The following is a 72,089-nucleotide window of genomic DNA, read 5'->3' as shown; positions in this document are numbered from 1 at the left end:
GTAAAAAGGATTATATAGAATATATTTTAAAATAAGCTTATATTATTTATAAGATTTGACAATCTTTCGATTATATAATACCTTCTTACTATAAATAAAGATAGATTTTAGTTTGTTAGAAAACTTATAAAAGTGTTTAAATAGTTAAGATTAAGAACTAATAGAAAGTTATTAATAGAATATTCTTAAAGCTTTAAACAATCGTCTAAGTCTATTAAAGTAAATAAAGAAAATTATAATATTATTATATTCTTATAGTAAATAAAGGTAAGTTTAGCTTAAATAAAGAATATTTTAATATTAAAGAGATTATATAAAGTTGTTAATATATTAATAAAATATTAGATATAAAAGTATTATATTAAAATATAATAAAGAAATAGAAAGTATAAAGTAAACTAATATATAAAAAAGAAAAATATAATATAATTATAATAATAAAGTTATTATAAAGTATAAATATATTAAAAATAGTATACTCTCGATTATCTAAATATATAATTATATAAAATATAATCATCTACCTAAAAGCTATATATACTTTTAGTAAAGAAAGAAGTAAGGCTAATTGAAAGTAAGATAGTAAGAGACTATTATCAAATTATAGTTAAGATAATAAACAGTCTAATTATTATTATAGCTATATATTTACCTAGTTTAAATTTAATAATAACTACTAAATAGTATATACTATTTAACAATTTACTAAATATATTATCTTTATAAACTATGATTATATTAAAAGATTTTAATTTATATTATAGAAAGTAAATACTAAATAAATATATCTATTATAATAAAGTAGAAAAACTTATAATATTAATAGACTAATGATAGATAAACCTTCTTACCTTTATAAAGACCTTTATATTTCTTAATAAGAAAAGCTTAAATATTATAATCAATTTTGTCTAAGCTATTAAATATATAAATATTATATATAAAGGAACCTTACCTTTATAAAAAAGTAACTATTAGCTATAAATAGTTAGAATTTAAAGAGTGAATAAATAGATATATAAAAAACCAATAGTATATAATTGAAAACTAGTTAACTAAAAAGTAGTTAAATATAATATATAAAACCTACTTATCTTAAACGACTTTAATATATTAAAAAAGATTAAAAAGTATATTAATACTCTAATAAAGAAGCTATTATATATTATAGATAATTATATATTTAAAAGAAAAGAAAGAATCTTAAGATACTTTTAATAGAATATTAAAATATAAACGATAGTTAAAGAAAAGTATATTATTTATAAAATAATTTAAATTATAAATACTTTAAAGATATTCTAACAATAAAGAAAAGCTAATTAAAAGAAAAAGAAGCTAATCTATAAGGTTAATAGAAAGATATAAAGAAATAGCCTTTATATAGTAGCTAAAACTTATAATTTATAACGAATATAGTTTATGATAAGATAGGCTTAAGATTATAGTAATAAGCTATTATAGCCGCTTTTTTTATCAACTTTTAAGTTATCTAAAAGCTTTATTATCACTTTCGATAGAAAGTCGAAAGTACTCTAAAGATGGTTCTTTTTTAAGCTGACAATTGACCTTACTGATTCGAAGATATTATATATATAACCATTCTTTATAATATATATTATATAAGGTAAAGATATATTAAACTTCTTTTGTAAAATAAGCTCTTAAAAAGTACTTAGATTCAATAGTATCTTAAATAAATATCTAAAGATATTTAAAGATTTATTAACAACTTAACTTATATATCTGACTATAGCTTACTAGCAGGCTGACTATTATCTAAAGATATTTTATAAAGCTAGGATTATCATCCTACCTAAGGATAAGGAGGATATAAGTAAACTAAATATATATTGTCTAATTATACTACTTAATATAATAAAAAAGATAATTGAAAGTATATTTATTCAATAGATTATATATAAAGTAAAGATATTATAACTATTATCTAAAGAGTAGATAGACAACTATAAAAATAAGTTAACTAAGATAATAATTTAGACTATTATAGACTAAATATATATTTATTAAAACAAAGATAGTATAATATTACTTTTCTTACTAAATATATCTAGAGTATTTGATACTATTAATTATAAAAGGCTATTATAGATACTAAAGGAAAAAAGGTTCTTAATTTAAATAACTATCTTCCTTAAAAGCCTTTTAAACAATAAAATAATAACTTTACTATTTAATATATAAAAGTTATAAGCATTTTAAGTATTAGCTAACGTCTTTTAAAGGTTATTAATTTTATTTATTCTCTTTATCTTATACTTATCAACACTATATAAAAGACTATAAAGGATAGATAGTATTATTATAATAAAATTTATAAACGATATCAATATACTAGCATATACTAAGACTATCTAAAAGGCTTACTAGCAGCTTAAGCTTATATATAAAGTAAAATATAAACTATTTTATCTAACTTATATTAAAACTAAACCAACTAAGCTAGTATATTTTAGCAAAATTATTTTAACTTTAGAAAGTAAAGTTAGAGTTTTTAGAGTATGATTAGACTATAAACTAAACTAAAACTATTATATAAAAAAAATAAGAAAAAAGATAAAAAGATAGATATTCTTTCTATAATAGTTAGTAGATTTTATATAGAGACCTTACCTTTAATATATCTAACTATTTTATATAATAATAGTTTAGTCTATAGTTAGCTATAGCTTTACTATATAGTATATATTCACTTAACTAGGAAGAAGACTGACAATAAGTATATAATAGGATATAAGTAAGCTATAGATAAAGTATTTATATATAGTATTAGAAGCTTATAAGGCTATAAATATAAGGAAAGTAGAGATAAAAGTATATATACCTTTAATTAATATATAGTTTAATGCTAGATTAGTAATATTCTGACAATAACTTAAGATTATAAAGCTAGCAGAGAAATTATATAAAAAGTATAAAGTGATAAAGTATAGCTTTAAGAACTATCGTTAGAATATAAGAAAGTTATCATAAGTAATTATAAGACTTTTTATAAAGCTTAAATAATATACTATCATAACGTTAGTATAACTTAATAATAAAGACTAAAAAGAGACTATATTAAAATAATAGAATAAAAGATAGTATATTAAAGCTGATTAAAGTAAAGATTATATTTAAGTTATCGATAAAATAAGGATAGATAATCTATCAAATAAGAATATACTAAAATTATATAATCTTCTTTATAAAGCCTATAATATTTTACTAATATAAATAAAAATTAATAATATTAGTCTAAACTTATATCTAACGTTAAGATAGATTCTAAGTATAGTTAGACTAATATATAAATATAGCGAATATAGAAAGATAGTAAAATATATTATAAGCTATTATCTTATAAAAGCTAAAGTAAGAAAGATATTAAAGAATAGATTAGAGTATATAAATATAATAAAGGTGGTTTATAACTTAATAAAGGCTAAAGTACTTATAAAATAATTTATAAGCTTAAAAAGAATTAATTAATTTAAATTAATAAAGACTTTTATAATAAAGGTAGATATTATAAACAAAAAGAAGGTAAATTAAACTATAATAAAGATTAAACTAAGAATATATAAAATATAATAGAATCGGAAATCATATAAGGAAGCAATAATATAGTAGCGAAAATTCATAAAATTGGCTCTAAAAGGTAGCTTAAAGATGAACCAAAAGTAAACTAATAATTTAACAAAATAAAAAAAAACCTTAAATCTACTATCTTTTATCTAATTATTTATAAAATAGTCTTAAGCTTAGTTATCATCATTATTTTAAGAATAGTTAGCAAACGAATTAAGAGTATATCGATAGTAGACTATAAGACTTATATTAATAGTGTTAATAAGCTATTATAATAGTATATTAGTCTATTATAAGAGAATGAAAACATTGTTTAATATATATTAAATAAGTATAGTTAAAAGGCTAGTAAAGAGAGTAGAAAGTATAGTTAAAATAAAGATAATAAAAGTTAGAGAAGCTAAGATAGTCTAAAAATAAAGAGGTTAATATATATAAAAACTATATTATAAATAGATTAATAAATATATATAGATGATAGTAGTATAGGTATAAGCTAAAGCTATTTTAATATTTTAAAAAATGATAATATTCTAAAAAGTATAGTTAATATAAAGTTAAACTAAAATTAGATTAAAAATATATAATATAAATGTTAGCTATATAAGTAGTATTTATAGCTATAATAACTATAATAATCTTTATCTAGAAAAAGATAGTATTTTAAGGATATTAGCAAATTAATCTTAAACTAAAGATAAATAAAAAATAAAAAACTTATAATATAATAGTCTTTTATTATATACTTATAACTTTTAACTATATAAGCTTGATAATATAAAACTTTAAAGTTTAATAGATTATTAATAAACTGATAATATACTAAAAATATATTGAAAATATACTAAGTAGATAGATATAAAAGATTATTAAATTTTTATTATTTATAAAAATAATATAAGAAAGGTAGAATATAGATATAATTATATTATATATCGTTAGTATACTATACTCAAACTAGCTTTAGTATTCGAAAACTTATATAATAATATTAGTAAAAATAGAGAAAGGTTTAATAAAAGTTTATATATTAAGTTAATATTATCAGTAGATTATAGGTATATTATATATAGTATATTTAAAAGATAAAAATTTATAAGTCTTAATGATAGTCTTAAAGATAGTAAAGATAGAAAAATAATAACTAGCTAACTATTAGTATTTAATATAAAAATAGACTATAAATTAGTTAATAAAAGACTAAAAGATAAACTATTTTAATAGACTATTTTAATAAGAATATTTATAAACTATAAAAACTTAAAGAAAAAAAGAAAAAAAGCTTTAAAAAATAAAAGGATAAAAGAATATATATATTTATAAACTTATAAATAGATATTCTATACTTTAAGAGTATAAAGTAAGTAAAGTAAATAGAAAATAATTATTTTTATTATTTTTATTTATAAAGAGATTATTTTAAATCTTAATTATATAAAGAGAATAAAGAATATCTAACAACTATATATAAGACTATCAAAAGTATTATAAAGTCGAAAGATATATATAATGATAGTAAACAAAAAAAATAATAAAAGCTTATAAAGCTAATCTATAATATATTAAAAGCAAACAATTATAAAAATCTTTAAAATAAAAGACAATAACTAAGGAAACAAAAGCTAAAGATAATATATAAACAATCTAAAGCTAAATTTAAAAAGGATAGTAAATTAAATAATAAGAGAAGACAATATATTATAATAAAAAAAAATGCTTAATATTTATACTTTAGACGAATATATAATATATTAAGTATAATCTAACTATCTTTTAAGAAGGATAGATATAATAAATATAATAAATATAATATAAAGTATATAATAGACAAGAGTATAATAAGATATTAATTAAACTATTATTATATAATATCTAATAATAAATTAAAATTAAACTATTATTAATATTAAGATAATCTAAGATTAGCTAAGAATCAAAAGAGAACCTTATTTATATAAATCGAAGATATCAACTGAAAGAAACGTAAGATATGATAGGTTTTCACTTAGCCGGCACCTAGAAGGCAGCTTGACGATAGACCAACATTAGTTTAACGATAACCTAAACCTAGGTATGGAACGGTTTTCCCTATATCTATACTAGTATAGCTTAGACTATCATAACTATATGCCGTCATATAAGTAATAAATTATTATTTTATTTTTATATTTTATTATATAAGATAGACTTTATCTTTCTTTTTAAAAGATAGTCTTTTTATTCTTTAAAGATTATAGTACTTTAACATATATTTTCTAATAAATACTAACTAATTCTTTATTTCTTAATAAAGCTATTAAAGTTATTTTACTATAAGTATTACTTTTTCTAACTTTAATCTTATTTTGATTAGATAGCTAAATTCTAAATTAAATCTATAGTTTATATAGAATGATAATATTCTTATTAACTTACTAATCAATATATTATAACTAAATTAAACTATTGATAGTAATATAATTTAATTATTTTATTTATAATTAATATAATATTAAAAATACTATTTAATAATTTGATTTAGTCTTTCTATTTTTCTATCAATCTTAAGATATTAAGCTATAAATAGCTTATAATTTATTCTAAGTTAGATTATAAATAATTGTCAGAATTTTAATATAAATAGCTTATCTTAATCTAAAATTATTTTTTCTAATAATCTATAGTTAACTATAACTATCTATAAAAATATATAGGCTAATTCTTTAGTATTATTTTCTTCTTTATAAAAAATAAAGTATATATACTTTATAAGTCTATTGATAATTATAAAAATATTATTATATTTGATTTTTGTCAATGATTCTTTTGATAATAAAAACTTTATTATAAAATCTTATAAGATTGATTTTTATAGTTATTATATAATTAATAAAGATTATAATTCTTTATATAGTTTATATCTATTGTTTTTATACTATTTATAAATATTATATTTATTTAATACTTTTTTGATTTTATTTTTTATATATAAAAAGTTATATTTTCTTTATATTTATTTAAAGGTTTTTATTACTTTTATATATTTAAATTTTATTAGTTTATAATATAATTTAATATATTTTTTTTATAATTTTAATAGTATATATATTTTTCCTTTATACTTATCTTATCTAAAGGACAATATTATAGTCAAACTTAAGAAAATTATAGTATATAATAATATGAAAGAAAGCTAGTAAAATCATACTAACAACTTATTAGACAAAAGTCTACTATTCTCTACTTTATCTATAACCACTTAAGTATAATTATATTATATATTATAACTTATCTACTATCTTATCATTTGTTTACTTAATAGTCTTAACTTTTATCTTTCTACTATTTGTTTATTTGATAGCTTTAACTTTTATTTTTTTACTTTAATTTATCAAACTTTTTTATTATTCTCTTTTCTTTCTATTATTATTTTAGCTTAGTTATAAAGATAATAAATATAAAATTATAAACTTATTTTCAATATAAAGTTAAATAGCTTATTAACTAGTTTGTTTATCTATATAATATTTTAAAAACTATTATAAACTATCTTTCTTACTAAGAAAGATTAAATTTAAAGGTAAATACTCTAATCTTAGCTTATTATTTAAAATTATCTTTTATTAATAAGTTAGAATATTCTTATAAATATATAAATAGCTAGAATAAGCAAAATTATATATAAAAAATATACTATAATTAATAATCTTACTTTAAATAAAAATTAAAATTAAATATTTATTATAAAATAATAAAATCTTACTTATAATATTATAAGTAAATAATACTATATTAATAAAATTATAGCTAATAATACTCTTACTATCATAATAACTTAATAATAGTAAAATATTATTTAAAGAAAGTATTATTATTAGTATTATAAAGGTTAGAATCTTTTATAGATATTTAAATTAAGTATTTTAGTTAATTGACAAAATATATAAAATAATAGAGTTAGTTAGGCTAATATTATCGAGTCTAACTATCTTAAGAATATAATAATAATACTAACAATAGTAAAGATACTATCCTAAAAAAGAGATAGACTTTATATATACTTACTCTCTAACTTAAATACTCTCTTATATTTATAAGAATATTCTTATAAAAACTCTAATATTTTTTTTTTATTATAATTATCTTTTTATCTTTATAAAAGACTATCTAAGCTAAGATATACTGTCGGCTATTTATAAAAGGATTAGCCTTTATAAGATTTTAATAAGCTTTTACCTTCTTCTTTACTAATAATCTTTAAACACTTTCTTTAGCATCAAATAATATTATTATTAAATAAAAGTTTGATTTAAAGCTAACAAAAGAATAGATATAATAGTATATATACTATAGTAAGCGATAGTTTAACGTTAACTTACTAGCAGATAAGGTTTATAAACGTTATTATCTAAAAAATGATAAAAAACTAGCTAATAAGCTTTTTTTCTATTCTACTACTAATTATCTTAACTTTAATAATATATCTAACTACTTACCTACCCTTAAGCTAGCTAAGAAGATAGTTATTATAAGAGTTTATATTTCTATAAACATTTTTATAATTAGCTTATTTTATTACTATTTTCCTTATTATTTATATATTTAGCTAACTTATTTTATCTATCTTTTTCTAAGTTTATAGTTAATAGTATAAGTATTATAATTATATTATCTACTTTTTTTATAATATAAATAAAGTTTATAAAAAGCTTTCCTTACTATCTAAAGACTTTAATATTATTATTTTTTACTCTACTAACTTTATCTAAAACTTAATTATAAATTGTTAATTCTATAAATAGTTCTATATCTAACGATAGATAATATTAATCTAACTTATATTTTTAGCTATCAACTATCTTAAATATAAAGACTTTATATTAGTTAAAGATAATCTAAGCTAGCTATCAAAAGATAATAATATCTTTAATAAGCTAACTATTTATAAAATTAAAAGCTTTAATAGATTATAAATAAACTAAAAATTTATAAAGAAAAATATATATAAAAAGGATGATAATAAGTATAATAAAGCTATTATCTTAAATATTTTTATAAAAGACTTAAAGATAGTTATATTATAAGATAAGCTAAATAATAATAAGATAGAAAGTAGCAAACAGCTACCATTATAATATTACTATCTATAAAATACTTACTATCTTTTAATAGATAATATATAATATATACTCTTAAGTAAGTTTAATAAGTTATAAACTCTTCTATTTCTTATCTATTTTAGCTTATTTTTAAAAGGTTTAGCTAACTTTATATATTTAAGATAGTATAATATCTTATATTAAGACTATCTAAAGTATATTATAAAATAGAAGGATAAATATTATATATACTATCATATATTCTAGTATATTATATTTAATATATTGATATGTTAATAAGTATATAGTTATAATAGATTCTTTATTAATAAGCAATAGTAAACTATCTTAACTAAGGTAAATCTATAAAAGATATTAGAAGATCTAAAGTAGTCTAAAGTATAAACTATCTTAAACTAAATCTTACGTTTTATTAAGATAATCAAAGAGACAAAGTTATATTAGTATCGCTGACAGTAGAAGTATAAGTTATTTATATACTACTTAAGTATTTCTAACACCTTTATTATACTAAATCCTACCAACCTATATTAGCAAAGCCTTTATCAATATATACTAGAGTTTAAGTAATGGTAGGCTATAAATAAGCCAGCATAAATAGCCTTCTTATATTGTCTACTTTATAAAAACTTTTATATTATAATATAATACTTTTATATATACTCTTATATCTTCTAAAAAATAGTTATAATATAAAAGTTTAACCTTTCGAATTATTAGTATCGATACAAATGATAAAGATAGAGTAATAGCTATAACTATAGCTTCTATTAGTTTAAAGAAAGCCTAAAGATAAAGATAGTAATAGCTAAAAATAAAGAAAAGTTTGCTTATATCTAAAGATACTATATATTAGTAGAAAATCTAATATTTAAAATAATCAAATAAAATAATAATAGTAATAACCTTCTAAATATCAATATAAAAGCTATAAAAGTCACTTAAAAGTAGCTATCTTAGATTATAAACTATTATCAATAGTATTATTACTCTTTAATATACTATATATAGGTAAATAAGAAAGCTATCAATTAAGTCAAGCAGATAGACAAAAAGGCGTTAAAGCTAATATACTATTTTCTATTCTCTTACCTTAACCATAAAAAAACAAAGATAATTAAACGACTTAGAAAGATATAATAATCATTTAAAGCTATTTAAAACGATAATTATATAAACTAGTTTAACCAACTATTGACTCTATACTAGCTTATAAATACTAACTTTTCTTTATATACTAGTAAGAAGACTATCATTAATTATATAATCAAATACTATAGTAAGATTAAGGTTTAGACTAATATATATACTTAAATTGTTAGGTTTATCCTTCTTTATATTTTAGATAAAAATCTAATATTGTCATTTATATTAAAGATAATAAATAAACTAATTAAAAAATAAAACTATTTAACTTAAAAGATATATTATATCTTACTAAAGCTTTTACTTTATAAAGATAATTATATAGTTTTTAACATAAACTGTCAACCTTCTAATAAATATAGTCAAATACTAAAATTTTTAAAGATAGATAAGGTTATTTAAGAGAAGAAGATATTATATAAGAAATATCTAAAGTAGCCTAAAAATATAGAAGATATAACTTACTTTCAGTTTGTCAAATAGTAAAATTATAAGTCTTTTAATATAAATAACTAAAAAAAGTAATAGTTATTAGTAAAACTAAGAGTACTTTACTACTTTCTTTAATATAAACTAATTCTAGACTATATATAATTCTTTAACTTTTATTATATTAAACTCTTTCTTAATCATTTATACTATAATTATAATAAGTTTCTTAATATTAACAATATATAGTTTGACAACTATATTATCATCTATAATCGCTATAGAAAGCATTATAACCATAAGGATGATTATTATAGTAAAGTCAAAGCATCTAACCTAAAGGCTGATAAAGATAAGTTTTATTTAAAGCTATTTAAAGAAGATATTAGTCTAAAAAATTAGCAAAAGATTATCAAAATAGTTCTTAAACTCTAGCTAAAAGAGAAGGTAGTAGATTTACTTAATTATCAGAATATAGACATTAACTATAACTAAATACTATATATAGTAAAATATTAGTATAAAGAATTTGACAATAGAAAGTATTAAGACTATCTTAAAGAAAATTAGCTAAAGATAAACAATATTAAGAATATACTACTAAAAGCTTAAAATATACTAAATATAAAGTAGTAGCTAGTATATAATATTATTATAAGTTACTAACAGAATACTATCAACCTTATTCTCCTATAGATAGATAACGATGATAGTATAAGTAAGTTATATATAATCAATATATTATCTTTCTACCTTTAGTAAGTCTATCTTAGCAGAAAGTCGTCGATTTTATATATAGCTTTTACCAACATAATAAGCAACCAAATCAACAGCTAGACTCTATACTTACTATTCTATCTATCTATCGATAGAAACTATTATCCTTTAATTGAAAGGCTTAGTATCTTAGATAGCCTTTAATAGGTATTTATAAGTGTAAGATATCTTATAATTAACAAAAAGAGTATACTAAGCTTAAGGATATTAAGTTAGATTAACTAATAGCTAAAAAAGATCTTCTTATAATATAATAATAAGTTCTTTGATAATATTAGTATTATTTTAATCGACAACTTTTTCTAACTTTCTTTTATCTTTAATAAGTTAATCTATATTAAATATAATTAATTAATAAAAAATAGTAAAATCATTAGATATAATATATATTAAGTATTTAAAGACTTTATCTTTCTAAAGATAATCTAACGTTAGTAAGATAAGGACTAGATAGCCTTTTACTAGATACTTTTTAAACTATAGTAAATATAAATATTTATCATCTTATAAAAGCTATTATCAACTAAATATATAGTTAGTCTAACTATTAAAGAGTATACTATCTATATAAATATAATCTATATATATTTTATAAAAGAGAAAGTTAATATATATAATTATAATTATATAATTATACTTAATATTCTAACAATATATATTAAAGCTATTAATTAAAGAAAAAGTATAGATAAAATAAACCTAAAGAATGTTAGAAACTTTTTCAAAAGCTTTTTAATATATATTAGAATATAGATAATATTTATCTATAATCTTTAAAATATAGTTAATTTAGTAAATAAAATATAAAATATAGTCTATAATATTAACTAAGCTATAAATATAAACCTTTTAAAAGATTTATTATAAATATTTATAATTATCTTTAATAAATATACTAGACTATTATATATTATAAAAGAAAAATATAAATTATAAAATAAGATAGATTAAATAATAATATCTATCTTATAAGTATGATAGGACTTTACTATCAAAAGTAAGATATATAGCTATATATAGTTTTTATTGATTATATTATATATAATCATTATCTATAAGTTATAAAAGATTATATTTTCTAAGATTATTTATAATATATTAAAGTAAAAGTTTATAATAAAATTATTATATATAACTATCTTCTAGATATTAAAGCTAAAAGAATTAATATTTAATTTATCCTTTAAGTAAGATTATATATATTATAATCTTTTTATTAAAACTATATAAATAAAAATGATAAACTATAAAGAGTAGATAAGAAAATAGCTATAATAGCTACTATATATATCTAATAATATTAATAAAATAAGAGAAAAGATAATTATTAAGTTAATAAATTTATTAGCATTAAGTTAATAAAATAATTAAATTATATAAAAATAAAACTATAATTATATAAAGCTAATGATTTATAAAGAATCTTACCTAAATTAACTCTTTATTAAGATATAAAGATATTATATGATAATTAGTATATCTAATATAAGATTCTTATGTTAATTCCCATATAATATAAGAATTCCAACCGCTTAAAAGCTAAGGATATATTTGGCTACTAAATATTAGCCGACAGATAGATACTAACACTCTATTTCTTTACTCTTTAGCTATCGAATAAATTACTTATAACTTAAGATATCAAGCCTACTATAGGGAAAATTTCCAGGAGTCGAAGGGAGGAGGGTAAGTTTCTGAAGCGAAGCATAGGTTAATGTTCTAATAAATGAAGTAATGTAGAAATTTTATTATTCTTATTTTATATTGTTAGTTTATACTAATTCTAAAGGAATTTATATATTATATTTATATTTTAATAGTTTATATACTTTTTTAAGTTTTTTTTCTTAAATATCGTTTAATTCTATTTTCAAAAGTATATTATTAATTTATCTTTTTATTTATATTAAGATTCTATTTAGGTTTATTATTAAGATAATTTATATCTTCTTTAGTATTTCTTAATAATAGTTTATTTATTAGCTTAAAATATTTACTTTACTATTCTTTAATCTTTTTCGATAAATGATTTAAAAGTTAAACTTTGAAAATTCTTTTATCTATTTTATTTATCTTTTGTTAAATTCTTTTATAATTATAAAATAAATAAGATTTTTATAGTTAATATAAATAAATACTTTATAAAAAGTTCTAAATAAATATTATTTTTATTTTCTAAATATTTTAACTATAGTTATTAATTTTTTATTATAAATCTGATAATTTAGCTTTAGACTATATAGTTTCTTTAAAAAGAATATTATAAAGTATAATTAATATTCATTATCTCTTTATTCTAACTATTCTCTAAGTATAAAATCTAAAATATTTATCTTTATTTTATATTATCTTATAAAGTTAAAGTTTTATAAGATTAGTTTAAATAATACTTATTATTTTAAAGTATTAAATATAGTTTATTCTTTATTATCTTATTTAAAGGTTTTATCTTTTTTTATAAAGTTTATAAATAATATAATGATTCTATTATAATCTTTAATAAACTTTTGATAAAAGTTAAAGAATTTTAAAAAAATTTTAACTTTTTTAACTATAGTTGATTCTAGCCATTTTTAGATAGTTTGAATTTTACTTTCTTATATATTGATTTATTCTAGTTTTATTATATAATTAAAGAAATCGACTTTTATAATATAAAATATACTTTTTTTAAGGTTTATTAATAGATTAGCTTTTTATAGTTTTATTAATATTTAGTATATATATATTTAATACTATTTAAATATTCTTAAATATATTAAAATATTGTCTAAATAGATAATAATAAAAATATTTAAAAACTTTTATAAAATATAATTAATTATAGCTTAGAATTAGCTAATATATTAGTTAATCTAAAAAATATAATTAAATATTTATAATATTTATATTATATATAAAATATTATTTTCTATTTATCTTTATTTTTAATTTTAATTAGATTATATAATCTATCCTAGTATATCTTAGAATAAACTATTAAAGCTAGATTAGCTATTTTTAAATTAAGTAAAAGTTATCTAATAAAGTATAAGATAGAATATTAAGGAATTATCAAATATTTGAGTATAAATAGTATATAATCTTTAAAACTAAAGAATAGTATAATTAATAGTATTTATAATCAATATAAATAAAAAATATAATATATATAAAAAGCTGGCAAAACTTATTATAACTTATTATATAATAATTAAATATTTTTAACTTAAAAAAGAAAGAACTTTTATATACTAAATAGATAGAAAATCAGACATTATATAATATGATTAAGAAACAAATATATTAATATATAAAAATAATAAAACTTAAAGAAATTAATTAAGAATTAAAAAATATATAATAAATTATATTTAAACAATATATTCGAAAAACTAGTTAGAAAATAGTTGGCAAAATATCTAAGAAATTATAAGAATTTATAAGCTATATTAAAATCTGCTAATATATTAAACAAAAAACTTAAAAAGATTCTAATTTAACTTAAGATTAAAAATAAAGCTAAAAAAAAAATAAGATAAATACTTAAATAAACAAATCATTAATATTATAAAAATAATATAAAATGGAAACAATAAAGAAAAACTATCTTTACTATTAGTATAAACACTTAAATAACTAAAGAATTAAATTTTAAATATAATTAGTAAAGAAATTAAAATAATAAATATCTTTAAAACCTATAAATAATATTAGAATTAATAGTAAAGAAGTTTACTAATTCTCTAAATTATTAAGAAATATAGAAAAGATTTAAAAAAAGAATCGTTTTAATTATAAAGAGACTATAAAAAGAAAATAGTAAAATTAGGTTTTTATAAAGTCTAAAGATATAAGGAGATTATTTATATATTAAGATAAATTTTAAAGGATATAATATTATTATAATTATAAATTATAGAATATAAGAAAATTATATATTATTAATACTTATTAACAAATATTATCTAAAATAAAGATATAAGAAAGATTTTTATAATCTTATAATAGCTAATAAAGAAAAAGTTATCTATAATAAAAAAATAGTTAATAAAAGAATAAAGAAATTATAAATAAAAATATAAAGAAAATAAGAAAGAATCTGATTTAATATAATAGATTTTATTAAATACTTAATATTATTAAGATTATTATAGTTTAAGAAAAATAATCTTTAAATTAATTAGATTAATAGTTATTTATATTAAGAAAGTAATATACCTTTATAAAATTTATTAATATTTAAGAAAGAATGATAATTATAAATTATTAGATAAGAATTTTAATAGAATTTAACTAATAAAAAGAATATAATAATCTTAATATTCTTAAGTAAGCTTAAAAAAACTATTAATATATTAAATACTAATATTAAATTATAAAAATAAATAATAATATTTATAATTAATAAAAAAAAAGAATAATTATAAAATATTCTAAAAGAATATTAAGTATATATTAAGCTATTTATAAAAGAAATTAAAGATAAGCTTATTATAATATAGTAAATAAGACTATAAAATACTCTTTAAAGAAAAAATATAATCAAAGTTTTATAAAATATATAAACTTGATAAAGTTAAACTAAAAGTATTTTAAAAATACTTAGATAAAAACCTTAGGAAAGAATATATTAGATTATCTATATTGTCGGCTAGATATTTAATTTTATTCATACTAAAAAAAGAAAGTAAGCTATATTTATATATAGATTATAGATAGTTTAATAATATTATAATAAAAAACTATTATCTACTACTTTTAACATTAGAATTATAATATTCTATCTTTACTTTTCTTAATACTTATATGATTAGTTTATTAGTATATTTTCTTAAAAAAAGGTTATTTTTTATTTTCTTTACTATATATAATATATATTAATCGTAGATATATATTATCTATAATAAAATATAATAATCTAGATTTTGATAGTCTAATAAAGAATTTTCTCTAAATATTATTAAGGTCTTTAATTAGCTAGCTTATTTTTAGTATACTTAATATATTATAACTTTTGTTAATATAATCTTATTGTTAAGTCTATAGAATATTAGATATAATATATATCTATTATTAGTTTCTAACTTATAAACTAATGATAGTATTTCTTTACTTATAAGTTTTAATAATAGTATAATCTTTTTAAATAATATTTCTTTTATATATACTAATATACTATTTTCTATACTAAGGGTTTTATCTTATAACTAAAATTCTAATTTACTATCTTTAGCTATATTTATACTATAAATTTATTATATTTTCTTATAATTATATTAAAATAATATAATATTAGTCTTTTATTTTGATAGTTTAGAATATTATCTAATATTTTCTTTATTTAATTTATATTCTTTATACTTATCATTATAATAGTATATTTAGCTAAAGATATTATATAATATTATATTTATTTACTATTTAGATTCTATAAGTTATTTAAATTCTTTATATTCTTAAATATAAAATTTTTTTTATTATAATTATAATATTATATATCCTTTTTATCTTAAATTCTCTTTTATTATTTTTTTCTAAAATATATTAATTTTTATAAGTCTTAAGTAATACTTATAAGCTATACTTTATAACTTATTATTATATTATATTTACTTTTTATTATTAGCTTAATATACTAGCTTTAATGTTTAGTTTTTATAAGATTTTTTCTTAAAATATTCTTTAAATAATCGATTGTTAATTTATATAATTATTTTTATATATTTAGAAAATTTATTTAATTAATCTTATTTAGCTAACTTATCTTTAATATTATCTTTTAGTCTTAAATAAAAAACTATTATAAAAAGATTGTTTAATTAATTTAGTTTTAATAAAATTTATTAAAATTTTAATATATATTCTAATATTAATTTTTTTATCTAAAGATTATAAGCTTTTACTTAATAGTTTATTTTTTATTTAAGTTTCTAAAGGCTACTTTAATAGCTTCTTTAAATTTATTATAATTTTTAAAGATTTTCTTAGTTTTATTTTTTTTTATTTTTTAGTTTATTATTTTTAAGATAATCTTAAAGTATTAGCTTAAACTAATTAAAAGTATCTTTTATAAGTAGGTTAATAGTAAAGAATACTTTATTATATTTATAAGTTAGTTCTTCTTTATAATATTATATATATATTTTAAGTTAAGTTAAGAATCTTTAGAATATTCTTTTTATTTTATTATAAAAGTTAGATTTCTTAATCTTTACTTAGCTTAATCTTTCTTTTAATACTTTCTTTTAATACTTTCTTTTAAAATTATATAATTATAGCTTATAGTTAAGCTATTTTATTGATTATATTTTATTAAATGATAGTTTTAACTATTAAGCTTAATTAAGATAGATTATTTAAAGAGTTTAAGATTGATAAGATAGTAGTAGATATTATCTTAATTATTTAGTTATTATTTATAAGATATATTATCAATTTATTAAATAAAAGCTTTCAATATATAATAATCCTTTCTATCAATATGTTGATAGATAATTAAGAATCTTTAGATTTATATTCTAAGATAAATTAAAGAATATTTAAACAATATTTATAAAAATAAATGATTATAATTAGTTAGGTTTAATTGATTATAAAATCAAACTATAATATTAAAAGCTAAAAAGCTAGTCTCTTCATCTTTAGGCTTATGATTATAAGTATAGTCTTATATAAAACTATAGTATATTATAGCTTACTACTGCTTACAGCGGCTTACTGATCCATAAGCGACTCCTGATGAGCCGGTCTTATCTTATCTACACGTGACTTAATTTCTGTGAATGCCTGCCGTGGGGTTCCTGACGGCGGCCTGATTTCTGGCCGTGACATAAGTGAGTATCAAATTCATTATACTATATCAAGGAAAGACAATGAAGACCTATAGGAAACATAAGGCGAATACGATGTTTATAGAAGGGTAGGAATAACCTACCCTACAGTTATAAGAGTTATATTAATGTAGACAGTCGGCTGTTATCTAGAGTTAATTCTTCTAGATATTATAGCCTGTAGGTATACATTGTCGAATGAATCTTTCTGCCTAGATCTTAGCTGTTATAGAGAACACTATTGATGGTAATGAATCGAAGTAAGAGATCTTATATTATACTGTTATGAATTACAAGTGTAGTCTAGTCTTAGCGAAGAGCTATAAGACTGTAGAACGGTCTAGAAGATGCAACTCTAGGCGATAGGAGACAAATAGTAGTACCAACGCCGAGACAAGTCTCCTTTGGTTGATTTTTCTTATTTACTTTCATTTCGAGTTTACATTCATAGGCTATTATATTATTAGATAATATAGACGTAGGTATCATGGGTCACTATAAGAATACCAGAATCAATCGTCGTCTATGTTTTAGCCACTGTGCATCGCAGGTCTACATATCACTTGATAGGCTCTTATTTATATTTAACGACGAGCGAATAATAACTACACTCTATTTCAGATCCTTGCAGCTCTTGGGCTTCTGCAATGCTCGCTTAAGCTGAGCCTTGAACTTGCGCTCGTCAACCTTGACAACCATGTTAACCTCCCGGAGTTTCTGCCTCGAAGGCAATAGAGCTTCCTGATATGCGTAGATCCTTCCATACATAGGGCTGAAATATGACGTGTCGACATCTACATAAACTTCAAGCTGTTAGTCAAAGTCTAGGATGACGGGCAAAGTTCTTACAGAATGTTGAGTTCTTCACATTCTTGGCATCGAGCACAGAGAACATGGCAATCTCGTCCCAGAACGGAAGAAAGGTGCCATAGTAGTTGTATACCAGTTCAGTGTACGGATTCTTCACTTCGTAGATCTCGTCGAGAAGGGCCTGGCTCGGGAAGATCTGATTGGCTGCGTTTCCCACGATGGCTACATCGATTAGCTTTTCCCAAACTTAGTTTCAGATGTAACCTACTAATATTAGGGAAGTCAGCCTGGAGGGCTATCTTATTGGCGATTGGATCGGTGATAAAGTTGATCTGCGATGATTAGTACCACCACAAACCGAAAGGATTCGTCGAACGCACATCAGAATTAATATCAGCTTGCAGAGTCGACCCAGAGGTCTGAAGAAGGTTCACATCGATATATCCGCCCATAATGACAAGTCCTTTGGTCAGGCTGGCAAACTTGGAGTCCATCCTGATAGCGAGAGCGATGTTGGTGAGAGCCCCACCAGAGTAGATCATGACCTCCCCAGGGTACTTATTGACCTGTTCAACCATCCATGCTGCAGCGTGGTAGCCGCTGAGTGTTCCATTCGGATAGCCCTCCAAGAATGCCGACTTTGCAATCCGGTTAGGATTTCCAGAAGTTGGGTCTGATCCGGTCGCCTCTGCGGTAACGTTCATTGGCTTGAATACTCCTTCCCAAGGTAGAGTGCCAAACATTTCCTCCCACGCCTGAATAAGCTCCGGTGTGTTGATGAAAGGGTAGTCCGCCCCCTTATGTACTGGAATACAGGATGAAAGATTTCCAACTTCTAGGGTTGCCAGACCATGGAGACTGGTTTGGAGTGCCCAGGAATTAGCAGTGTCTCCAACGAGTCCCAGGACCTCCCAGCCCTGGTCGAGCGCCAACAGATACGGTATGAAACCAGCCGTGGACCAGTCATTGTCAAGAATTATCTTCACTGCTCTGGCAGCGGGATAGAGCAGGCCCAGAGAGACCGACAACAAACTAACAGCCTTCATCTTGAATCACGGATGTATGACGAATCCACTATGACTGGCAAGCCACTTGATGGCATGAAAAGTTGGATGAGCATGATAAGCATACATCAACACGATTTGGCATATATAGCAAATTCGTCTTTTGGTGTGCCTTATCGTTGACTGCTTCGTTTTGTTAAGAAAAGGCCCGTTGATATGTTCTGCATCCACATAAAAGCGGGTTACCTGATAAGAAACGGAGAGAGCCGGGGGTTACGGCCGACGGCGCGCTCCGGCACATTGGAATTATTCGGCCTTGAGCAGTCTATGATTTTGATGTTTCGTGCAAGTAATTCCCTACAATGTCCGTGGTGTACAGGATAACTGAAAGAAGTGAACCTCTAGTATAAGTAAGTTCACGTGAGCTAACATCGATTGCAATTGACACGAATCACTCGACAACTATGGTCAGTAGTATGTATAAGATGGTCCGATCCGTAGGCTATAAAATAGTGTAATGCTGTGCTGCAGTGCACCACATCGTCGGGTCGGGTTTGACCAATCAGGGCATCTGGGGGCGTTACCAAGCCTTTCGGTAAAATGTTCTACCTTCTTCTCGAAAGCCGCCGGCGTAACTTCGGGTTAAACGAGCCCAGATCTCCAGTAGTGAGGTTCAACTACCGAGCCGTGGCATGGCGAATGACTCGCGGCAGATAAGGCCGTGCCTATTACATCAAGTGCATTCGTAAGATGTTCCCTGACCACAATACTCCGGCGCTTCCACTTAGAAGAACACCCCTATCAGTCCCATGTGCTGCGTAGTATAGTGGGTATCGGTAGGTAAGGGCGCAACAGATCAGTCATCGTGAAAGAGAGATAACGGTATTCAGTCCGTGTGATCTGGGCCATCACCGATCAAATTAATCAAGCAAGAAAGACTATTCTAAGCAACAATTTTCCCTCCGAATCAAGGTAGAGGCGTGTTGAAACTTGGAGCAAGAATTGGCTGAAGAATTAGTGCTAGCGCTTGCGATTATACTCGAAGAAGCCAGAAATAGCATGCATAGACCCCCACAGAAACTGAAGTATCAGCTCCTGCAATAATTACACGTCGGCCTGTAACTGGGATGGGAACTCGGAGACGAAGTCAATTGGCAAAATAAAGAAAGAAAATTGCCTCAACTAGGTATCTGAGTACCGAAATGTATCTTTTAGGGTCCAGTTTCTGGATCGTTCTGCAAGTTTGATAACGCGTCCATCCTCCATTCATTCGCATATTCACTCCTAACCACATACCTAAAGTGAGAAATGTGAGAGGTATGAAAACCCACAGGAAGAGATTGAAGCCATTGCCCTGATATCGATACGTCTTTGTCATTCCCTCCGAGGCCTCATCGTTCCAGAGAAACACGCCGCTCTGAAAGAACATCTGATCAGAGGTTAGACTCATGAACTTGTCTCCACTTACAAACAGCCTTACAGCAACGAAGGTCCCGGGGAGGAAACTCAAAAGTCACGAGAGTGATGACGTGTATCGACGCGCTCTCGAGATTTGTTCTGTTGGCGAGAATTTGCATTTCACTGGTAGACTTTTGGGCCATCTCTTGGAATCATTGGCCTATCTCTAGTTGCCGATACTGTAGAGAACCATCATGCTATATCCATATCTCAGTCTGAGTGCGTGCCATTGAATGGAGGTGACATATAATACTCACCGAGGTATTCCTTCAATCAAAAGAGCAGTCAGGTGCTCTAGTTGGCATTGACGTCTTTTCAGCCGCTTTGAAGTTGACCGCACCTCTGTGCACAAACTCGATGAGGTCAATTTGGCAATCTGCTCTGACGTGACTGGACGCATCGATATTTGAAACAGTGAGACTGTTACATAATCATGCAAGCGCAAATCTGTGGATGGTTCTTACGGGAAACGTTACCAATCAAAACCTTATCGATCGCCGAGAAGTGCTAGATGGCTTTCGGTTTAACGACGTGCAGACTTGATATATTTTAGCGACAGGTTTCGCAGAGCAATCTTAACATTTGAATTGAATACAAACAAGTGGAAAAAAAGCCTCGCATCCGCCTGTACTTGCATGGAATGTTCATTGAGACCCTCCGCATTGCGTTGAACGCAAAATTCCACCTCGTGAAACAGATCAATCACGGAATTCTACAATTCTTGAAAATGCGATCCGCTCTATGCCCTTTACCCCTCGCATCGCCCATCCCCAAGTCATAGCGTATCGCTCACCTTGGTTGGCAACAATTGTTTCTCTCTTGCTCAATCAGATGGCTGCCACGGTTCGGAAGGAGCAGTCCACTACGCATGCGCAGGCACATTCAGCGCCTCTTTCATTGCTCGTGTGTCTGCCTGAACACGAATTATCAAGCGGAGAACGAAGAAACTGTTACGACAATCGTAACATATTATCAATTACTTACCCGCTTTAGCGCTTTAGGAATGTAGGCGTTATAGCCATCGCTTTTGGGCTGTGATTGCATTTCGTCGATGAGCATTGTCGATTCACTTGGCTACAGCGAGTTGACCAGATCAAGGGGCATTGTACTGTACCTTAACAAGAGGTCTAACTCAGTCCTCTGCAAATCGCCATGCCAACCAGTTTTCAACAACGCCCTTTTTCAAATTATAGTCTTTCACAAAAGCCCTGAGCATGGTTTGCTCGCGAACGGCCTATTCTATTATAAATGACCAAAAGAACTTTCAGCTCCGCCTTAGCTACAATCGAATGCTCTCTGACTGCTTAGCCCGCCTCTCCGCTTCTTCTCACTTAGGACCTGCTGCGCCCAATCGCATATACTCCTTCCGCACGCCCTCGCTATGACTGCACCACATATGCTGTCCGATTCCAATGCAGAGGATGTCTCGCAACCTGCCATTTCTCATATGTGGGCAACGTTCTTTCATCTAAGGTCGCCACGTACATCGTGCTCGAGAAGTCAACCTTGTTCTCATACGACATATTCCTGAGCGCTCGGAATCGATTTTGCGACTCGGGACTGGGGGCTCCAGGCCTCGTCAATCTGTATAGCCTAGAAGACTATGGCGATACCGATAGCTTGGCTACTATAGATGTCGTTGCGGTATCCCTAGTAGGAGCCTGTCGGGGGCGTGCGTCGGAGGATCTGACCTCCGAACAAACCAGGATTGATTTCGAGGCGAAAGGCTGTGCCGTGCCGGATCTGGTCAGTGCAGACACCGGCGCCGCAACTGTGAATGGTAGTTGTGAATGAATGCCGCCTCGTATGATTTCTAGACACGATCCGAGTGCCCTTGGGCTTGGAGGACCTGTCGTGACAGATGATATCGCTAATGCGGACATTGGCGGCCCTGCCGTCAAGGGCAGATGCGCAAGTCCCCTGGATGCCGTGGTATCCAGATACGATTGAAGCGCTGCACGGTCATTCCTGGCTGCACGGCTCTGGATAGCGTGCAGTGCGGCACCGTTGTAACGATGATTGAGCCGGAACATGACGAGCATCTGGGCGTTATTCCTGATGTCCTCTAAAGCTGAGATGCCGCGAATGTCGTATTGATAATAAGCGAGCTTGTATTTGCGCCGGCGGCTCGGGGCACGGCATTCGGTGAACTGCATAGCACGCAATGCCCTGAGCCGTTTATGCGGATATATGCTGCTAGAGCAAATCCCCCGTTGTGCCCATCGGACTCCAGGTCTTCGATCACAGACTGAGATCCGTCACGATAGTAGGTCTTTGTAGAGTATGTCAGGTTATGCAGCTTGATGGCGTTCTCCAGCTCGGTGATGCTGAACACTCGGTCTGGCATGGAAGAACCATACATATCGGCTTCGAAATCGGGAGCATTTTGGTAATGAAGGAGTTTGACCAAGCAAACTCTGACACAGTTGTTGCTGTAACGATGCGGGTTCAAAGCTGGAGGAGGATTGAAATGAAAGGGTGATATGACAGGCGCTGGGAAGACAAGGCTCTGATTCCCTCTATCTGATGATTGGAGGACCGGTTGGCTAACTGAGGTCGATACGTGAACGGGCGGGTCTGAGGATGGATGATTAAATGCTTGAGGTAATGCATTGTGCTATGAATAGAAAGACTCTTGAGGAATAAGAACCTACCCATAATTGCTGATAATGCTTGATTACAAGCCTTTACATGTAGATTATCGGCATGATATAGTGTTCAATGAGGAGGCATTTGGATCGACGACTTGACATGCCCTTTTCGGTACTTGAGCAAGTGTGCGGAAATCTCGCGAAACTTATAGACGCCTCCTGTCTTTCAATGTCTTATTAGCTTCTTTGTCAAATTGACGATTCTCGCCCGGAAAACTCTAGATGCTTCTTTAACTTTCTTCTCCACGGTTCTGCCTGATGTGTCTGCTGACACGGGCTGAACGGATCGGAGCGACTACTCTGCAACTAACAATATCGTGCGTGCCCCCCCCCCAGCGTTTTCTGTTAGCAACTCGTGCCAGATCCCAAGCTTCGTAACGGGGCAAGACAACTTGGAAATCCGGCAGACTTGACTGTAAAGCGTGAAGTCTTAAGGTACCCAATCAAACTAATCCGTCAGTCTTGATAGCATAAGCACTGTACAGGTGGAACTTTGTACTCACCGGTGACAATTATGCAACACTCGAGCTTCCCACAGCTCTTTGTTCGTTTTATAATTCGCCCTCTTTCAAGTCCCGGAGATCAAAAGCTCAACTTGAACATTTTCACGTGAATTAGGAGACTGAACATGATAATAAATGACTGAGTCGAAGTCAAGTTTCATTGTTGCATCTCCTTCCCGGTATACCCTACTAACAGCTCAGTTCTGAAGACTAGCGTACATGTGATCAGATAGCCGACTTTGCGCCTTGGGATTGCACGCGAGCCTCCTGATAACTCACCAACTTTCCAAGTGACCTTGCGATAAGCCTTCCCATCCCGCGAGCGAGTAGCCGACAGGACCAGCACAAACAAACAGAAGATGCATTTGGGAAAACGAGCAGGGCCAAGAAAGCCATCACCGATGAGAATCATGAGAGCCAATTATCTGCCTCTGATTCTCAAGTCTCACACAAAGCCAACACTTTGCGGCTGCAGCAAAGCACCGCACGCTCTTCATTCAACGAGAATCTCGAAGAAGAAAAGCATAGAACCGAAAATGTCCGGCAGCAGCAGTAGCAGCAGCAGTCGCAACATCAACAAGACCATCAACACATGCAACTACAACCCCCCTGCTCCTGTATTTCCGCGCACACCAACTCATGAGCTAAGTCTAAAAATGGCCAGGCCGCTTAACGCAGCGGAAGGGGAGAAGCTGTCTTCTGGATATCGAGCCGGAATCAGTAGCACAGGTGGCGGCGCCAGTGAAAGATCGTCGTTAGTTCTCTCGCTCTCGAGATCCGCTACAACCGAAGAGTATACACGAGAGGAAAGAGGGGCCCAGTGTTTGGATCGTCCCGTGTCGTCCTGCGCTGTACGGCACAGGGAGGCCGTGGGACATGCCGAACCGGTCTTCGGGAGACTGGTAGACAGGATGGTAATTGTCAATTCTACCGTTTGAGAAGATGAATGATAGATGACGAGCGGCGGTCATTGAACATCCATTGCCATTGAAATGGACATATGCGGCTTGCGTGTATCAAGTACCATCAAGATCTCACAGTTCATTTTACCAGTCGTCGAAAGGTACTAAGTTAGGTAGTGAGCAGCGACTAATTGGCCGATACTGAGTTTGTTATAGCACGAGATGCCTCATTTGGATACCTCAATAGTCAAAGACCTGGCCGTTATACTCGTGACTCGGATATACTTCATGACGACTCGACTACGCCCCCTGATACTTCTCAAGACCAACACTCCCCACTTCAGCCACTCCTCGCCTTCCGTTGCCCGGCAGACAACACATTGATTGACAATAACAGCATTTCCTTCTTGACTGCATCTAGCCATGCCTCTTTACCATAAGCCTAGATTGAAGAGCCACAGGCGAGTAATGGACAGCCGAATGAAGAAACTGATCATTTTGTACTATTCTTGCCTCTGCACCCGCCTTCGAATTCTTGGCTCACATTTCTGCTAACACGGGCCCAAACGTGTACGTTAAAAGTCCTGCCTGATCTGGGGTTTCTCTCCTGGGGCATTGCCCAGTAGTTTCGTTGGCTAACCACTTTCTACTCGATCTAGTACATCTCGGGTTGTTAAAGTGAGCAGAATCTTCATTTGAGGAACGAAGCCACGCGCAAATAATACTCAGTTTCAGTCGTTCGAAACTGCTGATCACATCTAACGGCAAATCCGTATTCGGCATCCATCCAATAACATAGTGTTAAGTCTGGGACGGAGTGATAACCTGGCGCACGTGCGCATGCAACCAAGTCGTGGAGCTCCTCATAGACATCTGGGTTGATTCATTGTCATCACATAGCAACTGGTCCAAATGGGCATGATTACGGCTGCCATGCCACGAAAGCTCGATGTAGCGCGAGTTTTTCATGAGTCGCCTTGTCGGTACACGGAGGACGATCCCACTAGCTTTAGACTTTGCACAGCTATGCCCTACTAGCAAACCAACTATATTGACCTTCTTGGAGCTTCTCGGAGCTCTCGTCACTAGATCTCAAAACGGACTTAACTATCAAAAATCTAATTCTACCTTCAAGAATCATATTCGGATGCTTTGGCACAGTCCGTTAATCTTTTGAAAGCAAGCGCCATACTTCCGGTGCTGCATCGTCCCCGCTGATCCGGTTGTCCTCTGTATGAACAGATAGTCTTCTATTACTACCGTCGCGTGGGAACTTCACGAAGACAATGAGAACCACAGGTTGGAAGCAAACCCATCTCCTTCACACGATCCATTCGGCATTTCTCCCTGTCAGCTCAACGACAAAAGGAATTTCAATGCTATTGATTAAGAGCAACAATAGTAGCATTCTTTGGTGCACTCGCGCAGGTTCGACGAGTATCAAAACTCCCTCCATCTGTCCAACGTGGCTGGGCTCTACAAAGCAAGCGTGGAAACCCTTCGCCGGCGGTGATCAAGACGGCATCCTGGCACGCTTCACCACTGTCGTCGTCTCTCGCGCGGGCTGTCTCAATCCTAAAGAAACTGTCCAGATGCTCCACCATCGCTGTTCTTGACATGAGCATATTATATAGCTCAGCATGCGCTTCCCCAACAAAGCGCACAAGGTTGTACAGAAGTGGAAATCAAGCTTGCCATGCTTTGACTGCCATGAAGCTGTAGAACTACTGGCCTCGACTCCGTATTCGTACCAATACTAGCATTGTGTCAAGGTGTAGTGGACCTTCATGGCCCACCTACTACTACGGCGCCACTAGATTGCTACATTTCGACCCCTGTAGGGACCCCTATTGATCCCTGGAAATTATAGTAAGATGGATCTCAATCTACAGTGACGGTTTTAGACCGTCAGACGCTTTTCTCCTTACTTCTCTACTACGGAAGTGGCTTGCTTGCTCATCTATTGACACATTGCCCTGACCCTAAGTACTTCGCCTGCATGGCTTGGACCTTCACTTTATTGAACCATGCCGTCAGACATATCGATGCGGTCCTGGAATGTCTACAACAACGGGGCGAGCAAAATGCGACGGGGACAGATCATGAGCGAGAGCAACCACCATTGTCAACACCAAAAGTCGTGGTCGAGGCAACGGTGGGAATGTCGAAGAGGCCGCGCTGACCTACACGCCGATTATCTCAATTTGCTGGCATCATGGCCTCTGTGCCCGGACCATAAGTAACCATTCAAAACTCCGGCACGGGGAATGTCCGCTAGAGGAACCGACCACAAACGAGCACAGGGGGACCCTGGTACGAGGGGTCCGGTGGACACTACGGCTATCGTGCTCGGCCGGCTTGAACAGGAATGGCAAAGTTACAAGACTAAAGATTGCAAAAAGACCGTCATTAGATTTCGAGCACGACTCTCTCGATGGAAAGATGGTGGCTGTGGCAACAGCAGTCAGACACTCAAGCGCCGGGTTGAACGAATAATTCTATGTGCTCATGGTGGTGGCTGCTTGGCCATGTTCCGGAAGAATAAAGGGCTGCTTACTATAAATTAACATATGGCAACTCTTGCGTTCAAAACTATGTTACGCTTCTAAAATACGCCTCGAATCAGCATTACGGGATGAGCCTGAACTATGCTCGCTTAGTAGATATACTCGGGTGGAGTGCCATCCCGCCACTGATGATGAAAAAAAAACATATCGCTGGTGAAGTCGAGGGCGTGAGTAGTCACTGGCGTACCGAAGAAGCGGGCGAATTCCGCCATCACCATGGCGCATAGGTGCGATTGCAATGCGCCCGTCACTGCAGGCATGAATATTATAGTAGCCCTTGTCCTAGAAATCATGGACTACAGCCTTTTTGTCGCCGAATGCGTGGAGGAGGCATTGCCTAGCAATCTTGCCCAATGTCTTGCTTGGGCTCTGGTCCATGGTCACCAAACCCCACGAAGACCGTCTTCTACCGATGGCTGGACTGAAAGTTGTGTCCAAGGATTCGCGAACAGGGCTGCAATTACAGGGCCGAAGGGGACAGACTCTCATGGCGCTCGATGGAGCGTTTTTCATTCGTCGTAGAGTGCGCGTTGTCGAGCGCTGCGGCCAATTGGCCGTGGCGATACCGCTGGCCCCTACCCATTGCAATGGTCAGCCTAACGTGCTTGAAGAGAGATGAGTGCTTTACAAACAGCCTTGATACTGTCGAGTACGGTCTTCTGGATAGTGGACTGTAGCTTGCTAGTCAGGGTGGCTGACAACTTTCAAGAACCAGGTTGCAATTACGGCTGCATCATTTTGACCTGTGGGGATGAGACAGCGTATTCGCTCATATTCAGAAGCCAGCAAATTGCAGTAGTCTCGAAAGACAATGGCCTCAGTAATTGCAAAATGTTCAACTAGGACGATCGACTTGTAAGCAAAGAAACGGGGAGACTATTAGAGCTGTGGGACTATTGCATTCGAGAATAATATTGAGTGAGCCTTAGAAATTCGAAATTTGACGATTACTTGTGTCGCAAAAATCTGGCTTCAGCACTATATCCAAGTTTGACCTGAACAATCTAGGGCAAGCATAGCACATGGAAATACTTGACATACTTAACATGGCTAGTAGGCTAGTACTAGAAAGCTTCAATAGTAAATATACCGTTTCAATAAGTCTAAGTGTATTAGATAGAGTGATCTGAGCTAAATCTGATCAACCAAATAACTTACTATAACCTACAGCCATCTAGTCGCTGCAGATATAGAGAAGATTTTGCTTCCTATGTGAATAAACCATGATGCAAACCATACCACCCTATAATATTCGACAAAGTCAGGAATTTATGACATCAGCGTGCGTCAAAAAAGGCTCTCGCATTGCCAGCTCTGCGCCACCCAGGGATCTCCAGATCCCTTGTATTTAGCCTGCTTTGGGTACACGCAAATGGGTCTCTGCGACTGGACGCCGGCGCTTATGCTATCATTCACAAAATTGGTTGCTATTATCTCGTCCGGTGCTATACCGTATTCCACCCATTGCATCAAGGCCAAAACGACATCGTGCTTTGCATCTTCGAACCCAGGTACCGAGTATGGATAGCCAGATAACCATTGGTTGCCCCCACCAATGTACCATGGTGCAGACTGCGCCGATTGAGAACAATGTTGCAGACCCGGGACCATGAAGAGGCGGTAAAAGTCGTCCAGATTGACACCCTTCGGCACCATGGACTGATAGATGTTATCGTATAGTATTTTACTACTACTTGTTGCAATGAGGTTGTCTGCTGTTCCGTGGTATTGCAGCAACTTGCCGCCTCGTGATTTAAAGGGTGACAAATCGAAGTTATTTGGGACCGCTTGCCCTGGGTTGACCTCTTGGGCCAGTTGAATATCACGGTAATTGAAATCTGTAATGTCCCAGGTGGTGCGATTGAGTACCCAGTATTGATAGTAGGTGGATCCAAGTCCTGACACGCTCGACATTGTGAGTGTTGGGTCAGAACCGAGCGACATTCCAGGGAAGACAAAGGTCTGGTTCACATCGACAAAATCGCTGTAGAACTGTCGCATGGTCTTTATCTGCTCAGGATTTAGGCACGACGAGGTCGTGTTGTACTGGCATAAGAGGCCATTGAAGTCGAAGTTGCACCCCTCAGGATCGCTAATGATGCCGTCAATAAGACCATCTTGTGGATCGCACTGTTTCACCACTTCCGCAACAACAGCAGGGAAAAGAGATGGCGGGATATAGCCCTCCTTGCCAACAGGGTAGTTGTAAAGACCCTGCTTCAGCGTTGAGGCTGGTAGATTAGGAAACCACCACGCTGGGGCACCGGCTACAACACCGTCGAATGAGTCGGGATAGAGCTCTAGCTCCTTGATCCCTTGGCGGCCGCCTACATTAGTTGTCAGTGAAGTTCGGCGGCCAGCCTGTGAGCTGATGGCAATAGCTGGAGCGTGTCCCTACCTGTACTGCAGCTCACATAGTACGAGTATTCTAGCGACCGTCCATAATAAGCGTTCACAATTTGCTTTGCTGTTGTAACGGACCCATGCATGGCACGCCATCCCCAATCGATGATTTTCTCGGGTTGATTGAAAGCCCAAGAACCGTCAACAGGGTTGGAGCTGTGGCCCGTATCTGTTGATACAGTAGCAAAGCCATAATAAGAGAACCTCCCCATGTCAACAAAATTGATGCCGCCCCCGAGACCACCATTCCCTGTCGTCAAAATACGACCGTTCCATGACTGTGGCAGAAACACAGCGAAGTTGAAAGATGAGGTTGGGGACGATACAATGTGGATCGAAACCGCACAAAGTTGTGGCAGGTCGGTGGCGTTGATTGGTATTGCTAGATTTGTATCTGCATCGCCAAAGGAACCGCCTTGAGGTACGGACTCTGCGTAGTTTACCGAGGTGGCCTGGTCAATATCCGCTAGAATAGCTTCAAACGACTCTACTGTACAGACGCGCTGGGATGAAACGGCTGCGCTTGCACCGATCAACAACCACAATGCTGTATATGCGAGATTGAAGACGTAGTTGGACAAGGCCATGATCAGTACAGGCTGCCTGTGGCGATAGGTGTACAAGCACTTCCCTTCATAGTGATGGTGGGCAATCATGACGGTAAATAGCTTTGTCACCGTAGATTCGAGCGTACGGGTATAGAATAAGGCAGTTAGTATCTACTACAATATAGCGATTCCTGGCGTTCATCGTGTTCGGTAGCTGTGTGCGGCAATTGAGATCGGCATGGATAAACAAATGTAGAGAGGGTACCGATATCCTTTGGAAGGGGGGAAATGTAGGGGGAGACGAAGCTTAGCCAGCGTTCCATTGCGGGGTCATCTCGGCGTTACTACATAAGGTGAAAGGCGGAGAAGTAAGAAGAGCTAGAAAGGGCACATGTCCATATCATTAACACTTCAAAAACAAACCAGGTTTCTGTTGCGGGCTGCTGTAAGGTACCAGAGCGTTGATGCAACCCCCAAATGGCCGTCCGACACTGGTGCTATGTGGATGAAAGATTCCCCGTAGATGGCGTAACCTCGACAGGTTGACCGAGAGAACGGAGAGTTTATAGTGTTGTATTGTTTTGACCAAATCCACGGAATTGTGATTGTCGAGTGCTAGATAAAATCTACTCGTGATTTCATGAGATCTAGAGGCATTAGATTTCTATTGACCGCATGAATTGTTATGTTGTATCGCGTGTGTCTGGTCTCATAATTTTATCCTTGATGTGCACGACCTTGGTGGCATTGATACTGCTCGAAGGAGAACGACGATGAACAAGAGAAAAGCGGCATGGGTGCACCTCCAGCAATAGTCATCTTAAATCTACCCATCACTAAATCGATTAAAGTAGGTATGAAGCAGCGTTCACATGCCGAAACCGAGTCCGAAACCGAGTCCGAGTCTAGACTGAAGCAACTAGAACACTCACTAATAGGTTTCGGCGAAGGATTTATGTGTATATGTGTTTGCGCTCTATTTCCATCTACCACTTGCGATGATGGAAGATGAGAGACGCTCGAGTGAGTGTTGATGTTTGATTTCATTTCGCACGTTCTTTGTCGCCAAGAAGCAGCCGGTATTGGACAGTACAACCCGAAAATGACGAAGCGTCAGGCTTCAGAAGGTCAAACATCGTGACGTCTGCCCAGAGATTAGCTGGCACTCTCTAGTTTCTTTCTCCTTCATTCTTGTCTTTCGTTTTCTGCTTCGCTGTCTTCTGGTATATTGTGGAAGGGGAGGGGACTTTGTATATTGTAAGCGTTGCGACGCCCTTGATACGGTTAACGAGAATACTGTTGTAGGGAGGCATACTTAGTTGAAATGCGCAGAACGGACACGTTCACGAGTTTACAAGATCTTCATACATATTGAGTGATACAAGGAACTCTCTTCCTTTTGACTGCTCGAATGCGGCAGTTTATTCTTATTCCTGCCCTTTGTATGGCGTTCCACAGATAATGCATTTTCAGGAGCTAGTCAGTGTCGGCTACATATGTTCCGGACTCAAAGTCAAAGACCTCCCTCGGAGACAAAAGCAATGAAATAAGACAGAAATGGAGATGAAATGAACAGGGAGAGCATCCGAATCCAAGCTTCAGTGGTCTCCCTCTTGATTCCACTCGATCACTCATATTCGCCCTCCTCCGCTTTGACTGACTTGGTGGCCTTGACCGGGCGTGGGCGGCGGCGCTTGGCTGCCTTGCCAGCCGGACTGCCCTCGGTGCCGCCGTTCTGCTCCTCGGTGCTCTCGCCTTCCGCGGCCTTGCGCTTGCGAGGTGTGGCCTTCTTCTTGGCACTGCCCTCGCCGTCGTTGATCTGATGGTCACTTTCATGACTGGTGCCATCGTTGTCGCGCGCCTCGCCGATGGCCTTGAGCTTGGACTTGATGCGACTCCAGTTGGTGCGGGCACTCTCGGTGGTGGCGTACTGGGCAAGACGGGCGAACTTGTCCAGCTGGATCTAAATATTCGTCGTAAGTTAGCTAGCTGATCTCGTAGATTCTGATAATCAAGATGGGACGCGGGCATGGGAGAGGACGACGAGATGACATGAAACGAAGAGCAAAGCCGGGCGTGTCGTGATGACAAGCTTACCTTGGCGTCACCTTCGATGCACTGCCAGGCAATGACGGCAAGTTGGACCTCACGGTCGCTCAGCGCGAGTTTGTCGGAGGACTGTTCCTTCGGCGCCGCCATACTGAACTGACGGATAATCCGTTATGGTGAGTTGCTTGTGTGTTTATGCGCGTGTATGGGTGCGCTTCGTCGTGTATGTGGTGAGATGAGATGGTTGGAAGGAGGAGAGGTCGGTGATAACAGGGCCGCTGAAGGTAGTTATTTTGAGGAGTGGCGGCAACGTGGTCTGTGTGCGCGTAGACATCCAGGCCAAGGACAATCTGCCAATTGGCAAAGACGTGACGCCTATCGAGTGGCGCGTGGTGAACATATTGCACGTGAGGTGGTCGGCGTTACGGTTGCATACCTCATTACCTAAGGAATCTTCAAGGAGATGAGATAGAGACGAGATGATTTAGGTTGAAGCGAGGTAGGCCTTTCCTCAATAAACAGCATTAATGAGTTATATGATCTTTCTCCCGGATGTAGCTTCTCATCAAGCGAGAGTGCACGCTATATAGACCTTGAAGTCATGGTCGAGCAAATAGGGAACCTTTCCCAACACTCGATATTTGGTGTAGTTAGGTGTAGTAGTCCAACAAGATCAAAGACAGGAAAGGCCGCAGGCACAGACCAGCCCAGGCAATTACGAAACTCCTTCGCCATTGTAGTGCGGTGACCATGGCCTCAGTACCCTGTCATTTCGAGATTAAACGTGCAATACCATCCTGAAAACATGTAGGCCTCGAGTTTCTAAATCCGGGCCCATCAGCTTAGCAGTTCGGTGGTCCGGACGAAAAACCCTTCAAGCTGACAATCGCTCAGAAAACGAAATACCTATTCTGAGAGATATCTGCTGAATTGAAATCAACTTCATGAGGGCTCCTAAATGTCAACTACGTCAAATTCACCTTTCTCGGCTTGTTCCGAATTGCCAGTCTCTGCAACATGGACAATGACATTTCTATTACTATTGCCATTGCTGTCCTTTCAACTTCTTTGTCATCAGTCCATCGGCGAATACGCAACTGACCAAAAAACCAGGATGTGATAGCTACCACGACCCCTTGGGAGCCAGCAGATGAAGGCGTTGACTAATCAACACCCTCAATGTCAAGCATCGAACAGCAAGTGATGGGTAAATTACAGGAATGGTCTGTGATTGGCACTTCACCATCTTCCCTCGCTTAATGCCACACTATACAGAGGATCTTCCAGGGAGCATATGTCCAGTCCAGGGTCAGGTACGGCCGGTCCAATCCAGCGCAATGTGGGAGGGAACTTTGGAAGTCCAGAGCCCAGGATCTGGGTCAATTAAAGCAGCAGGCACGCCAGAAGGAAAGATAGAGAGTGTGCGAACGGCGACGCCACACGCTCATATACAACCTCAAAGGAGAAGGATGATAGCTTAAGACAAGATGGAAAATTAATGTAGCTAAGAGAAGTAGTATAAAGACATAAAGAAGTAAAGAAGTAAAGAAGTAAAGAAGTAAAGAAGTAAAGAAGTAAAGAAGTAAAGAAGTAAAGAAGTAGGTATAGTGTGTGGGTGAATGGGTGGGTAGGCAGGCAATGAGAAAACCCCCCACCGGAACGTCAAGAGCTGAAGGAAAAAAGTTGAAGAGTGGAGGAAAATCAGACAAGCCGTGTGGGGAGGAGAAGAGGGTTCACAAAGACTACCCAGACGGACAGGCAGAAGACGAAACTGGACGTTTAGACGATGGCATTTGAAGGAAAGAAATGGCATATACGCTTGAAATCGTGGTATGCTTTAATTGAACACTCGCAATTGAGTCTGTGATAGGTGCGTATTCCTCCAACCCAAATTACCGTATCCCAAGAAATCGGCCTAGCTGCCACTAAAGGTAAGAAGCGTGGACTCAAAGACTGGCCATGTAAGGCTCTTCTTACCCCTGGCTCGCGGTGGTTGACGCCAAGCCTCCGCTCGGCAAGGCTGGTGTTGTACGGAGTCCTTCCTCTGCACTAAATTAAGAGCCTCTTAGGTAGTTGCCAAATCAGGACAAGCAACACTCCTTGATTGGCCAAGATGATGATGGAATAATTTAGGTCGCCCGGTACCTACCTTAGGTAAGCTCAAGCCCGTCTGCTCACATTCACCATGTCCGGAGCTTACCTATATAACTGACTCAGCCGATTGACAACTGGTACTTCTTCAATCAAGTAAGTAGGTATGTATGCACGAGCCCCGGATCCGCCGCACAAGCAAGCAATCATTGATGGTTGCGATCCTGCAGCTGGCGCGACTGTGCTTCGTACGCCCCGAAGCGGAGTCAGCCTAGGTAATGTTCCCCCCAGTGATCCCGTCCTTGTAGGGAGTTGGTTCCATGGACCCGAACATGCCTCGACGCATCCAATCCGCGACAACTCCACCAAGACTTGAGCAATCCTCAGGGGACGAGGTCTTTCGATTTCTCCAATAGGTCTACTATGCGACGCGATGTACACTTCCTCATATAAGCCGGGTGCTGTCATTACAGACTAGACAACACAGGCAAGACATACCCCACCCCTGTGTCTCCTTCAGTCTAAACGTCGCATTGCTTTTCTTGACGGCAATCGATTCTTCTCAATTGGCGCAACCGATTGATCCCTATTCCAGGGAAGGTTTCTAGTTTGCCCGCCGTTATGCCAAGAAGACTGGCGTTCGTTGTGGACCCGGGGTTCGCCGGCTTCCTCTACACCAAACCACGTCGCACCTGTTTTGGCATTTCTGCTAGCCTACGTGGTCAAGTCTCTTCACTGCGTCATACGATCGGAATCATTCTTCTTCACACGTGCGGGAAGGAGTGCGCCTGACTGAGATGGTTTTTCGGAATCCACCTCAGGCAAGTGGGCGGCGCATAGGACATCCCGAGAACATCCCGTCCAAATGAATTTTCCAGTTTCGGACAGCGAACACGTGGTACTTTGGTTCAAAAGCGCACTGGCACCAAGTTTAAACCCTCTTGAGGAGTGACAATACAGCTGTTAGTTTAGAGACGCAACGTGTAGCTGCTGTGTAGCTGCTAGGGTTGTCAAGGCATGGCGAGTGTTGTATATGCCGCGCGACGGTTGGTCGTACCAAAAGATTGACGATGGCAACAAACAGCTGCGGTATGGAATAAAGGCGACGAGGTTGAGTCAACTTGATGGCACAATAACGAACCTTGTCGAGATAATGTAGGGACCTTTTCGTTGTCAGTGGTACTTGGTAATGACATTCTTTCGTTTTCGTTTTCCCTACCTTCTTCTTCCCCGGCGGAGAGAAATATCATGGTTCGTCGCGGTTGAGACCTCGAGGCGGGGCTGTTGACGTGCGGATTGAGAAGCCAAGTCGGGCAATCAAGTCTTGAAAGAGCCAGGCAATTCTTGTATCTTTCCCCTTATCCTTCTTGTGGCGAAAAGCTAATGACAATGACGCAACCAAGTCGGGACCGAGCCCTGGTGAGTAAACACCGCCTGTCTGTGAGCAACAACAGGCGATGGCGCAGAGGTTGGAAGACAACAGCCACAGGATCAGAAGATAAAGCCCAAGGGCTGTGCTGTGTGTAGTGAAAGCCCGAGTCTACTCTGAGCGAATAAGCCGGCCGGCCCGGACTAGAATCAGTAGAAGCATCTTGATTCGGAAGTTTCCAGTTGACTGAATGCGGTTTTTGTGAACATCCACCACTTGGCATGGGGGTCAGAGACGAAACGAAGTTGGAGTTGCAAGTGGTGACGGCACGAGGCTAGAAGTAGAAGGCTTTACAGCGGAAACTTCAATAAATCTACCGTTAGGTATTGACCAAGCATCCACCGGGAACATCACGCAGAGACTGCATTGTGTCTTCTCGACACTTATATCAGATCCATTCGAAACTTTGGAAAGCGTAGGCTACTTACTATACGATAGATTGAGGCTTTAGCCCCATCAGACATTCGTTGTTGAGATGAGAGTCGCTGCTCACCGTAACTGACTCGAAACATCCATCAAGTGGCTAATGATACACAATGTTGAGGTGCTTGTGATCTGGGTGGTGTACCCTTCCAAGGCGGTGACGGCAATTGTGCGCACCTGCCCGTTTGAATTGTCGTCCCTGCAGGTGGCCACTTCCGTTTGAATCTTCCGGAATAATTGGCGCCATTGCCCTTTCAGGTTTCAATTCCGTATCCAGCTCTCATATTCCAAACAAAATTCAACAACATCTCTGCTCATAAACAACCCCATTTTCTTCCTCTTCCTTCCCTACCACCAAATCCATCGTCTTGTCAGTGCGCTGCTACCAAGCCAGCAAAGCAGCCCGTCTCTCCTCGGTATTCAGCGACACAACCAGAGGGTGACGGACAAACGGCCGCTGGGCAGACCTTCGGACCACTCATTCTTCGATGGACGCTACCCTTCACAGTCAAGCGCCCGCCGCCAGCGGTCGTTCCCCCAGTACGACGGCAACTCTTAGTGAATCAGGGAATGAGCAACCTCGATACACGCTGCCCTCCACCTCCACGACGATGTCTTCCGGCATCACCGCGTTGCCAGCGGACATCAATCCGGCACTTGTTCCAGTCATTGGAGTCAAACTCCGGTCATCTCCTTACACTGACATCGAACTCCATTTGCACCTCGAAAAGCCCAATCCCTGGGATTTACTCGAGGCATACAAGCAGCCGTACTATCACATCAACAATTCAACGTCCCCAGCAGCGAAACTTGGCCTTTCTCGTCAAGTTCTCGAACTCTTCCGCCTCACAGAGTTGCCGCTCGAGGTCATCTACTGTATCGCTGAGATGCTTCCTCCCGAGTCCGCCGCCTGCTTGGCCCTCGTCAACAAGACATTCTACGAGATCTTGGCTCATCGCTTTCTCAAGCTTGAGACATATAGCCGCTGGAGGTTCCTAGTCCTACTTGAGAAGGACATGATCTTTCTTGTCGCATGTGCCGACTGTATGACGCTTCACAGCCCACTCATCGCGTGGGATGAAAACACAGGCATGTCGTGTCTGAACCAGGATCTAGAGCGCGGCCTGCCTCATTCAATTACCTATCCCATTGTGCGCTTAATTGCCAAGACCCATCTTCAGAATCTGAACCACAGCGAGATCCTGGGCTATACGAACCAGTATTTCACGCATTTCGGCAAGAGCCTGCAGTACAACGACTCATCTTCCTGCCGGGTGGTCAAAGGCAATCTCCTCCAACGACGACAGATAGTCGTGCGGCCTCTCAGAGGCGACACAATGACCATGCGCTCCCTATACAAACTTGGTCGAGTATTAAATCCACACTACTTTGAGCCCCTTTGTCACCACAAGGCGTGGTATCGGGCTACCTCTGTCGATCTACGAGTTCACGCCGACAAGATCGCAGACTGCCACAACCAGGCACACCATAATACCACTGAGGGTATGCATATCGGAATGCACAGAGAGTTATGCTTTAGCAGAAAGGACGCGATAGAGATACTTGGAGAGAAGGGTCTGAAGTCCGGGATGACCAAAACACTTCACCACACACTTTTCGCAAAGGAGGCAAAAGGCAGCGTGGGAAGAATCCAAGGTTGTAAGAAATGCTTTACCGACTACTGTGTTACCTTTGTCGACGTCGACGATGCCGGGCGCTGTGTCGTCTTGACGTCATGGAAAGACTTGGGTGGTCTTGGTCCGGACGAGAAGGCAAAATGGGACAGTCACAGGTTCCCCTCACTGCTCGAAGTGCGCCGCCGTGGAGCCCCTGAGAGAGATCTGGGTCGCTCTAAAGAGTCTCTCGGACAAATATTCTGCGCCTGGGAGGACATGGACCCTGCTACAACCAATCTGGAAGACCACTTGTACATCCCGGAGCTGGGTCGACGCCTTGTTCGCGACCTCCAGGAGGCGGCTACTGATGAGCATGAAAGCTTCTCGCAAGTTGACGAGGATAAGACAGATGATTCCGATAAATCTAACCAGTCTGATTGGACTGATGAGGCAGATGAGGCGGACGATCATTAATCTGGCACTGATCGCCAATGATATGTCTGTGTGGTGGGAGCATCACCCTAGGAAGTCCCGGATTCGGGTCATGTACTAGCTGTTTTTGTTGTTGATCAGTCGTGGCTGGAGGTGGCAAATGTCTATGGAATCGGTCGAGGAGGTGTAATGGATGTAACATTGTAGGTCTCCGAAGCTATATGAAGACCGACCGTTTGTAATGCATTACACGCGCGAGGAGCGGTATTGTCACCTGCTTGCTTTGATAACGAATGTTATGGTGCAATTGAGAAGAATCACATTGACACGAAATGTAATGTCCGGCATCTAACACTTCGTTGCAGCTCGGGTCAAATATCTTACATTGCTAAGCAAACCAAGGAAACCAAAGTAATAATTGGCATGTTGGAGCTAAGACGGGCAATAGATCGCCTTGAATCTGTCATGATCACTGACGCGGAAAGTCTTACATTTGAGTATCCTCCTATGCTAACACAGCTCGCCTGATTCTTGTCAGGTTCATAAGCGCGTTTAGCTGACGACTTCAAGTTAATATTCAGAGTTGGAGACTTATTGTGCTGCTATCTAGCTGGAAGCTGGGGAGGCGATGGTGGCGAAGTATAGCCGTTACCAACAACGTCCACACACTCGTCTGCGTCGTAAATGCCTCCTTCCTCTTCGATGTCGTGCCCATATTTGGCTTGAATCAAGGGACCCGCATTCGTGGGATTCGGCGGTGAATCACCGTCGTCGAGAGCTTTAGAAGATTCCGTGCCGCTGTCAGTGTTTATACGTGATCCCTTCTCGTCGGAATGAGCCGCCTGCTCTGGAAGACCCATATCGATGGCTGGGCGCTTCTGTCGTCAACAGGGTCCATGGTCTTTTGACCGACATGGCCGTTGGTCGTTACTGCGCGGGGCCTGCTCTTGTTGCTGTCGGGATCTCGGTCTTTGGCGACCGCAATAGATGGAAGGCCTGTAGCGTTTTGTAAGACAAAACAGCCGTTCCATGAGTATGAGCGGACGACAAGGTCTCACCTTCTTCACGTTTGGATTGCGGTTGCGGCTCTTCGATTTGCTTCTCTCCGTCTAGTGACGCCTCCTTTTCCGCGTCACTTGCTAATGCGGAGATTCTGCTTGGCTGCTGTATGTCGGATGGACCAAAGGGCGCTTGCCGAAGCTGCGAGACAGTAAAAACAAGATCCCCTGGTGTTTGGCCTTCAGCGGAGAGTCTTTCTAAGCATATGGAAGACATAGTGCTCCTCTGGAGGAGCTCCTTGTTACTCTATAAAGCGTTCGTATTAGGCGGCTGGGATCTATGAAAGCCACGGTTGTCTCAATGCGAACTGGAGAGTCTCAGGGAATTTTTAATTCATTCGGGCTGGCCCGTTCTGTTCTTGTCGTAACGGCTGGCTGGCTATCAATGCAGATAAGGCCAACTGTGTGCTGTCCGTATCCCGTGCGTGTGGCTTGTTTGTGTGCACACAACAAGTAAAGAATCAGTTCAGTTCAATTCGGACACGGCAAGGAGAACGCTGCAAGGATAGGGAAGAGAGAAAGTGAGGGGGAGAGAGAGAACGGTGATACAACTTGAGCTTGAAGTTTTGCATTTTGTTTGGGTGCAGGTGGGTTGAGGGAAGGACGACGGGAGTTGGCAGGAGGGTGTGTATTCTTAGGTAATCCAAACTTGGAAGTATCGTACCTCCCGAAACTGGTGGTGAACTGTACATGTACATGCACCTGGGTACCTACCTATCTAGGTAGGTAGGGGGGCACACCTGCTGAGGGAGGGAGGGAGGGGAGCCTTATCTGATCTGATCTTATCTTATCTAGCCATCACCTCTCCCGTCATTCATGGATGGAATCAAAGAACCAGGTGCAGTGGCAGGTGATGATTTATTTACATGTATGGCAATGGATTACGGCTAGCTTAACCTCTAATTGAATTTGATCTAAAAATAACACAGTGCTAATAGACAGATAGCTGCAAGTGTCTGAGTCTGAGTTTATTATTAGGGTTGATCATGGCCATGACTTGAGTATCGCATTCCTCTCACCTACCTGCTAGGTACCTACAGTGATCATGATGAAGATTTTTATCCCTACAGAGCCACCAGTCAAGATATAACGTGGTTGCATAGCGAGCGGGCCACTTCAAAAACATATAGTTAAAGCTGATTTTGATAAGTCTCTTCGTTGGCGTCGACTTCCAATTTCTCCTCCTCTTACAGCAGCCACAACATTCACAGGCCGTCATGGTCCACCAGGCTGCTTTTCTGCAGCAGCGGCGGCGAGGTCCCCGAGACACGCATAGAGCGCAGCACTGACTCGGATCACACCGATTACAGGCCACCGGCAACGCTAGCACTACAGGCCGCAACATCTCTCGGCTATAGGTCTAACAAGCTATCGTACACTTGCCTAGGAGCGTCCGGCTACATGCCCCAGTTCGCCCGCTCGGTCAAGCCGTCGAAACAACAAAGCCCGCTCCAAGTCGACTTTGCTCGGAGCAGCAAAGCCTTCATTCAAGTGTGCACCAATCCGGCTACAGCAGAGCTTCGTAAAGACATAATACAAGTACTGCTACCCCTAGTACCCAGTCATCGATCCGGCAATACTCGCAGCCAGGCCCCACACTGGGAAGTCTACACTTCTCAAGCAAGCCCTGGCTGCACTGGGCAGCCACATCCGCCCAAGACTCGAAAGAAATTAGCCGCTGTTTCGGCAGCCCACCCGTGCATACCAAGACTAGACAAGTATCATATCTAAGAGCCAAAGTTACAACTTCCAACAACTTGTCGACTCAAGGGCAGAGATCTCCATCTAGTGAGTTCGACTCTACCACATCATCAGCCACAGAGACAAGATACTGCAGAAGAGCTTGTCAAAGGCACACAGCCCCTTCCTAGCCCTAGTAACTTAAAAGCTACTAGTTTAGATTGTCAACCTACCACCACATCTCTAGTTGACTTTAGATCAGACAATCTCAACCACTTTTAACTGTGACATATGCCAAGTTCACCTTCCATATCTCACCACCATAATCATCTTACATCTCGCTCAGTCGTCCAACCCGTTCGTTGCCTACAGCATATAGCTTGGCCGTACTTGCGACCACGTTTATTGCACAGGTTTGACAAGACTTTCTATATCGCAAGCACTTGGGCCTCCTGCCACGATCTCACGTTGGTACATCGCCATCGTAATACTGGCGCTCTTGACCTCTTGGTTGGTAGAGTGCTTGAGTGCATGCCGAAGCTGACGTGAAAGTTCTGCGTGCTGGATAAGCATCGTCTCTGCAGACTTTCATAGATCAGTGAAACCAACCACCATTTAATGTGCTGTCTGCCCATTGGCATGGTGTACAAACTCACTGTGTGAGGTTGCATCCAATGGTGACTGGTCCTTTTTATTCTTTTTTTCCGAGGGGGTGGCGGTTTAGTTGGCATTATACCTTTTGCTCCTTTCTTCTGTGGGAAGGAGCTCTCGGATTTGACCCACTGTTTCCCTATTCGAATCGTTGCGAGGGAATGCCATCCGAGGTTTCATTGTCCTAGTGTTCCTTTGAATTCATCATTAAAGGAATGAAGTCACTGCTTAAAAGGTAGCGAAACGGCATGTGGACGCGTTTGGTGGCTTGTCTTGGTGATACTTCCAGGCCCTTGCAGAGCTGGTCCGAAATGCCGAAGTCTGGTCACAAGCGGTGGTTGTCCTCTCGGCGACCAGCGAAGCCGAATAGCCTCCTCCAACCGTCGCGTTTCCCACTCCTCTTTTTGCTTGGATACGTCTGTTATATTATCTGGTGTTCCACTGATCCATTAAGGGGGATGTAAGTTAGCGCATCTCGGCTGGTCAGCATTCGGTAACTTGAGCTCGCTGGACGTCAGTAATTTTTCAAGAGCCAGGTGAGCTCGGTGGGCTTTGCTTAACGAGGAATTCTCCACAGCTTCCATGAACGCTTCGGGATGGAAACAAGGCTTACATCACTTGTTGGAGCAAAGCAGCTTTTCCGGAGATAATTAGCGGCTCATCCCAAAGCTCGCAGAGGGATTAAGTACTACTCAAAACATTCTTGCTTATCCCTTCTCATTTGCATATCTTTTCCCTCTTTCATAAATTTCCGTTGCCTCAGCTTACTGTTCCGTTCTCCCAGAACGTAGAGCCTTCCATCTCTCAATTACAGCGTCCTTCTCTTCCTTTGTCGCCTGCTGAAACTCCTCGATGCCTTGCCTCAACCGGATCAACATGATCTCAGCCCTCAGTTTTGTGAGATGATGTTTTGAAAACTCCTTCTCGACCCCCTTGAGCGTATATCCCGGCAACCCAAACACCGCAGCACCAAGATTATAAAAGAACCCCACTCCGGCATTCATAACGCCGGCCCCGAGCCCCTTTGCTCCCCTTTCCTTCATACTCCTGGACGGCTGTACGACTAGGGCCGCAAGAGCGTCGTATAAACCCAAAACAAACTCCTTTCCAGCCGTATGCATACCGCTCCCCAGCCCCGTGATTGGATCTCGCCGTCGAACATCCACGAAGTGAGACCTGTACGAAGGGTAGTTGTGGAACCCGTTGGCCACGTTGTAGAATAACGCAACCGGAGCTCTAATTCCAGCCTTGGTCACGTCCGTGATAAAGCGTCCGGTGGCACGCGCCAGATAAAACGCCTTTTTGTGGTGGCCCTGCTCCTGGGCTCGCCAAGTGGCCTTGCTCCGTTCGTGAAACGTCGGGGCGTGTTTGATCCTGCTGGTCACCTTCTCGCCACTTCTTAGAGACTTCTTGGCGGCTTTGGTGGCAAAGCGCTCCATCTGCGTCTGCGTGGGGTGGATTGAGTGCATGGGAGGCTCATCGGGTTCCTGATCTTGAGGATTGTGGTTCGATTGCATTATTGTGAGTTGATCGCTGTCTGAATTGGGCAAGGAATCGTTCTCCTTGTTCTTTGCTACGCGTCGGGAAGATAGATTACACTTATCCCTGCTTATTAGATCCGCCCCTTGGACGTTTTTCTCTCCACCTGGTGGCAGATTTTCCGATGTCATTTCTTTAGGCTCTTGGGCTTTTCCTGGTCTATCTTTAAGACGAGTGCGGTACTCACTACCCGCTGTTGCAAGCAACGTGAAGAAGAGTGAAGTAGCAGCGATTACACCAACAATAGGGTGCTCGGCGCCCTCGTCGACATACCAGTCGCTATGCCTTAGTGATTTCATGTCGCGCGGCTCAATCAGACCGCTGTCAACCAGACAGCTGGTCGCAAAAGCGCTGAGGTGAGCTCCTGTTCGCTTGTGCCTCCAGACCGCAAGTCGGTCGGGACATAGGTCGCACTGCATCTGGTCGAGTCCATGCCTCTGGAAAGCTGCTGCTGTTTGGGTTGCTCCGTTCTCGAAGGCCATGCGATTAGCCATCTCCTGCACTGCAGTGTGGACCTCTGGTTTAAGAGCGAACTCTATGCTGGCCGCCAGTGTCTCGGCAGTCAGACTCTTGAAGGGGATAGGTGCCGGGCCAGCCCCAGCCTTCGAGATCATCTGTCCCCAGAACGGCTGATCACCGAAGAAAGGGACAATGATCGAGGGACACCCTGCTGCGATGCCGGCTGCAGTTGTGCCGGCCCCACCGTGATGAACCACGGCGGATACGCGATGGAAGAGCCAATCGTGGGGTACGTTGTCGATCAAATACACATCTCTTGGTGTCTCACCGGCCCCAATGCCGCCCCATCCTTTGGAAATTATTGCTCGGACACCAGCGAGCCGTATAGCCTGAAATATCATGCCTGTCAGTGCTTGCGGGTCGTCCACCACGATCGACCCGAACCCGATATAAATTGGAGGGGGAGCGTTCTCATGTAGGAACGCAGCTAAGCTTGAATTCGGTGTGTATGAGTCAGCCAGAGGTAGAAATGAGAAGCCGGTGATGTCGATGTGTGCACCCCAGTCGGCCGGTTTCGGAATAAGGGTTGGTGACCAGAGATAACTGTAAGGAACACGAAGCCGGGGCACTAGTTGATAGCCCCAGAGGGGGCTTACAGGATCCAGGCGCAATACCTGGATGCGGAACTTATTGATTAAGTCGCCCAATCTGTCTCACTTGTGGATTAGACTTCATGAGGTAAATTCATAGGATGGGGTTGCAGTAGTATAAATAATACCCTTGCCATGTTAAAAGTTCCATCAAAATGAATGAAAAGTAGTTGGCAATCCCCTTATCCGTGTCACCATCATACCTGATGGAGGCCAACGGGTGTGGGAACTTGGTAGTAGGTGACCAAGGCATACTGATAATGACTTGAGTCAGTAATCCCGACGTCCGAGGTGATACATGATAGGAGAGAACCTCACGTGAAAACCATGTGCAAAGGAATCCCAAGCTTTTCGGCGCAGTGGATATGAGCCATGGAAGGTGGGTTGGCGATAATGGCGTCCGCCATGAACAAGTCCTTGACATCGGGTACATCAACGGCTCTAAAACGTCGTCCGAGACCATCACCAGCCTCGATGCAGCCCCCCCAAGCGCCGTTCATGATCTCCCACATCTCCTTACGCCTCTTACCGATGTCGCCCGCCTTGACGCTCTCGCGGGAGGGAAGAAGGCCAGGGTTACGCACCATATACGCCATCAACTCGGACGGATCGCCGCCAATACTGAAGAACTCAATGCCATTCTCCTCGACAAAGCTCTTGAAGACGGGATGGGTGCAAATGCGCACGCGATGACCATATGGCGGGCTGGAGAGCGCCTGGGCGATGGGAATGAACGGCTGCACATCGCCTCTTGACCCGACGATGTGGATGACAATGTGCAGCCGCGGCACCGAGGCTGGCCTGTAGCCAGACAGGGCGACAGTGCTGAACTTCCGCTGCTTAGGGGGCTTTTCGCATCTGTCTGGAGGCTGGAAGTTCCTGAACCAGGTCACAACGGATTGTGCGTTACGATGGATCTGGACCTTGATGCGGCCATCTGAGCCGAGCTTGCCTGACTGAGGATGCCCAGACGCCGCATTGTCGTCAAAGGCAAGGCTCCCAAGGCTCATCTGCTTCGCGCGACTACTGAAATCCATGTTCTCATTGGCGTGCGCGCCGCATTTAAGACATTGGAGCACGAGACAGCAAAAAGTAGATAGATACCTAGACAACAATGGTGAAAGATAAAAAGAAGATGCTCGACTAATCTTAATCCGTTTGCATTCTCGGGAGGACTGGCACGTGCGTCATTCTAGTGAATCGCGGAGTCTCATTGGACGAGAGGGTTCGATGCTAGGATAGTCGCTTAATAAGCACGGCTCGTGTTTTCATACGCTATGCTGTTTCGGTCAATAACGGCACACTGTATCCTTTCCGGATCTCCTGAACTGTTGTATTTTATGTTAACGAAGGCATACTGCACAGCTATCTTTCAGGTAATTCTCAAGAGATTAAAAAATTGCCATAGCGGTTGTCATTCCATTTGTGTAAAGGTGATTCGGAAAAATTTCGCCAAAGTAAACTAGGTATTAATGATTAGATCCTCCATGGCAAGTGACACGAGCATAGGTTCCAAAAAATCGATCCGTTCGAAACCATTTTGAAGATAAACAGATATGTTTGTGTGACACCAGACTGGAATGCTGGCCGACTGATAAGGTTGAGATAGAGTGCCTCGATTGCTGTCTCCGCTATTAGGCAAGAAAGAGAACCGATGGAGTCAATGGCTATCTAGACGGAGCGTTGTCGACTACGATTATAGCAAAATGATTGCACAAAAAGCCTACAGAAGTGCCACCAGCCTAAGGTATAGACATTAGTACACAATAGTGTCATTGTCTACCACAGAAATCGAACACAAGCTACTTACCAGATACAAGATTTACTCACTGTTGGTCAATAAAACTTCAGATGCCTGAACAAAAGAAATCATCCCAGCCAATATGAAATTTCCATCTTCTCTAACTGTAGTGCTTAGCTAGATTTTAGAGATTTTGAAATTTTAAACTTGTGTTTTTTCAATATATAGACTCTCTGCTGGCATTACTAGGGATCCTTGCTTTCGTCCCAGTCATCGGCCAAGACATCGCTGCTTGCTCTCTCCAATTCAAGCAGAGCATTCTATTGTTAGCGCCATGAAATTAAGCTGCTCTAAACAGCCGAGTTTCTGTGGTATTGGTGAGCTACGACTATGGCACGCAGGTTCGGTTCCATCCGTGTGGCTTCCATAATTCGCAGCGCACGCTCAGCACAACTCCATGAAATATTTGGCCTCTTCATATCGCGTTCCGACGGCTTCCGCGAGATGGATCAGCGTGGCGACTTTCCTTCAAGATCGGACAGGAATAGAGGCCGGCGCATTCACAGTACATTGCAACGGTACGTAATGACGTATCGTCTGATTTGCGGAGTCTTTATCGCGACGACGCCGTTGGTATTGGTCCTCACATCGTCTCGGCTGATTAACCTGGACTTTCCGGTACCAGGATGGATAGTATCTTGGCAAATGATGGAAGAGAAGAACTGTGGCCTATAAAGTTCATTTTCAGTGGGGAGAGGTTCAAGTGGACAGTAACTGACAAGCGTAAGGCCAGTCAAACCCTGTACCAGGAATCTGGAAAGGCGTAATTGCTTATGCGCACGAACGACCCACACGGCGAGATTCTAGTTACTTTGGTGATACACTGGTGTTCCCCTAAATCAAAGGCTCAGGGAAGATGATGTTTATGGGAGACGGCGCCTCATGCCACTTAGGAATATGCTGGGTTGACCTGGCTGTTGTGTCACTGCTAAAGCTCTGGCAAATCAGGGGCATACGGCAAATCGCCAGTAGTATAAAGTAATCAGCCATCCAGGTATCCGGGCAGTCGGCAGGTACTGATAAGACCAAAAGAAGTGAAATCTAACGTCACTTCCGTGCTTTAATATCTTGTGCAAGGGTTTCAAGTAAGAAGTCAGGCTGCGCTGTCCCTTGTGGCAAAAGTTCAATTAGAATTTTATTGACAATTTTTTTTTCAAGGAGCTTGCCATCGTACTTAGGTCCTAGGATATGGAGTTTTCCGGAGCACTCTACACATGCGCTTTCTGAACTTGGCTTGTGGTATATTAGCTTGGCCTCCAATCATCTCTCGAGCACCATGAGAGCTGCTTAACAAGAGCTCTCAGCAAGCAAACAGTATGGATTTTAAAGAGCTACTTGAAATGTACACATGCTTCTAATTTAAATTGAAATCGGATATGATCTCTGTGCTGTTTTTCAATGCTAGGCCGTCTCAATTCAAGAAGTTGGGGTTGGCTCTAGTAACGAGAGAATTACAAGCCGGGTTTAGGGTGTAGTTCGTCACCTCCATAGTAGAATTAGATCATTTTATAAGCACTCGGGTGGAAATTTTAATCGGACCTGGCTAGTACAGGGGGGATTCGGTTGATTTTGTCATACCGAGATTGAGTCAGTTTCCACAAATCTTGATCCCATTTCAACGAAACCTTCCCCTCCCTTCTAATGCACACATCATTACAGCCCTCTGAGTGAAAGAGCAATGACTAGACACGTCATAATCTCAATTTCCGCCCTAGCAGCCCTATCGTCACTAGAAAGAGGAAAATTCTGATTAGCTTGGCTCTCAGCCAACCGACACGAGTCTCTTAAGTGGAATGGCCGATACAGCACCGCCCAAGTCAAAATCATGATCGATTTTGAAATCCTCATAACTTAACAAATAGCTGATGACTTATATTTGGTTAGTTAAGGTCGAGTTTGACAATTTCCAGATACCCACAGAGGACAAGTACGGTGCTGCTAATGTTGGCAGGCCTAATCCTGCTGCATTCTGATCAAAGAACAGACCCGGCGCTACGAAACCATCACTCAGGGCTTGTTTGGATACAGCATTACGGGGTCAGTTCCCGCAAAAGCATACTTCAATACCATATTCGATCAAAGCATAGGTTTTGCCTTTAATCTAGAAGTCTTAAATACCGAAGGGCTCTGGAGCTTTTGAAGCGGTATGGCGTTTCTCTGAAACACTCTAAGACAATTCGTAGTGACAGTTTCAAGGCGTTGAAAATTCAAGAAGCTGCTGAAATAGCAAATAGAGTCAGCATGTTCAAGTAGGCCGGGGAATCAAACACCTCTCAAGATACCGGGTCTTCCATTGACACCAAGCCAGGTTGCTGACGAGATCAACAGCGATCGACTACAAAATGGCACTATGTCTTATGGCGAAGCCATGAAGGATCGGGCAGGTAGCAGGTCATATACAACAGTCATTCACTGATGAGACTGCAAAGAATCTCTTTGAAGCGGAGGAACACAACCCTGATACCCAGTAGCCAGACCTGGAGAAATTTTCAAAAATTACGTATCGTTTTCTAGCTAGACCACTTGGCGCTCTTCCTGACATCATGTCGCTTTTAGCACCCACGGTCAATTTATATAAGCGCTTCGTTGAGAACTTCTAGGCTCCTGTTCTGATCACATGGGGTCCGGAAGACCGACTAGTTTCAACCAGAGTTAGTTGTATCGCCAACTTGCTAACCTTCTGCCACACACATGGGAATTCGCATTTCTGGCACTGATCTGCACCCACACTATGCTCTTGCAGCTATCTTCAATGTGCGTTTCCATGGCATTTCAAAGAAGCTTGAGATCTTTATTCATCCTAATTCTGCGAGAAGCGTCGTAGATAGGAGACCTACTCGGTTGGCTGAGAGTCGTTAGGAGGACGTTGAACAACACAGCACTGAAGAGCGTTGTACGGGAATTATATTCTAGCGAGTCTGTGTATCTTTTATAGCGATGCGGAAACATGGGCAGACACAATGAGACAGTTTGAGCAAAAGATAGATCATGTGACGCTGCACTTCATGTTTTCGCAGGAGCACTGAGGTTCATCACTTATTCACTGGGCTGTGGAGGTTCAGTGCCATGCGGTATAGGCAAGCTAGCTATTTCAAAAAGAAGTCTATACGTAGTGAATCTAGTGGTTATAGCTGTTGATTGCGGGCAGGCGATATCTCCGTTCATAATTGGCATCATTAAGTTAGCCAGGGAGGAGAGGCTGAAGCCGCAACTGAATTGGTGTCTCTATACGGCGCTCCGGTGATTGAGAAATTACGGCTTCTTCTGTTCCTTCCCAATGTGAAAGATGAAGCTTCTAAACAATAGATAGCGATGATAAGCTCGTTATGATGCTAATCGATAGGATAGTTGCAAATATATTCCTTCAAGAGACGAAGGGCACGGAGCAACTTCTCAGCTCAGCCGAGACACTTGAAGGGTGTTTTTTCCCCCTCTTTTTCTTGGAAATGACATTATTCTACACACAATGGGAGGGCAAACACGCAAGTACTAACAAGGGAAAGCATTGGGAGAAGCAATCTCATGGCGCAGGCTTTGGATGTCGACTCAACCGACAGGCACCTACCAGATGTCATCTACCAAGAAGTTATCATGGCCATGGTCACCAGCTTTGCAACCTTCGTAAGGCATAATGACAAGGTGATGATCCTCGGGTTTGAAGTGAATGAGGGGAAACGAGAGTTTGTGATGCATGATAGAAGCTCTTGGAAGACAGAGTTAGACCGTTAGTGGCCCATTGGATGAGGAAGACGGTTGTTTACAACTTGCTAGCTGGAGTCGAGTTGAATAGTGCTGTTATGTTCTATATTTCTGTACTGTAGAAACTCTTACCCTTCATAAATCCGTCCTACTCTTTTTCTCTTTTTCATGTTACCACCTGCTCTTGGCGGTTCCTTTAAAAGCCGAGCAATATAGGGTGCAGTGCGGCTTTCCTTGCTCATGGCTACTTGCTCCGGAGTGCCTGAAGCGGCGACCCTACCACCATTTTGGCCTGCACCAGGCCCCATATCGATGACCCAGTCAGCACTTGCAATGACATTCATGTCATGTTCAACTACCACAACGCTGGAGCCTGAATCCACCAATCGGTTAAGTTGCAGCAACAGCATCTCCACATCAGCAGGATGCAATCCCGTGGTTGGTTCATCCAAGACATAGAGGGTATTGACACGCCCGATGCGGCCGAGCTCCGTCGCTAACTTGATACGCTGGGCCTCACCACCAGATAGCTCGGTGGCAGATTGGCCAAGGCGTAGGTAACCTAAGCCCACCTCGCGCAAGGCCGATAGGGGCCTGACGATGCTCGGCTCGTCGATGAAAAACTCGTGGGCTGCATCAACCGTGAGGTTCAAAATGTCGGCAATATGGTGCTGGCGATATTTGACCTGGAGGGTTTTTGGGTTGTAGCGCAACCCCTTGCAGGCTGAGCACGGTGCATAGACACTGGGCAAAAATAACAGTTCCACCATCACCGAGCCCTCACCTTGGCACACTTGACAGCGCCCTTTGGCGACATTGAATGAAAATTGGCCGGCATCCATGCCACTGGAGCGTGCCTTGGCCGTCTTTGCAAACAATTTACGCACTGGATCGAAGAGCCCTGTATAGGTTGCGAGGTTCGAGCGTGGTGTGCGGCCAATTGGCTTTTGATCAACGAAAACAACCCGCTTCACGTGTTCTATGCCGGAGGCCACCTGGCCGCCGAGAGTTTGTGTAGGCACGTGCTCTAGATCTGCCTGGTCGTCCTCTTCAACGCTGGGCGCTTGACCAAGAGCCTTCGATACTAGTTCCACGAGGACCTGGCTGATAAGGGTCGATTTGCCGGAACCCGACACGCCCGTGACACATAGAAGAACACCCATTGGAATGTCAACGTCTAAACTCCGCAGATTGTTGCGCGTGATAGCACGTAACTTGAGCCACACCGCGGGTTGACGCCGAGACCTGCTCACGGAGACTTTATGGCCAAACACATAACGCCGCGTCTGGGATGCCTCAACATCATCGAGACCTGCTGGTGGCCCTGAATACAGTACCTGTCCGCCATGAATCCCAGCCCTAGGACCAACGTCAACAATCCAATCTGCATGGTCGATTACGTCAACCTCGTGCTCGACTACGAACAAGGAGTTTCCTGCTTCCTTTAAGCCGGCCAGGGCACGGAGTAGGGCCTCTGTGTCTGAGGGATGCAAGCCTGCCGATGGCTCGTCAAGGACGTAGACAACACCGAACAAGTTCGACCGCAGCTGCGTAGCTAGGCGCAAACGCTGGAGCTCGCCGGGCGATAAAGTAGGAGTGCTGCGCTCGAGTGCCAAATAGCCTAAACCCAAGTCGAGCAAGACATCGAGGCGGGCTACGAGGTCCTCGGCAATGCGTAGGATGACGAGTGCCTGTTCGGCGGGGATGTCGGCACGCTCATTAAACTGGGAGTTCGGCTTGGCAAAAGGAGCAAATGTGTCGCGTAAGTCTGCTAACGACAGCGTCTGCATTTCGGCAATATCACGCCCGTCAAACGTGACCGACAATGACTCTGGACGCAACCGCTTACCGCCACAAGCAGTGCACTCTCCATTCACCATGTATCGGGCGACACGTTTTTTCATGAGCGCACTCTGCGTTTGTGCGAAGGTCGTTAGCACATATCTGCGGGCGCTGGAAAAATTGCCAAGATAACTAGGATCTTCTTTCTTCTTAATGGCGCGCCGGACTTCAACGGCATCAAGCCCCGCATATACAGGGACGACCGGAGTCTCATCGGTAAAGAGAATCCACTGCCGTGTTTCTTCGGGCAACTTGCGCCACGGAGTATCGATGTCGTGGCCCAGCGTGATCAGCATATCGCGCAGGTTTTGTCCATGCCAAGCAGGCGGCCAGGCCGCAACAGCCCGCTCTCGAATGGTCAGAGACGGATCTGGTACCATTGATTGCTCAGTCACAGTGTACGCTCGGCCCAGCCCGTGGCAGCCTGGACAGGCGCCCTCGGGCGTATTCGGCGAGAAGGCCTCCGCAAGAAGAAGGTCCTGTCCTTTGGGGTAGGTGCCAGCCCGTGAGTAGAGCATGCGTAACAGATTGGCCAGCGTGGTCACGCTACCAATGGAGGAGCGCGTGGTCGGCGCACCACGCTGCTGCTGCAGGGCCACGGCCGGAGGTAGTCCCTCGATCATATCGACCTCCGGTACCGCCATTTGATTGAATAGTCGACGGGCATAAGGTGAGACAGACTCTAGGTAACGCCGTTGTGCCTCCGCGTACAACGTCCCGAAGGCCAGAGAGGACTTGCCAGAGCCAGAGACGCCGGTGAACACCACGAGCTTGTTCCGGGGTATGTCAACATCTACATTCTTCAAATTATTCTCACGGGCGCCTCGAACGCGCACCACGTTGGGTATTTGCCTATGCGGCACCGGAGATTTGGGGTCCATCGCACGTCAGGCCTGGCCATGCCGTCGCTGTTGTGTTGATTTCTGTGAAATGTTGTTAGTACAGAGGGTAGAGATGTTGTGCCTTTTGTACGATGATACTATATATGGAAGTAACATATATGATACATATCTAAACGTTTGCGGAAAACTGCAGGATATGACGTCTTCATCTTGACTAATCTTAGCTTGGCGTGGTGCAAGCACCATACCCCGGTTTTTAAAGCGTAGTCTAACCCAATAGGTATTAGTGCCAATACTACCTTAGCTGATAAGATTCTTCCGCTTCAAATCCTCCACTTGGATAGTACCGCTTAACTTGACTTTTGTCGCGCGCATGCTATTTCTCTTCTTCGGCTTACCACGCCCTATTCCTTTGAGATACCATATCTTGTAGATGTCGACAGATGTCTCATGCTATTGCTTTGAATGACAAAGCACCGCCATAAAGCTTTTAGGGGCCGGAAAGCTTAGAGCATAAGGTAGTTAGAATAATTAGGTAGTACTCTCCAATCATTACCTGGCTGTGTTGCAATCAGCTCTCTTCATCTTCAAAAACTCGCAGTCACGTATACGGTAAATTACCAAGCCTTAGCTTCACGTCTTTGGATTTCTCAATCAGCTAAAACAAGGATGAATCTACGTGCGGCATCTTGGTGTATGCCTAGCAATTATGAAGTTTGATGCTTAATTATATTACAAGTCATGTCCCTGCATCTCGCCGAGCAGAAACTCCTAGCCGGCTGGCCACTAATTGCAACAGCCGCCATTACACAAGGCGGCCTAGAGATATGCATTTCGTGGAGGTTACCACGCATGTACACAGGTGAGCTATACGCAAGGGTTAGTAGCTAATCGCATTCATCACGATGGGGTAGGACCAAACGAGACCAACTGGAGATGGGCAATTAGGTGATAAATGACTACATCTAGCATTACCATTCTGATTGCCACCCGCCCATCTCCAATGCATCGATTTCATGTCTCCAGCCTCCGCTTATAAACCTGCCTAGATTCAAGTATTGCAAATGGCAGCAATGTCTATTGCTGACCAACACCCACTCAAGATATCACATAACACACACACCAAAAGAATCCTCCAGGTCATAAGGACGTCCCCCACCTCAGTATCTCGCAGCTAGTTTGAAAGTGTGCGTCAGTTGAGCCCAATGACTGTGGATATACGTTAGGGTTCTTCAGAATTCTGGTTATTGTGGTGTGACAAGTAAGCTCATTCTTCTGATAATAGGACCTGTCGCCGTCAAGGCACTGGAACTGTCTTTGCGGTGCCTTGACATACGAAACTTAAGGTCGCGTTCATGTTAACAGGTTATATCACAAGTTAACCAGTAATATCACACTATAAGAAGGGAGACCCTGATGACATAGTAGAGAAGTCCAAACCATTAATAAAGAGATGGACGAGTCCTCGGTGTTACTTTGTTTAAAATAATATTAAATGACAGACACTCCACATTGTTACAGTGAATACCAACCTGACCTTAACCCTAGCACCGTTAAAAGTAAATATACCGAGGACAAAAAGTTAATCATTCAACAAAGACTGCCGAGCAAGGCGGATGGGGCGTTGAAGGGACATGGCACTTTATGTAAGGTCAACAATGAGGATTAGGTCGGTCGCATCCGTGTAGAGCCGTGTCGAAAGGTTCGACCGAACTTAGTCATAGATAATAGCCGTTGTGTGAATGGTATTTTCCAAGCAGCTTCTAGATTGCACGCTTGTTCTTCCAGTAATTGACACGCAGGACTTTCAGTGGAGTGACCAAGAAATCACCTGGCCCAGTTATAAGGTGGTAGGTATGGATTGAAATAGTATTTTTTAACATTAGCCTCTCGTTATCGGCGAGCAGCCTCGAGAAAGCTGCTTTGGATCAACGAGGCCCGCCACAAACTCCTCAGAATCGTCATTTCCTTGAAAAGACTGCAACTGAGGTCGATTGCGTGAAATGCCTAGCGTATGCAAGCTGCCTTAGGATTGAGCAAAGTTCAACAGCCCCATCCAATTAGACATCTCTGTCCAGGCTTGACATGTGCAGACCCGGTATCCAATAGGGTGGTATATCTGCCGGTCTAATACTTCAAGCCCTCCTAGAAACTACGCAAATCTTGGTAAGCATATACATCGTGCACTATCATGGTTTCAACATGTTCAATCTCTGGACTTCTAAGCTTATTTTAGAGCACGTAGAAGAAAGTCTTCCGCTAAGTCTACACAAGGAATCAATCATATTCATGTTGCGCATAAGCTCCAGGTACCGTTTGTAATGGCTTTCGCATACTCTTTACCATATGAACCAAGTATAAAGGTTCAGAGACTTGATATAGAGCGGTTTATTGTCGAGTTTTCTTATAGCTTTGGTCAGCGGCAGCAAGGAAGTGATTCCTGTTAGATACATAGATATAGGCACTAGAGACAAATTTAAGACCCTTGGCCCACTACGAGAAAATATGTCCGGTCGAGCAAGCCTTCGCGTTGGTCAGGGGTATTTATGCCCGATGGGTGGATTGCAATAAATCCTGCACGAGGTGGGTCCGTACTACGGAGGCGCAAACGGCAAATCCCGTACTCCTCTTCCATGGAGAACCTCAAGCCTTTGGGGCAAGCACAACACCTGTGCGGCTCCCCATAGGGCGACAGACCGGCTGATGCAACAAATACTGAACTAACTCAGCGAAAGCTATTTGTAAGCTTTGCGCAGTTTGCTAAATATCTCCTGAAATGGTCTCGCGGTCAAACATTCAGCACCAGTGGTGAGCCTCAGCGGGCTCCCTTCAACAAAATACTTCTCGATCAACATCAAAAACTGCTTATACCTTGTTGATATGATCATTCGGCTGTCCTCATGGCGGATTGGGGAGCTGGAGATTAGCGAGCACTTCTCTCGCGAGATGTCATCCGACCACACATGCCAGCGGATTCACGACCGCCTCGAGCACGGCACGTTCTCCATACCACCAATAAAGACGCCCTGATCTGACTCGCTGCCACCCTTCACGCTCCTGTGACCGTGAATACCGGAACCACCCCAGGCATCGATAATACTATTGAAGAGGGCTTTGAATTGGCCATCAAGTGCCTCTTTATAGACTACGATCTAAGAACCTCGAATCTAAGGGACTGCGAGCTGCTTCACGAATTTGTCATTGTGTCCTATCGCTCAGAGAACGGCGCTCCTGGCCTAGGTGCTGGACAGATACTGTGCGAGATATCGCAACACCTTAGTAAGAACAAAGCTATATAGAAGGTAAATAGACGAAGCTAGGAAGACGCTCTCGAACCAGTGCCAGTTGTGTAAGAGACTGTGGGCTGCACATGGAAATTCTCAATTCCAGGGACTAAACTCACCTCACTCGGCTAATCAAACACGCCATCACTTCGCCATGCCAAAGCTGTGTTAACGAAGGGCATTATGTCTCGATTCTTTTGAAAGGCTAGTGCTTTTTCTCACGAACCTAAGATAACCTTGCAGACATTTACGTATGTATCCAAGTGCCCTCTCGGCCAGCCCATTGTTGGCTATGTGGAATCATACATTTTGCATTTTTTCTGCCTCTTGCGAATCTTGCTGTAAGCGTCAAGGTGGCAAACGACGGGATGCCTCCACAGTCAAATTGATTTGTTTTGCGGCTCGACACAATTCGAATAACTATAATGTCGTCTATTTATGTGTTTCGATAAAGTTGGGAAATTTATGTTCTAGGGACGGTGTGCTTTCTGATTCCGATAGCGTACTTCGGAATAGTGCCTGAGTGAAATCTGATGAAGAGCCTTTAAGACACGAAATCTCCGTCGCCGGTACTGGGAATATGTTAGTCTGCAACAAAAACAGGTTTTATACGGGTATCATACGATATAGCTTTTGCCATCGTCAGGATTTGCTATGACCATGCTGCACGCAAAATAGATATGAGTATATTAATATTTCTTAGGGTCTATAACCAACCCAACCAGAGTCAGCCAGATTTCTGAAAGTGCTTCCTGGGCATGGTCATCCCGGGTAGCCTTCTATTAGAACGAATGAATCGGATCAAAGGCTTAGTGGCGAAGTGGCAACGCGTTACACCTATATTCCAGGCTCGAGGTCCTCTAGGCTTGCCTTGCCTAGGGGGTCCGATCCTGGAGATGTAAAGAGCCTAGGTTCGATTCCTAGCTAGGCCAACCTCCTTTTTTTTTATCACACTACCGAAGACGGTTGAAAGAGTTGAGCAGACAACTTTACCGCTGAGACGCATACAACACGCACAAGATAAAGGCTCTGGGAAGCCGGCTTCTGATCAGTAGGAGCAGCATTAGTTTAGGAAAATGAAAACATCTACCAAACGTTTTGATTATTTAAGGTAAATGTGAAAGTCTGGGAGCGGTACTGAAGTTCTCGTTCATCGTGAAGTGACCCAAGCAAGTAAAGCCAGAGTTTTGGTTGCCAAATCGAGACAGCAAGCACCACTTGATTGGCTTAAATGAGATGTTAACATGTAGGTCTACGTACCGTTCTTTCAATCATGGGACCGAAAACTTGAGCTAGAGTAACCTGGTGGGAAAGCGTTGGTGTAAGCACCTCACTGGATCGACAACTTCAAGGCCAACAATCTGAACGCGACGGAACACACGTATTATCTAGGGATTCTACTAGGTGCAAAACACACTAGCTTGCCTCGGTAGCAACAGACAGAGCTACACACAAGCACCAAGTCTGTCAATATAGCCGGAGGACAGCGTCTTGGTAAGCCTCTGCAAACGCACGAGCATCCTCGGAAAATTGAGAGCTTCCTGTGGAGACATGTTCGGGGAAGTGGTACTTCAATCATGATTGTTCGAGGTTCCTGTCGATGTATAGCCACAGTGTCCTCCCACCCGGGGATAGCCAGAGGTGGTAGTGGCCCAGCGAGTTCCAAAGCCGTGGAAACATGTTCCTTTGCCGTTAGCTGCTTCTTGCTATTGTAAATTCTGCCGGTATCGGAATCGTCTCGTGTGCGTTCATGAGTGGTGATGGCCGGCGGCGTAGAGACTGGGGAGTCGGAGTCAGAGCCTGAAATAATCTCCACAACAGGCCTGGTTGCCAAAGATCTGTCGGTAGACAACCGGCAATGCCCGGAATCATGTTTCGATGCCTACTCACATATTGACGGCCCTCTCACCGGGATGTCTACAGATTGCTCCTCACACTCGAAGAAGACGGTGCCCCATACCGCTTTGCCGGATGTCGAGACGTGCAGTTTAGACCATTTGCATTGTACGCACAATTACCACAAGCACCCAAAACAATCCCAGAGACAACTCAACAGGTTACAAATAGACCTCTACCATCCTGACACCTGGAATATGCCTTCTCGTCCGTATATAACTCGCCAACGATCTGGACGAACAGAGCCTCGATGTTCCCGAGCCGTTTGAAGTTGAGGTATTGACCAACTGATCGTAGGTCGCAGTCTCGAAAGATCTGTTGCGGTCTCTATCATTAGGCCGTGAGTTTTGTCTTCTTCGTTGAGTAGTATGGACTCACATGCTTGCTAGTAATTATTGCTTGGATGGACTTGGATGTCACCCCCATCGCCTCACACCACGCTTGGAGCTTCGAGTACTCAATACAGTTGGTTTGAGAATCATATGACAGAGGCAGATCTGGCCGGAGAATGATACGATTGCTATTGTGGTGGGCTTCTCGCCTTGACCGACTAGATTTTTAACCAGACACCAATCATGTCTAGAAGTGGCATCCTATATTTATTCGTCTTATATGTACAATCGAGTATAAGAATATCTGAATAAGCATGCAGGTATGTAAACGATTCTGGATGAGCGAACAAGATGGCTGTTTTGGGTTATTATTCTTTTGTATCTGCCTGGCTGGTATGATGGTGGGTGATTGAGTGTGGGCAGTGGCGGTGATGTCGGCAGTAGCAGTAGTAGTAATAGCCGCCGGCGGAAACGGCGGAGATTTTTGAGGAGATTCTGGAGCTGGAGGAGGAGGAGGAGGAGGAGCGAGATCAATATTCTTTCGTGCGTGATCTGGAAGGTACCGTGATGTGACATCATCATCCTTCAGCCTAGGTGGGGGCTCGCAGCCTTTTATCCTTGTGGCTCATATCGGCAAGGACTTTTGCGCGTGACTTTTGAGTTTGGACCACTCGTCCAGGAAACCGTGGCGAACAGAGGTCTGCCTTGCCGGCGGGTAGAAGGCAAAATATGGTCTGATGTAGGTAATCAGACAAGTCGGGTGTGCAGTATCGGAACTCTGTATTGGTGGCTGGCTGCACCGAACGACGACGAGGAGCGGGAACGAGGGCTGTTGTCTGCGTTACTATCTGGCATGAGTGGCATGATGCGTGGGCCTGGTGTAGGCGGTGCAGGCGGTGGTGGTGATGCGTAAAGATGATCTTTGAAGGTGGGAGACTCTAGATATCATGCATGTTATTGTGCTAAGACGCACCTATCTGAGGCGCACCCAACAAATCAGTCCCGGCTCACCGCCCTAGGATCAATCAGGCAGTACAAGTACGGATATGCTTAGCCTAATTGGGAGAATGCCAAGAAAGCGGTGGGCAGAGACTTGACTTTCGGTAGGGTTCTCCGTACAATTCTCCAGGGTATTTATTGTCTAGCGGGTGACCTGATTACAGGGATATTTATACTAATCTTTGATCTTTCAGCAGGGAATATAAGACTAAGCTGATGAAACTACTGTTGTTTTCCGTATGATATACTCTATTGTTGAGGATATCAGAAGATACTCTTCATTATGCGAGTCCTGGTCATATCCTGGTTATACCACGCTAGACAATAATTACCCCGGCGAACTGTACAATAACAATACCTCCGTAGCCCACCCTGAAGTACGCTGTATGTGTGTCTTTCCTTTCAAAGTCCGACTAGACTACGATAAAATAAAAAAGCCACAAAGACAGCAAGCCTGCCAAGTTGTCGCTACAGTGTACACCCTCTTTTCAAACATGAAACACGGCCCACCCGGTCCGACTCTGCCGTCGATGCATCTGTCGGCGTCCTCCATGTCACATATGTCCCTAGAAGGCTAGAACGCAACTAGTTGCCGAAAGCTCCACGTCGTCATTCCAGCCTTTGTCTGCCAGGTCGCTATGTCTCCAATCGCACGCACGCTGGGCGTTGGTTGTGCAACGCGACGCTGACAGGTCGTTATCGATTTTCTGCAGTGAGAGTCGCACTACTATGTAATAGAAACTAACCGATTCGAGAATCAGCCAGTTAGATTGTGAAGGAGGCAGTCAGTCATCGGTCCTGCAGGTGCTATCGTGTTGTGTTGTGCCGTCCTGCCTGGGTGGTGGTGTGCAAGTCGCCTGAGAGGCACTGCAGCAACCCGCCCCCCCCCAAAAAAATCAAAAAAAAAATCGGACTACTATAAGCTGGCGGATGTCGGCAACGGACTACTCTCACCACACGACCTGGCAGACAACCCAGGACTGACAACTGTATACCTGTTCCCAATCAGGCTATCTTCGCCGTACTATGTCGACAAGCAAGGGAGAGTGAGTTACATAGTAGTCGTCGACATTAAGCTTCTTTAGCGCATGCATACCGGCAACTCATAGTATAGCAGCTGGCGGCAGCAGCGACTTAGCTTCGTCTAGCCGCTTGTTAAAGGAGGAGGAAGGATTGCTGCAGAGTCGAGGCCGAGGCGCAGCAGGATCGGCCCGCCGCTATACTGCATAGTAATATCGAGTATCGAGTCAGCTTATTGGGACCCCCCACCCCCACCCACGTTTCCGATAATGCTTGCATGGGTCCCCTGCAAGACTATGCAGGCCGGCAATGTTGTCCATCTTGGGACATCTCGCAGTACGGAGAATGATTCTACAAGTGAGTGCGTACCCAAGATATCGCCTGGTCTGTGCTTACAGTATACTGCGCAGTATGCTCGTCCAGAAGAAGAGGCTTAAACGTTACAGGGGATACGGTAATGTACGATTGTTAACCTCGCTTGCTGACGTGATTGACACTGAGCCGCAGCCCTACATGGATTTGGACTGATCCTTTCTCAAGGTCTTTGCATCTCGAGGTCATCTCGAGTGATTGGTCAACAGCCCCTTATCGGCATCCTACTATGTAAAAGCGAGTTGCACGAGCTGAAAGAAGAAGGAAGACATGATGGTACACCCGGTTGCCTAATTTTATATCACTAGGGAACGCAGCCGAAGTCGCCCGTCTCTGCCAAAGTATATCATGTTAATGCAATTTTCTTTTCTCGCTCCAAGGAACAACGAAAGAACAAGCTTTTCCTACACTCTCCGGTCGATATGGCCGACAAAGGACGCCGCCAGCAACCCGGATTTGCGTGCGAAGAGTGCCGGAGACGAAAAGCGCGTTGCGACCGGGTGCGGCCCACTTGCGGCCTGTGTTTGGATAGTAGTACTGTCTGCGTAGTACTGGACAGAAAACCGCAAAGGGGCCCCAAGAAGGGACGCATTAATGCCCTGCGCACGCAGATTGGTCCGTATTGCGAATATACACACACATATATAATTCACACTGCATATGACACATACACCATACACACAGCCTCCCACCCGTTCCTATAATACCAGACACACCCACAAATGCGTGTCTATGCGGCATAGCTAACCCCCCCGACACGACGCAGAGACGTTACAATGGCAGCTAAGCCAGCAAATTGGCGGCTACGACGCGGAAGATTTGGCCGGCGTGCCAGGCATGTCGGGACACGCATCACCAGAGCGAGGCCTTCTGGACCCGTTATCCTACGTCGCCGACCTAGATTCAGGAGACGACTTGTTAAATACGGGCGTGGACCTCTCGATACATCCGCACATCATATCGCCGCCCTCGACAACACATGGCCTGGCGACTTCCTTGGTACACACAGTGGATCCGTCACCATTGGAAATAGAATGGACTGACTGGACAACGACAGCAGGGTTCGGGAGCGATCTTGGCTTGGGGGGACTGGACATGGTTGGGCTAGACGAGGACATGATGGAGACGGAAAGGACAACAACAGTTGAGCCAGCAATGGCCGTTCTCACAGACCACGTACGGGTAGACTTGGACCAAGTCTTCTTCGACCGCGTCCACCTCGTCCTTCCGATCGTTTACCGACGGGGATACTTCGCGTGGGCCGACAAACGAAATCCCGGGCCAGCACGCGCCTGTCTCCGATCGGCAATACGGACCATCGCCTCGGCCATGTCCGCTCCATGTTTCCGCTTCTGCGACCAGCTTTATGCCGAGACTCGTGGCCTGCTGGAGGGGTACACGGTCGGATCCAAAAACGAGATAGCGCTCGAGTACATCCAGGCCTGGCTGCTGCTCGCCCACTACGAACTGCTGAGAGTGGGCGAGCACCAGGCTCTGTTAACAGCAGCACGTGCGTTTCGCCTCGTCCTCATGGCTCGGCTATACGACATTGATCGGCCGAACCCTGGGGATATGACACCGCCGCCCTTAATGCACCAGCAGCAGGCATCACCTGTCGAGAGCCTGGCCAGTTGTGAGCCGGCAGATCTGACAGGACTTGGCGGGGAGGGCGGCTTTTCGGCTGTTGAGGAGCGAAGGCGGACGTTTTGGCTGGGATTTCAGATGGATCGGCTTCTGTGTGCGCGCAATGACTACCCTCCGACAATACATGAGGACAGGGCAAGTAGTGGCATTCGACCTTTCCCTCCGTTACGCGAACAAGAACACACGGAAGTCACGGACATAAGGTACTGACTGAGATCAGATAAGCACACGCCTCCCCGCGCCCGAAGCCAACTTCCAAGGAAACCACTACACACGCACCATTTTCCTCTCCGAAGCAATCCGCTCCTCGGGCAAAACCCCCGCCCTCTCACCCTTCGCCGAATGCGTCGTACTCGCCTCCCTGCACGGTCGGGGCGCGGCCCTTACCCGCGACGCCCATGCTCCCTCCCCGCGAACGCCCGGCAGCGGCACCAGCGGTTTCTGGTCACAGCAAGCAGGGCTCGCCTCGGCTATCGAGAGGCGTATAGAGGCACTGGCAACATCGGTAACGTCTTCCGCCCACACCACCGGCGGCGACGGAGACGCCCTTTGGCTGTTCGCACACATGTTGGCCCAAGGGGCTGTCATCAAGCTTGCTGCAGCGACGGCCGCTACTCAGCAAGGAAGGCCGTCGCCATCAGCGTCTGCATGGGGTCAAATGAAAACAACAACAATAATAGTTGAACATCAGCGAGCAGCGGCCGCCGCTGGGGAAATAGTACGGCTGGCGCGGTTGATGCCCTCGTCGGCGTGCTTCAAGGCGCATCCGTTCCTGCCGGACCCACTTGCCTCCGCGGCGGCGTATTTAACGCGCAGTGTTACCGGCGGAGGACGTCCCGGCACGGGCAATGCCGTAGCCGCGCAGCAGCTGGTGCGGGTGTTGCGGGACATGCAAGGGATTAATAGCTTGGCGAGGGACCGCGTGACGTGGTTGACAGGGGTCAAGACTCTCTCCTGTGAGAGCATTGAACACAGTTGAACACACAACAGCAAGGTTATATAGGTGTGAAAAATATCTTATCTAAATTTGTGACCTGATGACACTTGCCATCATACGAGAATCTGTCCAAACAATTCCATCCGTACAACGTCTCAAGCTTTCGACGTCACATATATACTCTTCGCCACGACATCGGAGGCCAGCGCAGTTAGCGACGGACTCTGCAAGATACCCAAGATGGGCACATCTGCCCCGGCCTTCAACATGAGCATGTTGCGAAGCTCCACAGCAACGAGCGAGTCAACACCAAGTGACGAGGGAGACATGTTCAGATCGATGTCATCTCGTTCCCGCATGAAGATGTCAGCCAGTTTCATCGCAATCGCATCAGCCGTCAGCTTCTGCGCATCCTCGGGCGACTCCGCCTCCTTCAACAGCTCCGAGAGCGGCTTCATATCTCCTTCCGCCTCATTCGGCGCCTGCGAACTGCCCTGCCCCTTCGCGCCAATCGGCGGCCTGTATCGCAAGGGCATGAAGCGCGCGTCGCGGCCCATGGGCGAGTTATTGCTCGTCATGTCCCAGTGCGGTCCCGGGCCCGAGTTCAAACCGACAAGCATCTGCGGCTGATCAAGAGGGTGGAGGATGGCGGTGCCGAGGGCTTGCATCACGTCCTCGTCGGACAGGGCGAGCGACTGGCCTGACTTGCCGAGGCCGTCCGAGACGATCTTGGACTCGGAGGCGCCAACGCCCTTCACCCAGCCGATGTCGAGAGACACGGCGGGGAGACCCTGCGATGTCCGCCAGAGCGCCAGAGCGTCCTGGAAGGAGCCACCGGCGGCGTAGTTCCCTTGGCTGGCCCAGCCGAAAATGCCGGATAGTGACGAGAAGACGACGAAGAAGTCGAGCATGTCCGGCTTGGAGAAGTACCGGTGTAGGTTCCAGGTGGCTGTGACCTTGGGCTTGATGGAGGTCTGCCAGTCGTCTAGCGTCAGGTTTTCTAGGATCGAATCTCGGAGCACCGTGGCACCCTGCACAACACCTCGGATGGGCGGAAGCCGCTCTTGGGTTTCACAGTGTTGCAGAGCCCTTGCCAGATCGTTTTTGTCGGACACGTCGCAGCTGACGGCCACAACACGGCAACCGAGCTCACGTAGCCCAGTCACGAACGAGGACGTCTCGTCGAGCTTACCGGCGCTCCTAGAAATGACGATGATGTTCTTGGCCCCATTTGCGGCCATCCAGAACGCCGTCGGTCGACCCAGACCGCCGACGCCGCCGACGATCAGATATGATACTTCGGCCTTCAACTTTGGTTTGACTACACGCGGCGGGACTTTGACTTGCTCTTCTGGGGAGACTGACAAAACGACCTTGCCCATTTGCTTCTCTGTCTGGACAAGACGCATGGCTTTGGAGATCTGACCCAAGGGGAAGATGCTCACAGGGCTGATGTGTCGGATGACGCCTTGGCCGGCGAGACGGGCAACCTCGTTGATAACACGACAAGCCTCGGATGGGCGCTGTCGAGCGAGGGCGATGATGTCGACCGATGTGAACGACGCAACCCGAGAGAATGCGGACATCTCTAGGAGGCTGTTGTCTTGGAGATCTCGCTTGCCTACCTCAACAAAGTGGCCAAAGGGCGCGAGCACATCAAAGCCGGCCTGCAGCGATGGTCCACTAAGCGAGTTAAGCACCACACCGACACCACGACCTCCCGTAGCAGCCAGAATGTCCGACTTGAGGGAGGCGTCATCGATGTTGAAGATGCGCGCAGGCAGCAAGCTGTACTCGCGTGCCAGGAACTCGCGCTCCTCCTGAGACCCAACCGTGACGTACACGTCGGCCCCCAAGTAGTCTTTGGCCAACATGATCGCCGCCTGACCCACGCCGTCTGTGACGCCGTTGATCAAGACCGAGTGACCCTGCCAGAGGCGGGCCACGTCGACGAGACCAACGTAGGCGGTCGTGAAGGCCATGAGCATAGACGCGGCGTCCTCGAAGCTCATTCCTTCCGGAATGGGCGACACACAGTGCCAGCAGATGCGGGCAGAGCTGCCGAACGGACCGCGTAGCAGAGCCATGACACGGTCGCCGACGGCAAAGCCTTGCGCTGCGGCCTCGCTGCCTAAGCTGGTGATGACACCAGCACATTCGACTCCCACTATTGTTCAGTTGTTAGTATATTTTCGTGATTCAAGTTGGCCAGTGGAAGGACTTACTGATATTCTCCCGCATCTGACCCATAGCAACCATGACATCACGGGAATTGACTCCGTATGCCCGTGGCTCAATCACCACCGCATCCTCCTCTGGGTACCAATCCTCGTAGCCCTCGTGGTCATCAAACACCAGCGAGTCCAGGAATCCTGGCATTCCTACCTTCAAGCTCAACGGGCGCCCATCCTGGAACAGGGCCGAGTTGGCAATCTGCTCAGGTTCTGCAGCATCGGGCGACAGTGTCTTGTCGAGAGGCGCGTTCTTGTATATGCGGGGAACTAATACGAGGCCGTCTCGCAGGGCAAACTCGTTCTCCTCGGAGTCTGACGGCCCCTGGCGACTTCCCACGCCCTCTGTCAGCACGTGGACGATGGCTGAAACGTCGGGTTCTGACCATGCCGGATTTTTGGCGTCTAGATCCAGCGTCACCAGACTGCGGCCGACGTATTCGTTGCGAATAACACGCAGGAAGCCATTGGCCAAGGCCATGTCGGGGTCTGTGCATTCCACTGCACCTCCTCGAGTGACCCACAGTACACCTTTGGAGGTAGTCAGCATGGCCCGGATGCCATCCAGTGCTGCGGTGTCAGATAGGTTGTTCAGCAATGGCTGGCCTGCCTCGCCGAGGAAGACACAGAACTTGGCGGTGCATGAAATTGTAGGAGACTCGAGCGACTGTACGGCAGGAAGAGGTCCGCCGACAGTCTTCGCAATGGTTGCTCTCAGGGCCTGTAGCCAGTTGTCTGGAGGTAGTGCAGCATTGCTTGTGACGATGACGATGCTGTCTTCCGACAGCCTGGATGGGAGCGCGGGCACTGATGCCAGAATGCTGCTGAGGGAGTACATGTCCTGATGAGTCTCGTAGTCGCGGAGCTCGAGATCGATACCGTTGAAACCGGCACTCTTAAGAACGGTTTCCCACCCAGCACTGGAGAAGGACGGGCTAGACTTGCGCTCCGGTTCCTCGCTCCGCCACCAACCCGGAAGCAGGCCATAGACAAACTGGATGTCGACCTGATCCTGCGTCGTCTCCATGAGCAACAGCGAGGCACCCGGCTTCATCAACTTGCGGACGTTCTCTAACGTGCGAGCCATCCCCTTGGTAGCATGCAACACGCGGGAAGCAACAACGACATCGTAGCTCTCCAGCTGGAAGCCCTGCGCCGCCGGATCCTGCTCGATGTCCAGCCTGTCGAACCGCATGTCGACCTGACTGGCAAACTCGTCGCGTGCCGCCTCAAAGAACCCCGACGAGATATCCGTGAAGTGCCAGCTATCGACAAACGGCCCGCCCTCATCCTGGGCACCCATCGCCCGCAAAGCATGCCGCGTAGCACCGCCAGCCCCGGCACCGATCTCCAGCACGCGTACGCGCGGGTTCTTGTGCGCGACGGCGCGCAGCAGTGCGGTAAGCTGGGCGAAGCCGGGCGCGAAGCGCACGCCGTTGGCCTCGTATTTGAACAGCAGTTTGTCCTGCATCATGGCCTCGAGCGGGGCCTGCTCGCCGCGGAGGATGGGCGCGAGTAAGGGGCCCAGGCGGCAGATCAGCTCGCCGTCGGCGCTCTTGGACTCGGCGAAGGCGATGTTGCGCTCTCGCTCGAGGGGGGAGTCGTGGGTCCATTTGTCGCTGTTGGGGCCTAGACGGCACGAGGCGGCGAGGGCGAGGGTGTCTTTCATCCAGGCGTGGTATTTGACGTGGTGTGGGTTGAGGTTGGTGATGTCTTGCTCTGTGAGGGATTGAAGTGCGTCGTGGCAGAAGTAGACGCAGATACGCCGGAGGCCCATCAGGACGTGCTTGTCTTTGAGTTTCAGCTCGCGGGGTGGACCGAGCCAGGTCTTGGCTGCTTGTGATCCGCCGGATAAACCGGTTGAGAGCAGTAGGTCGGGGGCCCATTCAACCTTGGCGTACATGTCCTTGGTCCATTGGGGCTGCTGTTCGGGGTTGAAACTGCGACCAAGAGACTGGCAGACGAGACCCTCCACTTCAAGGACAGGTGCCGAGTTGTCGACGACAGTCACGTCGGCCTGGAAGCTCTTCGGGCTGAGGTGTCCCATCTTGGTGTGGCAGGTGAGGGCATGGCCGGGCGTGTTGGCCACAGCAGCCGAGACCCAGAGGTTCCGGATGGACACCGGCACCCTGGCTCCTTCTTCTTGAGCACCGCCGCCGGGTAGGGCCGCGTATGATGCTATCACGACCGAGTCCAGCGTCGTTGGGTGAAGTAGGTGCTTGCTCACTGGCGCGTCGGCATCGCATCCAGTCACCTCGATCGTGGTCACGCACTGCCGGATCTTGCTCTTGGGGCTGCCGTCTTGGACGATGCTCGTAGTATTCCGGAACAGGGGTCCGTGGTTCATGCCGTGTTTACGCAAGCTGGCCCACATGTCCTCGGGGTCGATGCGTCGCGTGTAGCCCGAATCTTCCAAGGGATTTGGTACAGATTTCTTGTCTACTAGGTTCGAGTCGACAGTGATAAGACCCTTGGCATGCTGCGTCCAGTGGCTGTCCTGAGTGACAGACAAAATCTCGAACTCCCTCCAGCCTCGAGCACCAATGATCTTGTCGCTGACAGTCCGAAGCACGGTTTGTATCTCGATCCCGTCGGCGTTGTCTGGAACCACGAGCGCCTGATGGATCTCGATGTTACGAAGCTTGTAACCGGATGCCGATTCGGCTCTCAGCTGCTTCATGGCCTCGATGGCTAAACTTATGTAACCAGCTCCGGGATACAATATGTTACCTTGGACAACATGATCCCTCAGCCACGGACTCTCCGACACGCGCACCCTCTGTCTCCAGGTAGCAGCTTCGGGATTTGCGCCCGGAACAGGCGAGCCAAGTAAATGGTGCGGCGCCTGGTCCCGTTCTCTGTAGGCCTGGTTAACACGCGCTTCAGCCCAGTGCCTATTGGCGTGATTCCAGGGGTACGAGGGCAGATCGCTCAGCACGCGTGGCTTCTGCTGTCCTGCGCTTCGCGTGGCTGAAAGATCAACTTGGTAGCCCCTGCGGACGAGATTGAGTGCCATTGCCAGCATGCACTCGCGCGCGTCTTGGTTGCGTGTGAGACAGCCCATATAAGGGATTTCCAACCCCTCAAACTCGGGCAGGGCCAGGGTTTCTTTGATGGGACCGCCGAGTGCTGTGTGAGGTCCTACTTCGAGGATGAGATCGACGTTGGCGTTGCCTGATCCAGGACTGACCATGTCGGTAAAGGCTTTGACGAACTGCACGGGCTGAAGTAAGCTGCCGACCCAATGCTCTGGGTCTGCCAGCTGCTTTGCATGTGTGATCCGGCCGCCTGTGACCGGTGACGAGAAGATACAATCGAGTGTCTTGCCTTCATCTTCTCTCTGTGTTGCGAGGGCAGTGCGGAGAGCCTTTCTGTAGGGCTCGGCAATGGGCATCATGTGGTGGGAATGATAGCCCGTATCGACCTTGAGACGGCGCGCAAAGACGCTGTTCTCCTCGGCCATTTCCAAAACATGAACCACCGCCGCCTCATCGCCAGCGATGGTCACGCTGTTGGGGCTGTTCACGCATGCCACGACTGCCTTACCATCCGCCTTCGTGAGACGCTCCAAGTACGCCACCGCTGCCTTCTCTCCCACGCCAACAGCCGCCATGGCCCCCTTGGGACCACTCCGTGGAGTAATCGCCGCACACGACGAGCGGTAGTACGCACAAGCCATAGCCTGCCGCAGACTCAGCGCCCCAGCGGCATACGCCGCAGCAATCTCGCCCGACGAATGGCTTGTCACGGCCGCAGGTGTAATACCCCATGTTTTAAGCAGACGCACCAGCGCGATCTGCACAGCCACGCAGATGGAGATGCTGAGCGCCGTCTGGTTCACTCGCGTTGTCGCCGCGTCGCGCATCAGCTCCTCGCTCAGCGACCATTCGGCGCCGAAGTCCTTGAGGTAGTCATCTGCCTCGATGAGCGTCGCCTTGAGGACGGGATATGGCTCGATCAGCTCGCGGCCCATGGCGTACCATTGGGCGCCTTGGCCCGTGAAGACCATGCCGATGCGGGGCGGGGTTGAGGGGAGGCGGGTGGGCTTGAATTGGGTTGCTGTGTCGAGGGCATCGGTGGCTGGGGTTGGGTCGGTGTCTGTGTAGGGCACCACGTGTGCGGAGACCCAGCCTGAGGGGAAGCGGGTGCGGTGGAGGCTGAGGGTGTAGCTGAGGTCTTGCATGGTTGATGGGCCAAGGCTGCTGTGCTGTTGGAGGTACTCCTTGGTGCTGGAGACCATGCGTTTGCAGGCTTGCTCGTCGCGGGCGTAGAAGACGAGGAGCTCAGACTTGGGGTTGCTGCTGCTCTCGGCTTCGAAATGGTCATTGGTCTGTGACGAAGAAGCTGAGAGGAAGGACCTAACGCCTTCGAGAATGACATGGCTGTTACTGCCTCCATACCCAAAATTGTTGACGGAAGCACGCCACGGCTCGCCCGGTGCGGCTGGCCATGGTTCAAGGTCTGTGGCTACTTTTAGATTCCACTCGTCGAGCCGCAGCTTGGGGTTGGGCGTCTCGAAGTTTACGGTCGGCGGGAGCTGGCCCCTTTCCAGAGCCAGCACCACCTTGATGACTGATGCGAGGCCTGAGGCCGCTTCAGTGTGGCCAATGTTTGTTTTCACTGAGCCGACGCGTAGAGGGCCTGTTCGGGTTGGTCCTCCCGGTCCGAAGACAGCTGCGATGGCGCGCGCCTCGATGGGGTCACCGGTTGGTGTGCCCGTGCCGTGGAGCTCACTGGTTCAAACGGGTTAGTATTTGTCATCTCTGACCAGTTCATGGTGGTTTCTAAGCAAATACAGTACTCACAAGTATTGTGTATCACTTGAACTGAGGCCCGCTCGTCGATAGCACTCCCGCATCAACTCGACCTGAGCCGACTCGGATGGAGTCGTGATGGTTTCCGTCTTGCCATCCTGGTTCAAGGCCGTCTCGCGTATGATGGCCCGCACCGGATCTCCTGCCGCAAGAGCGTCTCTCAGACGCTTGACGACTATTGTTCCCACACCTTCACCGCGGCCATATCCGTTTGCGCGTGCGTCCAACGCATACGACTTGCCGTCGGGCGAGAGCATACCCAAGGACGTCAACGTCTTGAACTGATCAGGCGCCAACATGACATTCGCCCCACTGACGATGGCCATATCGGCCTCACCTGCTCGCAAGCCCAAGACAGCCTGATGCAGCGCGACAAGGGCCCCCGAGCATCCGGTATCGAGCGTGAAGCTCGCGCCACGAAGATCAAAGAAGTGCGAGATCCGATTCGCCGACATGGCAACCAGCGTGCCGATGGGCTCAAACCGCGGCAAGTTATCCTCATCGCGCACAAGCCCCTCATGGTAGTCGTGCATGAAGATAGCCGAGTACACGGCCGTGTTGGAGCCCGCCACGGCACCCATCGGCAGTCCGGCATTCTCGAGCGCCTCGTACGCCGACTCGAGCTGCAGCCGGTACTGCGGGTCGACGGCCGCCGCGGCCTCGCCTGAGAAGCTGAAGAAGTTCGCGTCGAAGAGGCCTGGGTCTTCGTCCATGAAGTGGGCGCCTTTGACGCTCGTCGTGCTGAGCTTGTGCGAGTCCGGGTGGTACGCGCCCTTGGCGTTGAAGCGCGACGAGGGGAAGGGCGTCCATGCGTTGCGGCCTTTCGACATCATGTTCCAGAGGCCCGATGGGGAGGAGGCTTCGCCGGCGAATTTGCAGCTCAGGCCGATGATGGCGATGGGCTCGGTGGCCCAGTCTGAGCCGCTGCCGCTGCCGCCGGGGCCGCCGGTGTCGGTGCTTCCCATGGTGTCGGGCGAGTGTTGAACTAGAGGAACGGGGAAAGGAGGAGGCTACTACAGCACTGTAAAACGAGATGGCCGAGTGGCCTCGAGAAGGTCCTGTAGTGCAGGGTGGTATATGGACTTTGTCACAGACGTGCCGTGTGTCTTGGACTGAACAGTCTTAGCCCAAGACCGGAGAGTGCTATATCATGTCACTTGGTTCCTTTCTCAGTTGGAAGAATAATCTGGGAGAACAGGCCTTACGATATGATAATGCAAGGCTCGGCATCGGGCTTTTTTTCACCGGCCCTTGGGTTCAACCGGCCTTGATCACGTTTTACCAGACACCTTTGGAGTGGCTCACGGCTAACGTCCGTCTACGTCCCTCATTTCTCGACACAGGTAGCTTCCGGCTGCCGGTCACTGGAAGACTCTCCCTTCGTCTGAGGTGCCGTGGGCCCAAGTTCCATTGGCTACTGTGCCATCGTAGCAGCAAGCAAGGCTTGAAACTCCTATCTTTTCCGTCCAGAACACCGTCCGTTCTTCTTCTTGGCTCTGCACCGCTGCATCATCCCGGGAACGACGCCGGAACCGTGACGCATCCGGTTCCCTCCAGGTCCGCCCCGCTCCGCTTACCGTCCGGGCATGTACAAGGACA

At 42.4% G+C, this 72,089-nt stretch overlaps 6 protein-coding genes across 6 annotated transcripts; 1 reads left to right on the top strand and 5 right to left on the bottom strand.

The window, feature by feature from the left end:
• Positions 1 to 18,466: 18,466 nt before the first annotated feature.
• Positions 18,467 to 19,710, bottom strand: UCRPA7_1973 (putative nucleoside hydrolase protein; the record flags this gene model as incomplete). Its single annotated transcript, XM_007914551.1, has 4 exons — positions 18,467 to 18,648; positions 18,704 to 18,868; positions 18,933 to 18,996; positions 19,045 to 19,710. 4 exons carry the CDS (start codon positions 19,708 to 19,710, stop codon positions 18,467 to 18,469), a joined length of 1,077 nt encoding a protein of 358 aa, XP_007912742.1.
• Positions 19,711 to 32,327: 12,617 nt separating this feature from the next.
• UCRPA7_1972 (hypothetical protein) lies at positions 32,328 to 32,899 on the bottom strand (the record flags this gene model as incomplete). Its single annotated transcript, XM_007914550.1, has 2 exons — positions 32,328 to 32,663; positions 32,798 to 32,899. 2 exons carry the CDS (start codon positions 32,897 to 32,899, stop codon positions 32,328 to 32,330), a joined length of 438 nt encoding a protein of 145 aa, XP_007912741.1.
• Positions 32,900 to 37,303: 4,404 nt separating this feature from the next.
• UCRPA7_1971 (hypothetical protein) lies at positions 37,304 to 38,782 on the top strand (the record flags this gene model as incomplete). Its single annotated transcript, XM_007914549.1, has 1 exon — positions 37,304 to 38,782. The coding sequence occupies one exon, from the start codon at positions 37,304 to 37,306 to the stop codon at positions 38,780 to 38,782; it is 1,479 nt and encodes a 492-aa protein (XP_007912740.1).
• Positions 38,783 to 45,091: 6,309 nt separating this feature from the next.
• Positions 45,092 to 45,787, bottom strand: UCRPA7_1970 (putative glycosyltransferase family 28 domain-containing protein; the record flags this gene model as incomplete). The annotated part of the gene is made up of 1 exon (XM_007914548.1): positions 45,092 to 45,787. One exon carries the CDS (start codon positions 45,785 to 45,787, stop codon positions 45,092 to 45,094), a length of 696 nt encoding a protein of 231 aa, XP_007912739.1.
• A 4,618-nt stretch (positions 45,788 to 50,405) lies between these two features.
• UCRPA7_1969 (putative excinuclease abc subunit a protein) lies at positions 50,406 to 52,763 on the bottom strand (the record flags this gene model as incomplete). The annotated part of the gene is made up of 1 exon (XM_007914547.1): positions 50,406 to 52,763. One exon carries the CDS (start codon positions 52,761 to 52,763, stop codon positions 50,406 to 50,408), a length of 2,358 nt encoding a protein of 785 aa, XP_007912738.1.
• A 10,837-nt stretch (positions 52,764 to 63,600) lies between these two features.
• On the bottom strand, positions 63,601 to 71,455 carry UCRPA7_1968 (putative polyketide synthase protein; the record flags this gene model as incomplete). The annotated part of the gene is made up of 3 exons (XM_007914546.1): positions 63,601 to 65,612; positions 65,671 to 70,409; positions 70,482 to 71,455. 3 exons carry the CDS (start codon positions 71,453 to 71,455, stop codon positions 63,601 to 63,603), a joined length of 7,725 nt encoding a protein of 2,574 aa, XP_007912737.1.
• Between the last annotated feature and the right edge of the window lie 634 nt (positions 71,456 to 72,089).

The sequence above is a fragment of the Phaeoacremonium minimum genome, assembly GCF_000392275.1.
Source record: "Phaeoacremonium minimum UCRPA7 unplaced genomic scaffold PA7_03_scaffold_141, whole genome shotgun sequence".
NCBI lineage: Eukaryota > Fungi > Ascomycota > Sordariomycetes > Togniniales > Togniniaceae > Phaeoacremonium > Phaeoacremonium minimum.
Note: the sequence above shows the minus strand (reverse complement) of the source record. Positions and strands in the feature narration are given on the sequence as shown.